Raw genomic sequence first — 71,566 nt, 5'->3', positions numbered from 1 at the left:
CACCAAATGGGTAGCTTCGTTGCCCCCCAACCAGGCGGTTTTGGTGGGTTCTGGAGAAGAAACTCAGCAGACCACTTCCGAGAAAATGCTCCGTACCGTTGGAACAGGACTTTTGCGATTTGAGCTGGAGTGCTCGTGTAGCGGCAAGGTCCGGAGGAGCCTCGGAGTGGGCGCCTCTTCGGCAAAAGATTTTTTTACTTGGAAAATGTATTGGTAGGACCATCAAAGAGACCTGATGGAGGAACAGCAGCATGGGCGTGCTGTTAGAGTGTGGTGAGACGGAGTCGAGGGGCAGCAGCGGCTGGAGCAGGAGCAGCAGTGGATGGAACAGAAGAAGCATGGGTATACCCGTAGGCGTTGCTGCGCTCAGCGCGGCTTCGGGCGTAGTTAGCCGTCTAAACCGCATGCCAAGCCCGCTTGTATAGTGGTTGGTAAAATGCGAACTGAGATTGATCCTGGCTTTACAAACTAGACATGTAGCGCCCTGGAGGAGGCCGTAGGAGGCTGAAAGTGTACCTAGGTGATTTCTGAGCGCAGACTGACTGAACCCGCGATCCTTGCGTCACAGAAGACAGGCGCGGGTGACGACTGGGTGCGAAGAGAGATGTCATTCTCCCCGAATGCCAGGATAACGGTGGAGCCGACTTAACAGGGGAATATACGTCGGATGTTCGTCCGGTATTCCGTGGCTCCCGTGTCCAGGAGGACAGTGCCGTTGTCAAACACGGTCTTAATCACGAATGGGCCCTTGGCAACTGGGTCCGTTTTCTTGCGTTCTCGAGCGGGAATACGCAGCATCACAGTGTCGCCTTCACGATAGAAGTGCTGCACGCGTCTGAGGTTTTCTCGGTCATTGTCCTGTAGAATCGCCATGAACCTTTGCTTCGAGAGGTAGTTCCAGTTTGCGAAGTGCAAATGGCGGGTGAGCATGTCCTCGCCGAACAGCAACTGCGCTGGAGACGCTCGCAGGATGCTGTGGTAGCTGGCACGGATTGCATACGCGGCGTAGTCGAGTGCCGTCTCGAGCTGGTCATGCAGATCAGGGCGCACGCGCAAGATGTTCATCAATTCCAGGTGCACGCGCTCACAGATAGCGTTCGCCTGAGGATTTTTGCCGTAATTGGTTTGTCCTTGATCGCCATTGACTTCAGAAGCAACTGGAACTCGTCGCCGGTAAACTCGGGGCCTAGGTCGTGCACGACGCGCTTAGGCCGCGGATAACGACACAGCCAAACTCTTTCAAAGCTGATAGCCGTGGTGGCTGACGTCTTGCCGCGCTGGATTATCACTTCCAGCCAGCGAAATTGTTGTTCGATAGCAGTCAGGCAGTAGAAATTTCCCGAAATTGGTCCCAGCAAGTCAACGTGGACGACGTCAAAGGGACGATCGGTGTTGGAGACAGGAGTCGGTGGTAGATGTCCATAGTTCTGCTTTCCACCATGCAGCTTCGCACGTTTGCAATCGTTGCAAGCTTTACCGAAGTCGGTCACATCCTTCTCCATACCCGGCCACCAGAAAACGCTCATCGTGTGGTACTGCTTGTCTGCACCCGGGTGAAGTAGATAGGAGTGATACATCTCCACCAAGTCGGCACGTAGCGACTCGGGCACCATTATTCTGCTTCGGTGGTGCAATAGAACGACGCCGAGAGCGGGGCGCAACGCGTAGTCGGGGTCGGCCTGCTTTTTCTCGAGTTGTTCGATGATACTCTTGCAGGTTGCGTCGCCCAGTTGATGCTTCTTCACGACAGCTCCGTCGATAGCAACTTCTTCTTCTTCGACCGCGCAGAGTTCCTCCTCGCTAACTTGCTTCACGAAATCGTAGCGCAGCCGAGAAAATGCATCCGCGCCGATATTCTGCGAACCAGGGATGTACACGACTTCCAATCGGTACTCTTCGAGTAGGAGTTTCCAGCGTTTGACCCTCAGCGATGTCTCGCGTGGGAACAACAAATTTTTATGGTCCGTATGAATAACCACAGGAAAACCCAATAGCATCGTGCGATACTCCTTGAGGATCTCGACCACGGACAACAACTCCCATTCCATGGTAGAGTATTTCTTCTGCGTGTCGGTCATGGACCGCGAGAAGCATGCGAGGATCCTCCGGCCTTGCACGATAACACCGCCGATCTGATGTCCGCTGGCATCTGCAAACACGTGAAAGCGGCGGCTGTAATCCGGGAAGGCTAGCCACACGCTCCGAGCCAGCGCTTCCTTGATACTTCTGAAGGCGGCCGAGTCTTCAGGAGTCCAGGTGAACTTACAGGTTTTCGATGTCAGACGATTAAGACGAGCGGTCAGTGCTGATTTATTTGGCACCATATCACGGTAGTATGCGATCATCCCCAAGAATCTGCGCAGCTCGCGCTTGTTGCGAGGTTCGGCGATCTGCTGTATCGCTTCCACCTTCTTCGTCTGCGGTTGAATTCCTTCGGGAGTGAGTGTGAAGCCGAGGTAGTCCACACGATCGCGCAAAATGTGGCACTTCTTGCCGTTGAGAGTGACGTCATACTGGCGGAGCCGGTCGAATACAATCCGCAGGTGCTCCAGGTGCTCGACTGGGTTCTCGGAGAAGATCAAGATGTCGTCCAAGTAAACAATCACAAAGTCTAAGTCGCCGAGAATCCTCTCCATGCACGCCTGATACTCGTCCGGCGCAGTCGAAATGCCCATGGGCAACCGCTTAAACTGGAATTTGCCGAACGGGAGGCAAAAAGCGGTCGCTGCTCGGCTCTGTCTCGCCAATCGACGCGCGAAGTAGCCCATATTCGCGTCCAGCGTAGACATGCACTTAGCTTTGCCGAGGCGGAGCAGGATCTCACGAATCTTGGGCACGTAGTAAGGCGACCGACGCAGGAACTTGTTCAACTCACGGAAATCAACCAAGAGGCGAAGTGATCCGTTGGGCTTCACCAAGAAGAATGCTGGCGCCGCTGCCTCCGAGCCGTAGATCTGCTCGATAACGTCCTCTTCAAGGAGTTTCTGGATCTCACGATGTGCGGCTTCTTCTTGACTACGAGGAACGCTGTAAGGCCTTGCATGCGAAGGCGTGTAGTCAGCACGTAGAGGAAGCAAATAGTCATCCAGTCTGATCCGGCCAAGTCGTCCACTATACAGATCCACATATTCTTCGAGCAGTTTCAAATAACAGTGCTCCAAAGCAGCTTCGAGGTGCTGCGGCAACAGATCTTCTGGTGTCGTGGCGCAGTCATCTCCGGCGCATAGCTCGTCGTCTTCATCGAGCGTAGCGTCATCATTTGCGTTGTCCTGCGCTGCAGGGCCATGCTCCGTGGTGCGAACGACGAGCTCGCTTCCGTCCCACGTGATGCGGCCGTTCTTGAAGTCGATCACGAGTCCGAGAGCGCCCATTAAATCGCGGCCTATTGTCATATCGTCGGGCAGCGTTGGTAGGACCTCGAACTTATGGATTATCACTGAATCGCGTTTCAACTGTGGGATCCGGAACCGGACTGTCGTAGCCCCGGTGCTTTTAGTGTTTCCCTTGACCAACTTGAAGGAAACCTGAGAATGCTCAAGTGTTGCCCCTTGTTTCTGCTGCAATAGCTCCATGAACGCGGAACTGACGATGCTGCGCGAGCAGCCACTGTCGAGCAGAGCTTGAAAACGATCCTTGCCAGCTTCCAGCTTGATCATCACGCGCATTGGAGGTGGTGAGCTGGTCGGAGACGCGTTCAGTCCCACAAACAAATATTCGTCGTCGCTGGAGCTTCCCTCCGTTTGGCGTTGTACCACTCTTGTCTGCTGGTGCTGTTGAGGAGGCTGAGCTGCACGGGGTCCGCGGCGCTGGTCTGCTTGCTGATGCTCCTCTTGCTGGTTGTCATGGCGCAGAGCTCGGCAGTCAGCCGTGTTGTGGGTCGTCGTCCTGTGGAAGGTACAGTACTTGTTGCTGGAGGCGTGACTGTTGTTGTTGCCGTTACCTCGTCCAGGGTTTCTTCCTCGCTGGTGTTGCTGACGGTTGTTGCTGTTGCTGTTGTTGCCGTTGCGATAGCTGGTGCTGTTGCTGTTGTTGTTATTGTTGCGGCGCCCATGGCCGCGAGAGTTGTCATGACGGCTTCCCTTGTCTTGACTGCCAGCGCGATGGAGGCGCTGTTCACCTTGTTCAATCCGCTCGAAGAAGGGCACCAGAGCGGCGACGGTAGTGTAGACTTGACCACTAGCGTCATACTTGTTCTGCCAATCGTAGGGCAGTCCGCGCTTGTAGAGTCGGCACAGCGCGTCCTCGCACATCGGCGAGTTCTCATTCAGTCGGGCCAGAGTATGCTCCATACGCACGAGTGCGCGGAACCGCTTGCTGTATTCGGCCAGCGACTCGGTGCGCGGCTTGCGGATCTCCCACAACTCCTCTTGTAGTTTTTCGCTGTAGTCGACCGGGAGCACTACGATAGAGGCCTTGCGGAGTGCGCGCGTGAACTCCTCGTCCATGCGGACGTCATCGTCTGAGATGGCCGCGTCAGCGAACGCTTCTCGGAGATCGCCTTCCAGTAGGATGGTGGTATTCAGGAATTTGTCTTCGGCGTTCCAGTGCTTGAGAGAGGCGAGCTGGTCGAAGTGATAGACCCAGTCTAAGAAGTCCTTTGGGCCACCGTCGATAAACTTCGGCATCTTCTTAGTCACCACTTCTTCTTCGATCCCCTTGTCCTTGTTCGCTGCACGTACGGTGATCGAATACGTGAGGTAGCGCTCCTTGTCGTCCTTGTGCGTGGAGCGGCTCATGGTTGAGGGTTGGCGGCCGACGGGTGAACCAGGTCGATGATGCTGATTTGAAATATTTCAAAGTGCCAAGCCCGCTTGTATAGTGGTTGGTAAAATGCGAACTGAGATTGATCCTGGCTTTACAAACTAGACATGTAGCGCCCTGGAGGAGGCCGTAGGAGGCTGAAAGTGTACCTAGGTGATTTCTGAGCGCAGACTGACTGAACCCGCGATCCTTGCGTCACAGAAGACAGGCGCGGGTGACGACTGGGTGCGAAGAGAGATGTCACGCAATCAAATCAAATCAAATCCGTATCGTTGGAACAATAATCCCGTTATTGGACGGTACCACACAGAGTCTGTATCTTCATTGTGAGTTTGCAGCGCCTGTATAAATTGTTGAAGTATCTTAAAATGCTGTTTTTTGACTATTACTGCGATGTCCAGTACTCCGATTCCATCTTTTCCTCGTGGTAATATCGAGTGAAGATACTCTCAGTGCGAAGACGAAGCGAGAGCGCTTCGAGGAACAAGGCTGGGACTCGCTGAAGTCGAGTCCCTATTACGAATTACTGAGGGAGTACAAAGACGTACTCCCGGAAGAGATTCCTGCGGAGCTTCCGCAGGATAAGGGTATTTAGCACGAGATTGATCTCGTGCCGGGCACGAAGTACTGTGTCACGTGGCAGTGGCCACTGCCGCGAGAGCAAGTCAAAGCGATCGACGACTTCTTTGAAAGTCGTCGCAAAGCAGGACAAGTGCGGGAATCGAAGTCCCCGCACAGTGCTCCGACGTTCTGTGTCAAAAAGCCACAGGGCGGATGGCGCATCGTTCATGCTTACAACAAGCTGAACGATGCGACGGTACCGGCACAAACGCCGATACCGCGAAAAGATGTTATCATCGATTCGATGGCCGGGAGCACCGTTTACAGTGCTCTCGACTTGCGAGATGGGTTTTACCAAATCCTAATGCGTGAGAGCGATATCCCTCTCACGGCAGTGAGCACGCCAAGCGGCATGCTCTGGGAATGGCTGGTAATGCCACAGGGGTTTAAGAACGCCCCTGCGACCTTCAACAGGTGCGTGACGCACTTGTTGCGCTCGGTGCGCGACTTCGCGCCGAGCTACTTCGACGATGTGTTCATCCACAGCCGGGCTGTGGACGGGAAGACCGACGTAGAGATGCACAGGGTGCATCTCCGGAAGCTACTTGAGCCTATGCGAAAGCATAAGCTCTACGCGAACCTGAAGAAGTGTATCTTCGGGGCGAGCGAGATACCCGTCCTCGGGTGCCTCGTAGGGAAAAATGGTGTTCGCCCTGACCCGGAAAAGGTCAGGGTGATCAATGAATGGCCAACGCCTTCAAGTGTCAAGGAACTGAGGCAGTTCCTTGGCTTGGCCACGTACTTGTGCAAGTACGTGGGGGATTACGCGGGCAAGATCCGCCCGCTGCCACAGCTTCCTAACAAGGAAGCTGTGTGGAATTGGACAACCGATTGCCAAAAGGCATTCGATGCAGTCAAGCGGGGCTTGACTGAGGCGCCGATCTTGGCAGTGGCTAACCAAGATCGTCCATTGCACGTCGTATGTGACGCATCCGACTTCGCGATCGGATGTGCGGTGATGCAGCGCGATCACGAGGGCCGTGATCGTGTCGTCTATTACCAGTCGCGTCAGCTGAAAGCAGCTGAGCGTAATTATCCGGTACACGACAAGGAACACCTTGCCATTAAAGTACGCACTCGCAAAGTTCCGAGTGTATCTACTTGGAAGTAGACCATTTGTGGTCTACACCGACCATGCTTCACTGCGCACCGCAGTGAAGTCGCCACACATATCACAAAGAATGGCGAGATGGGGCTCTCATTCTTTGCGGAGTATAACTTCCGGGTCGAATACAAACCCGGAAGATTGAATGTAGTGGCCGACGCGTTATCACGTCGGCCGGACTACGCAGAAGTTGCTGACGTCAATGCCATTGACGTCACACGATCGAGCAAACCCACATCGTCTCTGTTGGACGACGTGAAGGCCGCGTACGCGCACGACGCGGACACGAAACTCTTGCTGGCCTATGGCACAACACCTTCTGACAAGTCCCGTCAGAAGCTGCCCAAGCACCTTCGTGCGCATGCACACCGATATCGGGTGCACGACGGACTACGGCTTTACAATGCAGTCGACGACAACGCGGATCGCGTTGTCGTGCCGAATGACCATGGCCTGCGCCTCAGGATCATGTACGAGTATCACGATGCCCCGACTGCGGGACATCTCGGACGTGAGAAGACATACGTCCTTCTTACGCGCGACTTCTACTGGCACCACCAGTACCAGTGGGTGCGCAAGTACGTCCGTGCTTGCGAGTTATGTCAACGCGTAAAGCCTGCGCCATTCGCGCAGGCTCCATTGCAATCACTACCGACTCCGTCGGAGTGTTGGAAGTCCATGTCTTTGGACTTCATCTTTGGTCTTCCCCCGGACAGCAGAGGGAATACCGGTGTTGTGGTCTTCGTCGACCGCTTCAGCAAGATGGTATATCTTGCTGCGGTGCCGGCAGAAGTGGCTGCGAAGCAGACGGCCCGTCTGTTCGTCGACATGGTGTTCACACACCATGGCATGCCGTCCGACATCGTGTCGGACAGAGACCCGCGCTTCACAGCGAACCTGTGGCAAGAAGTGTTTACACTTCTTGGGAGTCAACTTCAATGTCGACTGCGGATCATCCGCAGACGGACGGTCAAACCGAGCGCGTGAACCGCGTGCTCGTCGACATGTTGAAGAGCTACGCTCACTCGTTCCAGTACTGGAGCGAGTGTTTGTCGATGGCGGAATTCGCCATCAACAACTCGGTGCATGCCTCGACCGGGCATACACCGTTCTACGTGAATGCCATGCAGCATCCACGCCTCCCGAGTTTACTCGGAGTGATGGCTCCCACTTTAAGTGGGGGAGGATCTACGACTGCAATACAACAGCCGCAGAAAACCGCTGACGCTTGCACAGTGTCAGCTGCAGCAATGAACAAACCACATGAGTCTGCGCAGGGCGCAGACTCCTCCACCAACAAGGCCAACGACCACGGGTCTGCGCAGGGCGCAGACACCGCAAAGAACCACGCAGAGGCCGGGCCCCTAGCGGAGAGCGAGCTGAATGACTTCAGCTCGGATGCAATCAGTTTCATCACCATAAGACAAGCCGTAATTCGGTTTGTCCAAGACACAATAGCAGCTTCTGTTGATCAACAGAAGCTGAACGCAGACAATGTGGGCAGAGGCAACACAAATGAATTTAAAGTTGGTTCATTAGTTTTGTTAGCTACTCAAAACCTGCCTAAACATGCAGTTTCGGATTTCGGAGCAGGCAAGCTTGCTCCGCGCTTCATCGGGCCGTTCACTGTGTTGGCACGGCACGGCAACGCATACACACTAGACATACCGTCTATCATGCGCCTCCATCCGACCTTCTACGTCGGACGGCTGAAACTATACCTGCAGCACGAGCCACATGGCTCGCCTGACCCGAAGAGACAGACTCGGCTGGAGAAACTCTCCTCTCCAGCGCGTAGTCGCGCTGGAGCAGTTAATACAGTCGGGCCTACAACCCGACCGGCATGTGCAAGGCGGTCTGTGTAACGGGGTTACACGCACAAGTGGCTGCAAGCCACTTGTGAATTTAACAGATAGGTTATCTGTTAAAAGTTTTGGATACTTCCTCACCTTCGTGTAAGACACACCAATGGATACATTGAAGTGGACCACCACAGTGAGTGGTCCACACATACCCAAAAGATCCTATTGGTAGAAAGCAGCATCTTTCTACCAATCAGAGACATGCATATTAGCGGGGCTCTGACAGCCAGCCGCTGCCAACCCCTTTCATAGATGATAAACAGTTTTAGCAGATTTGGGAGGAAGATCAATTTACAAACAAATTCAGTTCTCATTTTACCTAATCTAAGTCACTTGGAATCTTATCTGATTTAAATTATATTTGTGTACTCACGTATAATTAACTCAAGTTTTTACTAAGTACTTACGCTTCCCCATACACGTTGCGCAACGTGTAAGCTAAAGTAGTGAGCCAAAGTAGGCCCACTACACCTGGTAGCACTTTGTAGTCCGTCCAACGACTGACTACGTGACGTTCGTACGCGGTGTACGAACGCGGAGCCGAGAACCACATGAGCACGGAGGTGCCCATGGAGAGCTCCAACACGCCTGCAACGCATGTTGCATGCGCTGACTGCCCCCACCTGTCTGACCCAGAGTGGGAAGCCCTCCAACGACTGTCAACAGTCATTGGAGAAGCGGCGATAGCTACGATGCTGCGTACGCTATCGCCGACGGAGCAACATGGTGTTGCTCTGGGCTTCATCATGAAGGAGAAGCGTGATGCTGCTTCCTCAGTGACGGCGTCGTCGGGGACGACACCGCGTGCTCAACCATTAAAGTTGAGCGTAAGCAATTATGTGGGAAGAGAGGGCGAGCCTCTCCTCCGATGGCTTGTCGAACTCGACACAGCCATAGCGGCTCGACGCATCGTCGACCCGCTGTCGAAGGTCGCGATCGCCATGTGTTGCCTTGGCGGACGCGCAAGGAGTTGGGCGTATGGACGCCGACTCTCCGATCCTACGTGCTTCAGCACGTACGAAGTGTTCAAAGAGGAGCTCAGACAAGCGTTTGAGCCCCCGCAAAACGAGTTCCGGTCGAGGGCGGAGTTCCTCGACCTTCAGCAGGGTAAGCATGACGTCCATGCTTACACGCAGCGCGCACGATATTTGGTATCAAATATCGTGACTAACCCGATTGACGAAGCGACCAAGGTCGTCACGTTCATGAAGGGGCTTAGAGATGGGCCTGTGAAGACCTATCTCTTCCGAGAGTACCCGAGTACTCTCGAAGCTGCAATCACTCTTGCCATGCAAGAAGAGTTTAGCCTGCGGCAGGCTAAACTCCATGTAAACGTACCGAGGCCGCAACCGCGCCCGGTAGCGAGGACGGGAGGTCCGGAGCCAATGGACCTCTCGAGCGCAACAACTGCTGGTTACCAGCAGCAGGGAGGTAACGTACGATGCTTCCGCTGCGGAAGAATCGGACACTTTGCACGGGAGTGTACAGCTCCCATGCCCCCTGGAGGTGGCCGTCGTGGCGATGCTAGGCATCGCCGCGGACCAACAAAACACGCGAACATCCAGTAGGCGCGGGGCGCCCTACTGGTAATGCAGTCGCGCGTGCCGACATCGGGCACGCGACGCTGAGGACTGCAGCCCCCAGTGAGACCAGCTCTCACTGCAAGAAACAAGATGACAAGCCGAACCTAGTCATCTTGAAGGTTTACTCGAATAGGGCGAGTGACTCTCTTCGAGCTTTGGTAGATTCAGGCGCGTCGAACAACTTTGTTCGACTACGAAGCCTGTAGAGACTTGACTTCGAGGAGGTAAATGTACCTCGAAGTCTTCTGGAGGTACGACTGGCAACAGGTGCCGTCGTGAAGACCGAGAAGCGCGTCGTGAACGTGCGCTTCTCGTACAAACAACGAATGTTTGTCGAACGCTTTATCGTCCTGGACCTGGACGATAAATTCGACGTAGTAATGGGCATGCCGTGGCTTGCACGGCATGATCCGGTGATAGACTGGAAGAAGCGCACGCTCGTGCGCTTCGGACGCGACAGCGGAACAGAGAGCGATGGCCCTGTTACCGCAGCGCACGCACTAGCAGGTGCGCGCGGCTCACCAGTCGAGACAGCGCTTCATGCTGCTGTCCCGGAGTGCCCAGGAAGTGCGCGAGGGCGCGCACAAGTGAGACCCACGTCGGCAATGCTGCCGACGTCGGAAGAAAAAGATGTGTTGGTTCCGGGAACCAACTCCCACGTTCAAACGTGTAAGGGACAGTCCCTGACTCGAAGCGGTCAGGTCGACGACGACGCGTCGGCTCCGGGAGCCGACGCACCCTCGTTCATGAGGGGCTCCGCCAATGAATGGCGTCGAGGTGACGAAGGCGTGTCAACTCCGGGAGTTGACGCTGCAAACAGTGCGGACGGTTGCAAACGTACCGCACTGACGCAATTTGCATGCTGTCGTGCAGCCGGGCTGCACGACGAAGCGCCATGCGATCAAGCCGGGCTTGATATCGCGCGCCCGCAGACAGGGTCTGCCGGCGAAGGGACACATTACCGTGCGGCCGGGCTGCACGAAGGAACATGCGGTCAAGCCGGGCTTGATACCGCGCGCCCGCGGACAGGGTCCGCCGGCGAACAACTGTCCACGGCCGGGCCTGGACCAGAAGAACAAATGTGCGGAGCCGGGCTCCGCACAACAAGAAGACGGCGTAAGCGGAAAACGCTGCGCAAGTCTCGGTCCGGGACCGAGACGCAACAAGAGCAGTCTGCTGGGCAGACTGCGGCGGTGACGCCGAATGTCAAGACGCTAAGCGTCTTGACGCGCACCGATACTGGATTCCAGTATCGTGATATGGAACTCGCTAGTCCTCCGACGACAGCGTCGGAGTTGACTTCGCTTCCAGCCATGAGCTGGAAGCGCTTCACGCGCGACTTGCACGATGGACGCATCGAGCAAGTCTGCGTTCTTTCGGACAGCGAAAGAACGGAAAGCGAGAGCGAAGAGCTGAGGCAGCTCTTCATGGGAAGTACCACTGAGAGTGAAGACACTCTCAGTGCGAAGACGAAGCGAGAGCGCTTCGAGGAACAAGGCTGGGACTCGCTGAAGTCGAGTCCCTATTACGAATTGCTGAGGGAGTACAAAGACGTACTCCCGGAAGAGATTCCTGCGGAGCTTCCGCAGGATAAGGGCATTCAGCACGAGATTGATCTCGTGCCGGGCACGAAGTACTGTGTCACGCGGCAGTGGCCACTGCCGCGAGAGCAAGTCAAAGCGATCGACGACTTCTTTGAAAGTCGTCGCAAAGCTGGACAAGTGCGGGAATCGAAGTCCCCGCACAGTGCTCCGACGTTCTGTGTCAAAAAGCCACAGGGCGGATGGCGTATCGTTCATGCTTACAACAAGCTGAACGATGCGACGGTACCGGCACAAACGCCGATACCGCGAAAAGATGTTATCATCGATTCGATGGCCGGGAGCACCGTTTACAGTGCTCTCGACTTGCGAGATGGGTTTTACCAAATCCTAATGCGTGAGAGCGATATCCCTCTCACGGCAGTGAGCACGCCAAGCGGCATGCTCTGGGAATGGCTGGTAATGCCACAGGGGTTTAAGAACGCCCCTGCGACCTTCAACAGGTGCGTGACGCACTTGTCGCGCTCGGTGCGCGACTTCGCGCCGAGCTACTTCGATGATGTGTTCATCCACAGCCGGGCTGTGGACGGGAAGACCGACGTAGAGATGCACAGGGCGCATCTCCGGAAGCTACTTGAGCTTATGCGAAAGCATAAGCTCTACGCGAACCTGAAGAAGTGTATCTTCGGGGCGAGCGAGATACCCGTCCTCGGGTGTCTCGTAGGGAAAAATGGTGTTCGCCCTGACCCGGAAAAGGTCAGGGTGATCAATGAATGGCCAACTCCTTCAAGTGTCAAGGAACTGAGGCAGTTCCTTGGCTTGGCCACGTACTTGTGCAAGTACGTGGGGGATTACGCGGGCAAGATCCGCCCGCTGTTACAGCTTCTTAAGAAAGAAGCTGTGTGGAATTGGACACCCGATTGCCAGAAGGCATTCGATGCAGTCAAGCGGGGCTTGACTGAGGCGCCGATCTTGGCAGTGGCTAACCAAGATCGTCCATTTCACGTCGTATGTGACGCATCCGACTTCGCGATCGGATGCGCGTTGATGCAGCACGATCACGAAGGCCGTGATCGTGTCGTCTACTACCAATCGCGTCAGCTGAAGCCAGCTGAGCGCAACTATCCGGTGCACGACAAGGAACTCCTTGCCATGAAGTATCCACTCGCAAAGTTCCGAGTGTATTTGCTTGGGAGTAGACCATTTGTGGTCTACACCGACCATGCTTCACTGCGTACCGCAGTGAAGTCGCCACACATTTCACAAAGAATGGCGAGATGGCTCTCATTCTTTGCGGAGTATAACTTCCGGGTCGAATACAAACCCGGAAGATTGAATGTAGTGGCCGACGCGTTATCACGTCGGCCGGACTACGCAGAAGCTGCTGACGTCAATGCTATTGACGTCATGCGATCAAGCAAACCCACATCGTCCCTGTTGGACGATGTGAAAGCCGCGTTCGCGCACGACGCGGACGCGAAACTCTTGTTGGCCTATGGCACAATACCTTCTGACAAGGCTCGTCAGAAGTTACCCAAACACCTTCGCGCGCATGCACACCGATATCGGGTGCACGACGGACTACGGCTTTACAATGCAGTCGACGACAACGCGGATCGCGTTGTCGTGCCGAATGACCATGACCTGCGACTCAGGATCATGTACGAGTACCATGATGCCCCGACTGCGGGACATCTCGGACGTGAGAAGACTTACGTCCTTCTTACGCGCGACTTCTACTGGCACCACCAGTACCAGTGGGTGCGCAAGTACGTCCGTGCTTGCGAGTTATGCCAACGCGTAAAGCCTGCGCCATTCGCGCAGGCTCCATTGCAATCACTACCGACTCCGTCGGAGTGTTGGAAGTCCATGTCTTTGGACTTCATCTTTGGTCTTCCCCCGGATAGCGGAGGGAATACCGGTGTTGTGGTCTTCGTCGACCGTTTCAGCAAGATGGTACATCTTGCTGCGGTGCCAGCAGAGGTGACCGCGAAGCAGACAGCCCGTCTGTTCGTCGACATGGTGTTCAAACACCATGGCATGCCGTCCGACATCGTGTCGGACAGAGACCCGCGCTTCACAGCGAACCTGTGGCAAGAAGTATTTACACTTCTTGGGAGCCAGCTTTCCATGTCGACTGCGGATCATCCGCAGACGGACGGTCAAACCGAGCGCGTGAACCGCGTGCTCGTCGACATGTTGAAGAGCTACGCTCACTCGTTCCAATACTGGAGCGAGTGTTTGTCGATGGCGGAATTCGCCATCAACAACTCGGTGCATGCCTCGACCGGGCATACACCGTTTTACGTGAATGCCATGCGGCATCCCCGTCTACCGAGTTTACTCGGAGTGATGGCTCCCACTTTAAGTGGGGGAGGATCTACGACTGCAATACAGCAGCCGCAGAAAACCGCTGACACTTGCACAGTGTCAGCTGCAACAATGGACAAACCACATGAGTCTGCGCAGGGCGCAGACTCCTCCACCAACAAGGCCAACGACCACGGGTCTGCGCAGGGCGCAGACACCGCAAAGAACCACGCAGAGGCCGGGCCTCTAGCGGAGAGCGAGCTGAATGACTTCAGCTCGGATGCAATCAGTTTCATCACCATAAGACAAGCCGTAATTCGGTTTGTCCAAGACACAATAGCAGCTTCTGTTGATCAACAGAAGCTGAACGCAGACAATGTGGGCAGAGGCAACACAAATGAATTTAAAGTTGGTTCATTAGTTTTGTTAGCTACTCAAAACCTGCCTAAACATGCAGTTTCGGATTTCGGAGCAAGCAAGCTTGCTCCGCGCTTCATCGGGCCGTTCACTGTGTTGGCACGGCACGGCAACGCATACACACTAGACATACCGTCTAGCATGCGCCTCCATCCTACCTTTTACGTCGGACGACTGAAGCCATACCTGCAGCACGAGCCATCTAGCTCGGCTGACCCGAAGCCTCGGCAGGAGCCGAGGCGGAAGCGGAGGACTTGGCCTCGGCGACGAGCCGCCTCTCCTCCAGCGCGTCCGCGCGCTGGAGTAACCCCTTCATCTGGGTCCCCAGCTCGACCTGGATATTCGAGGCGGTCTGCGAGACCGCCGCGACTTGGGCCTTCTGGTTCGCCAGCTCCTGCTTCAGGGCGGCGAACTCAGCGCCCTGCAGACGCTCCACGACGGCCACCCGGTCGTGGAGAGGCGCCTACTGATCAGCCCGGGGCTGATCATACCCGGGGCGTGTTCCCACCCCCGCCACCGCCGATCCGTGACGCCCGCGGCTCAACCCGCTGGATTGTTGAGCGGATTGTTGACCATAGTATCCCGAAAACGAGTCCTCAAGTGGCTCGTTTTCGTATTCGTTGGAGAGGATTTCCTCCCCATCAAGATACATGGGAGCCGCCGAACGTCTTGCTGGAAGACGTTCCGGAAATGGTGAGGGCGTACGAGGAACAGTACGCGCTTGTGCAGCGGAAATAGTACGAGCGCTGTGGTCATCGCTAGCGCCCGAACCCTCACGTGCTAAGAATTTAGCACGGAGCTCTTTGAGACTCTCGGGCACACGGAACGACGTGTACCCGTTCAAGTCGCGGTCGCTCAAGCGGACCGCGCCCGGGAAGCACTTCGTGCACTGAAAGCCCTCGGGCACAGCGCACGGCACATTTGCCTCCTCAGCAGCAACATGAAGTTGCTCCTGCTTTCCACGCTTCGAGTACGTCTCGAAGCGATCACGCGCTTGCTTAATCCGATCAAGATAATCACTCGGCCTCTTGTTGAAATTATCAACAAAGGCGTTCCAACTTTGACAAAGTGCCTGCCATTCGGGCACTTTGCTGCGACAAGATGTCTTCTTGCTTTGAAACCATCGGAGCTAACGGAAGAGTCCGATGTAGTAATCGCGCCTTTGATGCGTCTCCGCATCAAAGTGCAGCTCGGCAGCCACAGCGTCATCTTTGATGGCGCTGCATACGTACAGCGGCACCTCATTCGGAGGTACCGAGTTCCCAAACCGGTCCGCAATCTCGGACGCGGACGGCATCCACGGATCGCACGCAGCAGGCACAGCGTGCGGAGAGCCTTGAGCTTTGAAATCACGCGCTGCAGCAGCAGCGCGCGGAGTACTGAGAGCCCCAGCGGAAGCGAGTGGGGTATCACTCTCAGTTCGCGAACGCTTCGAGCTCGAAGCGTCCGATTCGTCCCCTTCACGCCGGCGAATGTTCTTGGCGTGAGGGTCGAGCGATTCGCTCGACACTGAGTCTTTACGCTTTGAGGGCGAGTCCTCCTCGCCCTCCATGTCTTCATCGTCGTCGTCGAAGTCGACGACGTCGCCATACTTCGCCTTCTGGCGTTCGAAGTAGTCGTCGATGGAGAGATGACTCCCCACCGACTTCGAGGTCTTCTTCTCTTGAGGCGCGCTCATCGTTGAATGAGCGCGGATTTCTTCTCCAAACGCGGAGAATTGACGAAGGGTCAATTCCGAAGATTGATGTGCGCAGACGCCACGCGTCTAACCTTAAGGGGGGATAGTGTAACGGGGTTACACGTACAAGTGGCTACAAGCCACTTGTGAATTTAACAGATAGGTTATCTGTTAAACGTTTTGGATACTTCCTCACATTGGTGTAAGACACACCGATGGATACGTTGAAGTGGACTACCACAATGAGTGGTCCACACATACCCAATGATCCTATTGGTAGAAAGCAGCATATTTCTACCAATTAGAGACATGCATATCGGCGGGGCTCTGACAGCCAGCCGCTGTCAACCCCTTTCATAGATGATAATCCGTTTTAGCAGATTTAGGAGGAAGATCAATTTACAAACAATACAGTTCTCATTTTACCTAATCTAAGTCACTTGGAGTCTTTATTTGATTTATATTATACTTGTGTACTCACGTATAATTAACTCAAGTTTTTACTAAGTACTTACGCTTCCTCATACACGAAGTGCAACGTGTAAGCAAAAGTAGTGAGTCAAGTTAGACCCAGTACAGTGCATATATGGTATGAATATAGCATATAGTTTCTCCCCAGTCCATCTTCACCAGCAGGTATCGATTCTGAATTGTTGCTGATGAAACAATCTCCGCAGTTTCAACACCCGGGCAAGATCCGTGAATAAGGGTTGCTACACCCCCACTTCTTGGATAAGTAGTCTGCGGTGCCGCACCATTTCTATCCGAAATAAATATTCGTCCTCCAAAACTGTGCTGCACCAAGTAGCTAAATCGATTGACTTGATGTCGGTTTTTAAACCGCGTTTCTTGAATACATGAAAAATAAAAATATTTAAGGTGCTGTGATATAAGAGAATGCCACCCTCTTTTTCACCATGGATATTCCAGGTCAAGATCTTGCAAGATTGACCTAGATCGAATTCAGCGGCCATATCAATTGTTGGCGGCCGACTTCGTAGCTGGCGACAAACTTTCCAGTGTCACGCTCGGAAGTTCCTGAACAGTCAGTGACCTTGAACATAACTTGAGCATGCCAACAATTTGTGAGTTCTTTGGCAGCTTTAGACTCAGCTTCTTCAGGAATTGCTGGCCTAATGAGGCCTCCATCACTTTCAAAAGGGTCTGATCAGAGAGAAAGAGTGTGTTCTCCGCATCGAATAACTTCCTCATTTACCCCAGTCAGGCACTCGATCCATTTAGTGGAATTGGTCGGAAATGGGCACATCGCATTTAGCAATAGTTCAAATGCACTAAGCAGCCGTAAAATGCTCCATTTGGCATTCACTTCCTCACTTCGGTTTTCCCGTTCCCCGACCAAAACCTGCATGAATGTTTTCCTTGTTTTTCCAAGAGGTAGATGATATGCAACCACGCGTTTGTTAAATGGTGGTTCACATTCGGCCCCCGCCAGTTTTGCGAGGACGTGGTTGAGCAGGTGGATCGAAGCAAGCTCTTCGGCATATTCTCCATCTTCTGCAAGGTCCGCACAAAGCGCAGTAGACCATGCCAGAGGCATCGCCGTGATAGACGCTGCAATCTTGTCCATATTCTTAGAGGTCTTCTGAAGTGTTTCAATTGCCTTCAAGTGCTGCATGTTTTGGGCAACGCGGTCCTCATGAGATTCGAGTTCTGCTTCTTCAGCAGCAACCAGGATCTCTTCCTCCGCCACGAGCGTGTTACTAGATGGGTTTCCAAAGGTGGAGGAACGACGCTTCGTTGGTAGAGGCTCACTATCCTCTTGGGTTGCCCCCGAAGGTGATAGATGAGGGATTACGAGAATACCGGTAGTTGTGCCTAATGTGAAGTCTGCGTCAAAGGTTTCAAACTCACAATTCATAATTTCGAGAGACGAGTATGGATTTTCATCCGCAAACGACGCCTGGGATCGATCAATGCGCTTGAAACCGGTTTCCACAGGCCTGCCCATGTCCACATCCTCGTCACTTGCGTTTCAACGTCAAACCCATCCGTTTCTAGCTCTGTGGAGCATGGGTTGTGAAGATCACCATTCAGGTCTTCTGGGCACTCATCCACCTTATTTTCGCTTGATGGTTGAGAATGTTGATCGCTTACAACCAGCTCAAATTCTTCTCGTTCATACAAAGAACTCGCTGGTAACTCAGAGGTTACCTTAGGCTGCAGGACACGTCTCGGCAACGTTTCGCAGCAGCTGAGTCTCGTTGGTGTTTCGCAGTCGGGTTCGTACTGTTTGGCTGTTCAGCGCCTGGTGGAAGTATCACCGCATACGGCGATTTTCGGAAGCCAACGGCACGTGTCGCCGGAGCATCACATCGTTTTCCTCGAGCAATGTAGTACTTACGACAATGTATCCATTGGTGTGCATTACACCAATGTGAGGAAGTATCTAAAACCTTTAACGGATAATTATGTTAAACCATAAGTGACAAATGTCATGCACAAGTGACAACTGTCACTTGTGTGTGTAACGCCGTTACACCATCCCCCGTTAAGCTTAGACGTGTCGGTCTCGACACGTCAATTAATATTGACTGCTTGTCAATTGTTTGTGCTGGGGTTTCCGTGCTCATCCGCAATGAGCACGACCAAGCTGAATACTGCCATTGCAACAGAGTGTAAACGCTCTGTTGCTGAGCACCATGCGCGGTAGCGCGAGGTGCGCCGCTACCACGGGGACAGACAACACAGTGTCTGTGTACGATTATTCGATGTCGACCGCGTCTGTGCGTCGACATCTCTAAGCGAATTTCTGTTGCTTACCGTGATCGGGTAAGCAAGCAGCAAAGCACTTCGAGTCCTTCTCGAAGTGAGGCAAGTATTAGCAACTCCACGCTGTTGCGGTGAAGGCTGGCGTCCGTGCGCCGTGCGTAACTGTTCGTCCAGGTGGCGGTACGTATTAGCAACCGCGACCACAACAGGTATACTATATGTATACCTGAAATCTTCAATGATCTCCGTCCTAATTATCTAGCACGCGAGTTGTCAGGCGCTGTAGATTACTACAGCGCTCGCACTACCTTCTTGCTGGTAGTGCGTGTTGGGTTTCGCATTCCATCACCATGTCCGGAACGTATTCCATCAGGACGTGCCGTGGTTCCCACGTGTCGTGTTGGGGAGGGAAACCTCTCCAGCGAATACGAAACCAATCCGACCCTCGGATTGTTTCCTATGATCAACAATTCGCTGGACGATCCAGCGAATTTCTCCGCTAGCGTCTCGCAGCGGTGGTGGAGGTGGTGGAGGTGGTGGAAACACGCCCCGATGGTCAACGCCGTGTTGACCTTCAACTCGTGTCGCTCCACGACCAGGTGACGGTCGTGGAGTACCTTCAGAGCGCGGAGGTTGCCGCTCTGTACCATCGTGTCCCGGCTGTGGCGGTCTCCCAGACTGTAGTGGGTCTAACTTGACTCACTACTTTAGCTTACACGTTGCGCAACGTGTATGAGGAAGCGTAAGTACTTAGTAATTACTTAGGTTAATTATATTTGAATACACAAATATAAGTTAAGTAACAAAAGGATTCCAAGTGACTTAGATTAGGTAAAATGAGAACTGTATTGTTTGTAAATTGATCTTCCTCCTAAATCTGCCCAAACGGATTATCATCTATGAAAGGGATTGACAGCGGCTGGCTGTCAGAGCCCCGCTAATATGCATGTCTCTGATTGGTAGAAAGATGCTGCTTTCTACCAATAGGATCTTTTGGGTATGTGTGGACCACTCATTGTGGTAGTCCACTTCAACGTATCCATCGGTGTGTCTTACACCAATGTGAGGAAGTATCCAAAACGTTTAACAGATAACCTATCTGTTAAATTCACAAGTGGCTTGTAGCCACTTGTACGTGTAACCCCGTTACACTATCCCCCCTTAAGGTTAGACGCGTGGCGTCTGCGCACATCAATCTTCGGAATTGACCCTTCGTCAATTCTCCGCGTTTGGAGAAGAAATCCGCGCTCATTCAACGATGAGCGCGCCTCAAGAGAAGAAGACCTCGAAGTCGGTGGGGAGTCATCTCTCCATCGACGACTACTTCGAACGCCAGAAGGCGAAGTATGGCGACGTCGTCGACTTCGACGACGACGATGAAGACATGGAGGGCGAGGAGGACTCGCCCTCAAAGCGTAAAGACTCAGTGTCGAGCGAATCGCTCGACCCTCATGCCAAGAACATTCGCCGGCGTGAAGGGGACGAATCGGACGCTTCGAGCTCGGAGCGTTCGCGAACTGAGAGCGATACCCCACTCGCTTCCGCTGGGGCTCTCAGTACTCCGCACGCTGCTGCTGCAGCGCGTGATTTCAAAGCTCAAGGCTCTCCGCACGCTGTGCCTGCTGCGTGCGATCCGTGGATGCCGTCCGCGTCCGAGATTGCGGACCGGTATGGGAACTCGGTACCTCCGAATGAGGTGCCGCTGTACGTATGCAGCGCCATCAAAGATGACGCTGTGGCTGCCGAGCTGCACTTTGATGCGGAGACGCATCAAAGGCGCGATTATTACATCGGACTCTTCCGTTAGCTCCGATGGTTTCAAAGCAAGAAGACATCTTGTCGCAGCAAAGTGCCCGAATGGCAGGCACTTTGTCAAAGTTGGAACGCCTTTGTTGAAAACTTCAACAAGAGGCCGAGTGCTTACCGTGATCGGATTAAGCAAGCGCATGATCGCTTCGAGACGTACTCGAAGCGTGGAAAGCAGGAGCAACTTCATGTTGCTGCTGAGGAGGCAAATGTGCCGTGCGCTGTGCCCGAGGGCTTTCAGTGCGCGAAGTGCTTCCCAGGCGCGGTCCGCTTGAGCGACCGCGACCTGAACGGGTACACGTCGTTCCGTGTGCCCGAGAGTCTCAAAGAGCTCCGTGCTAAATTCTTAGCACGTGAGGGTTCGGGCGCTAGCGATGACCACAGCGCTCGTACTATTTCCGCTGCACAAGCGCGTACTGTTCCTCGTACGCCCTCACCATTTCCGGAACGTCTTCCAGCAAGACGTTCCGCGGCTCCCATGTATCTTGATGGGGAGGAAGTCCTCTCCAACGAATACGAAAACGAGCCACTTGAGGACTCGTTTTCGGGATACTATGGTCAACAATCCGCTCAACAATCCAGCGGGTTGAGCCGCGGGCGTCACGGATCGGCGGTGGCGGGGGTGGGAACACGCCCCGGGTATGATCAGCCCCGGGCTGATCAGTAGGCGCCTCTCCACGACCGGGTGACCGCCGTGGAGCGTCTACAGGGCGCTGAGTTCGCCGCCCTGAAGCAGGAGCTGGCGAACCAGAAGGCCCAAGTCGCGGCGGTCTCGCAGACCGCCTCGAATATCCAGGTCGCGTTGGGGACCCGGATGAAGGAATTACTCCACTCTGTCCACGCGCTGGAGGAGAGGCTGCTCGTCGTCGAGGCCAAGGCTTCTGCTTCTGCCTCGGCTTCTGCCTCGGCTTCGGGTCAGCCGAGCTAGGTGGCTCGTGCTGCAGGTATAGTTTCAGCCGTCCGACGTAAAAGGTAGGATGGAGGCGCATGCTAGACGGTATGTCTAGTGTGTATGCGTTGCCGTGCCGTGCCAACACAGTGAACGGCCCGATGAAGCGCGGAGCAAGCTTGCTTGCTCCGAAATCCGAAACTGCATGTTTAGGCAGGTTTTGAGTAGCTAACAAAACTAATGAACCAACTTTAAATTCATTTGTGTTGCCTCTGCCCACATTGTCTGCGTTCAGCTTCTGTTGATCAACAGAAGCTGCTATTGTGTCTTGGACAAACCGAATTACGGCTTGTCTTATGGTGATGAAACTGATTGCATCCGAGCTGAAGTCATTCAGCTCGCTCTCCGCTAGGGGCCCGGCCTCTGCGTGGTTCTTTGCGGTGTCTGCGCCCTGCGCAGACCCGTGGTCGTTGGCCATGTTGTTGGGGGAGTCTGCGCCCTGCGCAGACTCATGTGGTTTGTTCATTGCTGCAGCTGACACTGTGCAAGCGTCAGCGGTTTTCTGCGGCTGCTGTATTGCAGTCGTAGATCCTCCCCCACTTAAAGTGGGAGCCATCACTCCGAGTAAACTCGGTAGACGGGGATGCCGCATGGCATTCACGTAAAACGGTGTATGCCCGGTCGAGGCATGCACCGAGTTGTTGATGGCGAATTCCGCCATCGACAAACACTCGCTCCAGTATTGGAACGAGTGAGCGTAGCTCTTCAGAATGTCGACGAGCACGCGGTTCACGCGCTCGGTTTGACCGCCCGTCTGCGGATGATCCGCAGTCGACATTGAAGTTGACTCCCAAGAAGTGTAAACACTTCTTGCCACAGGTTCGCTGTGAAGCGCGGGTCTCTGTCCGACACGATGTCGGTCGGCATGCCATGGTGTGTGAACACCATGTCGACGAACAGACGGGCCGTCTGCTTCGCAGCCACTTCTGCCGGCACCGCAGCAAGATATACCATCTTGCTGAAGCGGTCGACGAAGACCACAACACCGGTATTCCCTCCGCTATCCGGGGGAAGACCAAAGATGAAGTCCAAAGACATGGACTTCCAACACTCCGACGGAGTCGGTAGTGATTGCAATGGAGCCTGCGCAAACGGCGCAGGCTTTACGCGTTGGCATACCTCGCAAGCACGGACGTACTTGCGCACCCACTGGTACTGGTGGTGCCAGTAGAAGTCGCGCGTAAGAAGGACGTATGTCTTCTCACGTCCGAGATGTCCCGCAGACGGGGCATCGTGATACTCGTACATGATCCTGAGTCGCAGGCCTTGGTCATTTGGCACGACAACGCGATCCGAGTTGTCGTCGACTGCATTATAAAGCAGTAATCCATCGTGCACTCGAAATTGGTGTGCACGCGCACGAAGGTGCTTGGGCAGCTTCTGACGGGACTTGTCAGAAGGTGTTGTGCCATAGGCCAGCAAGAGTTTCGTGTCCGCGTCGTGCGCGTACGCGGCCTTCACGTCGTCCAACAGAGACGATGTGGGTTTGCTCGATCGTGTGACGTCAATGGCATTGACGTCAGCAACTTCTGCGTAGTCCGGCCGACGTGATAACGCGTCGGCCACTACATTCAATCTTCCGGGTTTGTATTCGACCCGGAAGTTATACTCCGCAAAGAATGAGAGCCCCATCTCGCCATTCTTTGTGATATGTGTGGCGACTTCACTGCGGTGCGCAGTGAAGCATGGTCGGTGTAGACCACAAATGGTCTACTTCCAAGTAGATACACTCGGAACTTTGCGAGTGTATATTTCATGGCAAGGAGTACCTTGTCATGTACCGGATAATTACGCTCAGCTGCTTTTTCAGCTGACGCGACTGGTAATAGACGACACGATCACGGCCCTCGTGGTCGCGCTGCATCACCGCACATCCGATCGCGAAGTCGGATACGTCACAAACGACGTGGAATAGGCGATCTTGGTCAACCACTGCCAAGATCAGTGTAACGGGGTTACACGTACAAGTGGCTGCAAGCCACTTGTGGATTTAACAGGTAGGATATCTGTTAAAAGTTTTAGATACTTCCTCACCTTGGTGTAAGTCACACCAATGGATACGTTGAAGTGGGCCACCACAATGAGTGGTCCACACCTACCCAAAAGATCCTATTGGTAGAAAGCAGCATCTTTCTACCAATCAGAGACATGCATATTAGCGGGGCTCTGACAGCCAGCCGCTGCCAATCCCTTTCATAGATGATAAACAGTTTTAGCAGATTTGGGAGGAAGATCAATTTACAAGCAATACAGTTCTCATTTTACCTAATCTAAGTCACTTGGAGTATTTATTTGATTTATATTATACTTGTGTACTCACGTATAATTAACTGAAGTTATTACTAAGTACTTACCCCTTCCTCATACACGTTGCGCAACGTGTAAGCTAAAGTAGTGAGCCAAAGTAGGCCCACTACACCTGGTAGCACTTTGTAGTCCGTCCAACGACTGGCTACGTGACGTTCGTACGCGGTGTACGAACGCGGAGCCGAGAACCACATGAGCACGGAGGTGCCCATGGAGAGCTCCAACACGCCTGCAACGCATGTTGCATGCGCTGACTGCCTCCACCTGTCTGACCCAGAGTGGGAAGCCCTCCAACGACTGTCAACAGTCATTGGAGAAGCGGCGATAGCTACGATGCTGCGTACGCTATCGCCGACGGAGCAACATGGTGTTGCTCTGGGCTTCATCATGAAGGAGAAGCGTGATGCTGCTTCCTCAGTGACGGCGTCGTCAGGGACGACACCGCGTGCTCAACCATTAAAGTTGAGCGTAAGCAATTATGTGGGAAGAGAGGGCGAGCCTCTCCTCCGATGGCTTGTCGAACTCGACACAGCCATAGCGGCTCGACGCATCGTCGACCCGCTGTCGAAGGTCGCGTTCGCCATGTCCTGCCTTGGCGGACGCGCAAGGAGTTGGGCGTATGGACGCCGACTCTCCGATCCTACGTGCTTCAGCACGTACGAAGTATTCAAAGAGGAGCTCAGACAAGCGTTTGAGCCCCCGCAAAACGAGTTCCGGTCGAGGGCGGAGTTCCTCGACCTTCAGCAGGGTAAGCATGACGTCCATGCTTACGCGCAGCGTGCACGGTACTTGGTCTCGAACATCGTGACCAACCCGATAGACGAGGCGACTAAAGTCGTCACGTTCATGAAGGGACTGAGAGATGGGCCTGTGAAGACCTATCTCTTCCGAGAGTACCCGAGTACTCTCGAAGCTGCGATTACTCTCGCAATGCAAGAAGGGTTTAGCCTGCGGCAGGCTAAACTGCATGCGAACATGCCGAGGCCGCAACCGCGCCCGGTAGTGAGCACGGGAGGTCCAGAACCAGTGGACCTCTCGAATGCAACGGCTGCTGGTCACCAACAGCACGGAAGTAATGTGCGATGCTTCCGTTGCGGAAGGATCGGTCACTTTGCCAGAGAGTGCACGGCTCCCGTGCACTACAATGGTGGCCGTCGTGGCGATGCCGGGCATCGCCGCGAACAACAAAATACGTGAACATCCAGTAGGCACGGGGCGCCCTACTGGTAATGCAGTCACGCGTGCCGACATCGGGCACGCGACACTGAGGACCGCAGCCCCCAGTGAGGCCAGATCTCACTGCAAGAAGCAAGATGACAGGCCGAACCTAGTCATCTTGAAGGTTTACTCGAAGAAAGCGAGTGACTCTCTTCGAGTATTGGTAGATTCAGGCGCGTCGAACCACTTTGTTCGACTACGAAGCCTGCCGAGACTTGACTTCGAGGAGGTACATGTACCTCGAAGTCTTCTTGATGGACGACTGGCAACAGGTGCCATCGTGAAGACCGAGAAGCGCGCCGTGAACGTGCGCTTCTCGTACAAACAACGAGTGTTTGTCGAACACTTTACCGTCCTGGACCTGGACGATAAGTTCGACGTTGTTATGGGCATGCCGTGCAAGCCACGGCATGATCCGGTGATAGACTGGAAGAAGCGCACGCTCGTGCGCTTCGGCCGCGATAGCGGAACAGAGAGCGATGGCCCTGTTACCGCAGCGCACGCACCAGCAGGTGCACGCGACTCACCAGTCGAGACAGCGCTTAATGCCGCTGTCCCGGAGTGCCCGAGGGGTACGCGAGGATGCGCACAAGTGGGATCCACGTCGGCGGTGCCGCCGACGTCGGAAGATGAGGATGTGTCGGTTCCGGGAACCAACACTTGCGTTCAAGTACGCATGGGACAGTCCCTCACCCAAAGAGGTCAGGTCGACGACGACGCGTCGGCTCCGGGAGCCGACGCACCCTCGGTCATGAGGGGCTCTGCCAATGAATGGCGTCGAGGTGACGAAGGCGTGTCAACTCCGGGAGTTGACGCTGCAAACAGTACGGACGGTTGCAAACGTCCCGTACTGACGCAATTTGTATGCTGTCGTGCAGCCGGGCTGCACGACGAAGCGCCATGCGATCAAGCCGGCCTTCATATCGCGCGCCCGCAGACAGGGTCTGTCGGCGAAGGAACACATTTCTGTGCGGCCGGGCTGCACGAAGGAACATGCGGTCGAGCCGGGCTTGATACCGCGCGCCCGCGGACAGGGTCCGCCGGCGAACAATCGTCCATGGCCGGGCCTGGACCAGAAGAACCACCGTGCGGAGCCGGGCTCCGCACAACAAGTAGACGGCGCATGTGGAGAACGCCGCGCAAGTCTCGGTCCGGGACCGAGACGCTACAAGAACTGTCTGCCGGGCAGACTGAGGCGGTGACGCCGGACGTCGAGACGCTAAGCGTCTTGACGCGCACCGATACTGGATTCCAGTATCGCGAGATGGAACTCGCTAGTCCTCCGACGACGGCGTCGGAGTTGACTTCGCTTCCAGCCATGAGCTAGAAGCGCTTCACGCGCGACCTGCACGATGGACGCATCGAGCAGTCTGCGTTCTTTCGGACAGCGAAAGAACGGAGAGCGAGAGCGAAGAGCTGAGACAGCTCTTCATGAAGTACCACTGAGAGTGAAGACACTCTCAGTGCGAAGACGAAGCGAGAGCGCTTCGAGGAATAAGGTTGGGACTCGTTAAAGTCGAGTCCCTATTACGAATTGTTGAGGGAGTACAAAGACGTACTCCCGGAAGAGATTTCCTGCGGAGCTTCCGCAGGATAATGGCATCCAGCACGAGATTGATCTCGTGCCGGGCACGAAGTACAGTCACGCGGCAGTGGCCACTGCCGCGAGAGCAAGTAAACAATCGACGACTTCTTTGAAAGTCGTCGCAAAGGAGGACAAGTGCGGGAATCGAAGTCGCCGACGTTCTGTGTCAAAAAAGCCACACGTGGATGGCGCATCGTTCATGCCTACAACAAGCTGAACGATGCGACGGTACCGGCGCAGACGCCGATACCGCGAAAAGATGTTATCATCGATTCGATGGCCGTGAGCACCGTTTACAGTGCTCTCGACTTGCGAGATGGATTCTATCAGATCCTAATGCGTGAGAGCGATATCCCTCTCACGGCAGTGAGCACGCCAAGCGGCATGCTCTGGGAATGGCTGGTAATGCCGCAGGGGCCTAAGAACGCCCCTGCGACCTTCAACAGGTGCGTGAAGCACTTGTCGCGCTCGGTGCGCGACTTCGCGCCGAGCTACTTCGACGATGTGTTCATCCACAGCCGGGCTGTGGACGGGAAGACCGACGTAGAGATGCACAGGGTGCATCTCCGGAAGCTACTTGAGCCTATGCGAAAGCATAAGCTCTACGCGAACCTGAAGAAGTGTATCTTCGGGGCGAGCGAGATACCCGTCCTCGGGTGCCTCGTAGGGAAAAATGGTGTTCGCCCTGACCCGGAAAAGGTCAGAGTCATTAATGAATGGCCAACGCCTTCAAGTGTCAAGGAACTGAGGCAGTTCCTTGGCTTGGCCACGTACTTGTGCAAGTACGTGGGGGATTACGCGGGCAAGATCCGCCCGCTGCCACAGCTTCCTAACAAGGAAGCTGTGTGGAATTGGACAACCGATTGCCAAAAGGCATTCGATGCAGTCAAGCGGGGCTTGACTGAGGCACCGATTGTAGTGGGTCTAACATGACTCACTACTTTAGCTTACACGTTGCGTAACGTGTATGAGGAAGCGTAAGTACTTAGTAAAAACTTGAGTTAATTATACGTGAGTACACAAGTATAATATAAATCAAATAAAGACTCCAAGTGACTTAGATTAGGTAAAATGAGAACTGTATTGTTTGTAAATTGATCTTCCTCCTAAATGTGCCCAAACGGATTATCATCTATGAAAGGGATTGACAGCGGCTGGCTGTCAGAACCCCGCTAATATGCATGTCTCTAATTGGTAGAAAGATGCTGCTTTCTACCAATAGGATCATTGGGTAGGTGTGGACCACTCATTGTGGTGGTCCACTTCAATGTATCCATCGGTGTGTCTTACACCAATGTGAGGAAGTATCCAAAACGTTTAACAGATAACCTATCTGTTAAATTCACAAGTGGCTTGTAGCCACTTGTACGTGTAACCCCGTTACACTATCCCCCCTTAAGGTTAGACGCGTGGCGTCTCCGCACGTCAATCTTCGGAATTGACCCTTCGTCAATTCTCCGCGTTTGGAGAAGAAATCCGCGCTCATTCAACGATGAGCGCGACTCAAGAGAAGAAGACCTCGAAGTCGGTGGGGAGTCATCTCTCCATCGACGACTACTTCGAACGCCAGAAGGCGAAGTATGGCGACGTCGTCGACTTCGACGACGACGATGAAGACATGGAGGGCGAGGAGGACTCGCCCTCAAAGCGTAAAGACTCAGTGTCAAGCGAATCGCTCGACCCTCATGCCAAGAACATTCGCCCGCGTGAAGGGGACGAATCGGACGCTTCGAGTTCGAAGCGTTCGCGAACTGAGAGCGATACCCCACTCGCTGCCGCTGGGGCTCTCAGTACTCCGCGCGCTGCTGTTGCAGCGCGTGATTCCAAAGCTCAAGGCTCTCCGCGTCCGAGATCGCGGACCGATATGGGAACTCGGTACCTCCGAATGAGGTGCCGCTGTACGTATGCAGCGCCATCAAAGATGACGCTGTGGCTGCCGAGCTGCACTTTGATGCGGAGACGCATCAAAGGCGCGATTACTACATCGGACTCTTTCATGAGCTCCGATGGTTTCAAAGCAAGAAGACCTCTTCTCGCAGCAAAGTGCCCGAATGGCAGGCACTTTGTCAAAGTTGGAACGCTTTTGTTGAGAACTTCAACAAGACGCCGAGTGCTTACCGTGATCGGATTAAGCAAGCGCGTGATCGCTTCGAGACGTACTCGAAGCGTGGAAAGTTGGAGCAACTCCACGTTGCTGTGCAGGAGGCTAACGAGCCGTGCGCTGTGCCCGAGGGCTTTCAGTGCGCGAAGTGCTTCCCAGGCGCGGTCCGCTTGAGCGACCGCGACCTGAACGGGTACACGTCGTTCCGTGTGCCCGAGAGTCTCAAAGAGCTCCGTGCTAAATTCTTAGCACGTGAGGGTTCGGGCGCTAGCGATGACCACAGCGCTCGTACTGTTTCCGCTGCACAAGCGCGTACTGTTCCTCGTACGCCCTCACCATTTCCGGAACGTCTTCCAGCAAGACGTTCGGCGGCTCCCATGTATCTTGATGGGGAGGAAATCCTCTCCAACGAATACGAAAACGAGCCACTTGAGGACTCGTTTTCGGGATACTATGGTCAACAATCCGCTCAACAATCCAGCGGGTTGAGCCGCGGGCGTCACGGATCGGCGGTGGCGGGGGTGGGAACACGCCCCGGGTATGATCAGCCCCGGGCTAATCTGTAGGCGCCTCTCCACGACCGGGTGACCGCCGTGGAGCGTCTGCAGGGCGCTGAGTTCGCCGCCCTGAAGCAGGAGCTGGCGAACCAGAAGGCCCAAGTCGCGACGGTCTCGCAGACCGCCTCGAATATCCAGGTCGAGCTGGGGACCCAGATGAAGGGGTTGCTCCAGCGCGTCCGCGCGCTGGAGGAGAGGCTGCTCGTCGCCGAGGCCAAGTCCTCCGCTTCTGCCTCGGCTCCTGCCGAGGCGTCGGGTCAGCCGAGTTAGATGGCTCGTGCTGCAGGTATGGCTTCAGTCGTCCGACGTAAAAGGTAGGATGGAGGCGCATGCTAGACGGTATGTCTAGTGTGTATGCGTTGCCGTGCCGTGCCAACACAGTGAACGGCCCGATGAAGCGCGGAGCAAGCTTGCCTGCTCCGAAATCCGAAACTGCATGTTTAGGCAGGTTTTGAGTAGCTAACAAAACTAATGAACCAACTTTAAATTCATTTGTGTTGCCTCTGCCCACATTGTCTGCGTTCAGCTTCGGTTGATCAACAGAAGCTGCTATTGTGTCTTGGACAAACCGAATTACGGCTTGTCTTATGGTGATGAAACTGATTGCATCCGAGCTGAAGTCATTCAGCTCGCTCTCCGCTAGAGGCCCGGCCTCTGCGTGGTTCTTTGCGGTGTCTGCGCCCTGAGCAGACCCGTGGTCGTTGGCCTTGTTGGTGGAGGAGTCTGCGCCCTGCGCAGACTCATGTGGTTTGTTCATTGCTGCAGCTGACACTGTGCAAGCGTCAGCGGTTTTCTGCGGCTGCTGTATTGCAGTCGTAGATCTTCCCCCACTTAAAGTGGGAGCCATCACTCCGAGTAAACTCGGTAGACGGGGATGCCGCATGGCATTCACGTAAAACGGTGTATGCCCGGTCGAGGCATGCACCGAGTTGTTGATGGCGAATTCCGCCATCGACAAACACTCGCTCCAGTATTGGAACGAGTGAGCGTAGCTCTTCAGAATGTCGACGAGCACGCGGTTCACGCGCTCGGTTTGACCGCCCGTCTGCGGATGATCCGCAGTCGACATTGAAGTTGACTCCCAAGAAGTGTAAACACTTCTTGCCACAGGTTCGCTGTGAAGCGCGGGTCTCTGTCCGACACGATGTCGGTCGGCATGCCATGGTGTGTGAACACCATGTCGACGAACAGACGGGCCATCTGCTTCGCAGCCACTTCTGCCGGCACCGCAGCAAGATATACCATCTTGCTGAAGCGGTCGACGAAGACCACAACACCGGTATTCCCTCTGCTGTCCGGGGGAAGACCAAAGATGAAGTCCAAAGACATGGACTTCCAACACTCCGACGGAGTCGGTAGTGATTGCAATGGAGCCTGCGCAAACGGCGCAGGCTTTACGCGTTGGCATACCTCGCAAGCACGGACGTACTTGCGCACCCACTGGTACTGGTGGTGCCAGTAGAAGTCGCGCGTAAGAAGGACGTATGTCTTCTCACGTCCGAGATGTCCCGCAGACGGGGCATCGTGATACTCGTACATGATCCTGAGGCGCAGGCCATGGTCATTTGGCACGACAACGCGATCCGAGTTGTCGTCGACTGCATTATAAAGCAGTAATCCATCGTGCACTCGAAATTGGTGTGCACGCGCACGAAGGTGCTTGGGCAGCTTCTGACGGGACTTGTCAGAAGGTGTTGTGCCATAGGCCAGCAAGAGTTTCGTGTCCGCGTCGTGCGCGTACGCGGCCTTCACGTCGTCCAACAGAGACGATGTGGGTTTGCTCGATCGTGTGACGTCAATGGCATTGACGTCAGCAACTTCTGCGTAGTCCGGCCGACGTGATAACGCGTCGGCCACTACATTCAATCTTCCGGGTTTGTATTCGACCCGGAAGTTATACTCCGCAAAGAATGAGAGCCCCATCTCGCCATTCTTTGTGATATGTGTGGCGACTTCACTGCGGTGCGCAGTGAAGCATGGTCGGTGTAGACCACAAATGGTCTACTTCCAAGTAGATACACTCGGAACTTTGCGAGTGCGTACTTTAATGGCAAGGTGTTCCTTGTCGTGTACCGGATAATTACGCTCAGCTGCTTTCAGCTGACGCGACTGGTAATAGACGACACGATCACGGCCCTCGTGATCGCGCTGCATCACCGCACATCCGATCGCGAAGTCGGATGCGTCACATACGACGTGAAATGGACGATCTTGGTTAGCCACTGCCAAGATCGGCGCCTCAGTCAAGCCCCGCTTGACTGCATCGAATGCCTTTTGGCAATCGGGTGTCCAATTCCACACAGCTTCTTTCTTAAGAAGCTGTAACAGCGGGCGGATCTTGCCCGCGTAATCCCCCACGTACTTGCACGAGTACGTGGCCAAGCCAAGGAACTGCCTCAGTTCCTTGACACTTGAAGGCGTTGGCCATTCATTAATGACTCTGACCTTTTCCGGGTCAGGGCGAACACCATTTTTCCCTACGAGACACCCGAGGACGGGTATCTCGCTCGCCCCGAAGATACACTTCTTCAGGTTCGCGTAGAGCTTATGCTTTCGCATAAGCTCAAGTAGCTTCCGGAGATGCACCCTGTGCATCTCTACGTCGGTCTTCCCGTCCACAGCCCGGCTGTGGATGAACACATCGTCGAAGTAGCTCGGCGCGAAGTCGCGCACCGAGCGCGACAAGTGCTTCACGCACCTGTTGAAGGTCGCAGGGGCGTTCTTAAGCCCCTGCGGCATTACCAGCCATTCCCAGAGCATGCCGCTTGGCGTGCTCACTGCCGTGAGAGGGATATCGCTCTCACGCATTAGGATCTGATAGAATCCATCTCGCAAGTCGAGAGCACTGTAAACGGTGCTCACGGCCATCGAATCGATGATAACATCTTTTCGCGGTATCGGCGTCTGCGCCGGTACCGTCGCATCGTTCAGCTTGTTGTAGGCATGAACGATGCGCCATCCGCCGTGTGGCTTTTTGACACAGAACGTCGGCGACTTCGATTCCCGCACTTGTCCTGCTTTGCGACGACTTTCAAAGAAGTCGTCGATTGCTTTTACTTGCTCTCGCGGCAGTGGCCACTGCCGCGTGACACAGTACTTCGTGCCCGGCACGAGATCAATCTCGTGCTGGATGCCATTATCCTGCGGAAGCTCCGCAGGAATCTCTTCCGGGAGTACGTCTTTGTACTCCCTCAACAATTCGTAATAGGGACTCGACTTTAACGAGTCCCAACCTTGTTCCTCGAAGCGCTCTCGCTTCGTCTTCGCACTGAGAGTGTCTTCACTCTCAGTGGTACTTCGCATGAAGAGCTGTCTCAGCTCTTCGCTCTCGCTCTCCGTTCTTTCGCTGTCCGAAAGAACGCAGACTTGCTCGATGCGTCCATCGTGCAGGTCGCGCGTGAAGCGCTTCTAGCTCATGGCTGGAAGCGAAGTCAACTCCGACGCCGTCGTCGGAGGACTAGCGAGTTCCATCTCGCGATACTGGAATCCAGTATCGGTGCGCGTCAAGACGCTTAGCGTCTCGACGTCCGGCGTCACCGCCTCAGTCTGCCCGGCAGACAGTTCTTGTAGCGTCTCGGTCCCGGACCGAGACTTGCGCGGCGTTCTCCACATGCGCCGTCTACTTGTTGTGCGGAGCCCGGCTCCGCACGGTGGTTCTTCTGGTCCAGGCCCGGCCATGGACGATTGTTCGCCGGCGGACCCTGTCCGCGGGTGCGCGGTATCAAGCCCGGCTTGACCGCATGTTCCTTCGTGCAGCCCGGCCGCACAGAAATGTGTTCCTTCGCCGACAGACCCTGTCTGCGGGCGCGCGATATGAAGGCCGGCTTGATCGCATGGCGCTTCGTCGTGCAGCCCGGCTGCACGACAGCATACAAATTGCGTCAGTACGGGACGTTTGCAACCGTCCGTACTGTTTGCAGCGTCAACTCCCGGAGTTGACACGCCTTCGTCACCTCGACGCCATTCATTGGCAGAGCCCCTCATGACCGAGGGTGCGTCGGCTCCCGGAGCCGACGCGTCGTCGTCGACCTGACCTCTTCGGGTGAGGGACTGTCCCATGCGTACTTGAACGCAAGTGTTGGTTCCCGGAACCGACACATCCTCATCTTCCGACGTCGGCGGCACCGCCGACGTGGATCCCACTTGTGCGCATCCTCGCGTACCCCTTGGGCACTCCGGGACAGCGGCATTAAGCGCTGTCTCGACTGGTGAGTCGCGTGCACCTGCTGGTGCGTGCGCTGCGGTAACAGGGCCATCGCTCTCTGTTCCGCTGTCGCGTCCGAAGCGCACGAGCGTGCGCTTCTTCCAGTCTATCACCGGATCATGCCGTGGCTTGCACGGCATGCCCATAACAACGTCGAACTTATCGTCCAGGTCCAGGACGGTAAAGTGTTCGACAAACACTCGTTGTTTGTACGAGAAGCGCACGTTCACGACGCGCTTCTCGGTCTTTACGATGGCACCTGTTGCCAGTCGTACCTCCAGAAGACTTCGAGGTACATGTACCTCCTCGAAGTCAAGTCTCGGCAGGCTTCGTAGTCGAACAAAGTTGTTCGACGCGCCTGAATCTACCAATGCTCGAAGAGAGTCACTCGCTTTCTTCGAGTAAACCTTCAAGATGACTAGGTTCGGCCTGTCATCTTGCTTCTTGCAGCGAGATCTGGCCTCACTGGGGGCTGCGGTCCTCAGTGTCGCGTGCCCAATGTCGGCACGCGTGACTGTATTACCAGTAGGGCGCCCCGCGCCTACTGGATGTTCGCGTGTTTTGTTGGTCCGCGGCGATGCCTAGCATCGCCACGACGGCCACCATTGTAGTGCACGGGAGCCGTGCACTCTCTGGCAAAGTGACCGATCCTTCCGCAACGGAAGCATCGCACGTTGCCTCCCTGCTACTGGTAACCAGCAGTTGTTGCGTTCGAGAGGTCCATTGGTTCCGGACCTCTCGGCCTCGCTACCGGGCGCGGTTGCGACCTCGGCACATTCGCATGCAGTTTAGCCTGCCGCAGGCTAAACCCTTCTTGCATTGCGAGAGTAATCGCAGCTTCGAGAGTACTCGGGTACTCTCGGAAGAGATAGGTCTTCACAGGCCCATCTCTCAGTCCCTTCATGAACGTGACGACTTTAGTCGCCTCGTCTATCGGGTTGGTCACGATGTTCGAGACCAAGTACCGTGCACGCTGCGCGTAAGCATGGACGTCATGCTTACCCTGCTGCAGGTCGAGGAATTCCGCCCTCGACCGGAACTCGTTTTGCGGGGGCTCAAACGCTTGTCTGAGCTCCTCTCTGAATACTTCGTACGTGCTGAAGCACGTAGGATCGGAGAGTCGGCGTCCATACGTCCAACTCCTCGCTCGTCCGCCAATGCAGGACATGGCGAACGCGACCTTCGACAGCGGGTCGACGATGCGTCGAGCCGCTATGGCTGTGTCGAGCTCGACAAGCCATCGGAGGAGAGGCTCTCCCTCTCTTCCTACATAATTGCTCACGCTCAACTTTAATGGTTGAGCACGCGGTGTCGTCCCCGACGACGCCGTTACTGAGGAAGCAGCATCACGCTTCTCCTTCATGATGGATCCTAGAGCAACACCATGTTGCTCTGTCGGCGATAGCGTACGCAGCATCGTAGCTATCGCCGCTTCTCTAATGACTGTTGACAGTCGTTGGAGGGCTTCCCACTCTGGGCCAGACAGGTGGGGGCAGTCAGCGCGTGCAACATGCGTTGCAAGCGTGTTGGAGCTCTCCATGGGCACCTCCGTGCTCATGTGGTTCTCGGCTCCGCGTTCGTACACTTCGTACGAACGTCATGCAGCCGGTCGTTGGACGGACTACAAAGTGCTACCAGGTGTAGTGGGTCTAACTTGACTCACTACTTTAGCTTACACGTTGCGCTACGTGTATGGGGAAGCGTAAGTACTTAGTAATAACTTCAGTTAATTATACTTGAGTACACAAGTATAATATAAATCAAATAAAGACTCCAAGTGACTTAGATTAGGTAAAATGAGAACTGTATTGTTTGTAAATTGATCTTCCTCCTAAATCTGCTAAAATTGTTTATCATCTATAAAAGGGGTTGAGAGATGCTGGCTGTCAGAGCCCCGCCAATATGCATGTCTCTGATTGGTAGAAAGATGCTGCTTTCTACCAATAGGATCTTTGGGTAGGTGTGGACCACTCATTGTGGTGGCCCACTTCAATGTATCCATTGGTGTTGCTTACACCAAGGTGAGGAAGTATCTAAAACCTTTAACAGATATTTATCTGTTAAACCATAAGTGACAAATGTCATGCACAAGTGACTGTTGTCACTTGTGTGTGTAACCCCGTTACACTCCGGCTTAAGTTGGGAACCTCCACCGCAAAATCAAACGATTCTCCCCAGAGCAAATTAGGTAATCCACCGTTGTCAAAAAGCTCCGCACACGAGATAGCACAACCCTATGCGCGCGCTCTACTACCCCGTTTTCCTCTGGACGGTGTGACTTGGTCGTTGCAGGTGCAATTCCGTGCGTACTCAAGAAGGCCCTGAACGGACTACTTATCCGCTCACCTCCGCCATCCGAGCCAAATGCTTCAACTAGATGTCCTTGTGCAAGAATCCAAGTCACATGCTTCATCACCACGTCACTAGCTTCCTATTTGCTCTTCAGGAGAAAACCCCACACGTAACACGTTGCCTCGTCTAATACGAGTTGAAAATGCATGTAACCATTGTAGGTAGGTGCAATAAGAAATAACTCATCAGACATGAGATTCTGCTAAGGTTCTCGTGCCCTATCCGTGATCACCCGCTTATACGACATCCGTCGCATATTGGTTTGCACGCACGTCCACCATCGTTCCCGGGGCGAGCACATTCTCCCACTCAACTCCAACCCTTCCACGGTGCCTTCCCTAAACATTTGTTGCACAGCAGCAAAGTTGAGGTGGTCGAGTCGGGCGTGTCATCGTACAAGCGCTCGCTCGTTGTCGTGTTTGGTTTGCCCTACAGCTTCCACTTGCCGCACTGGGATGGCTGTTGATTCCAAGTGATAGCGTCCGCGAGTCTTCTCTAGTTTCAGCGATACATCACGCTAGCTAAGACATGCACGTTCCCGCCTCTTCGGTTTGATAAATTCCCATCCGTTTCATGTCTGTCTAGGCTGAGCAAATTATTTGTACCGCTAGCCGTATAAAGTGTATTATTGAGACGTAGTGAAGAGGCTTTCGGGGGCTGACTTTTATTCTTGACCCGAATATTCACTGTCCCAACCAGTCTTCTGCTCTTGAATGGTTGCCTTCCCAATCAAACACTACTGGCCCATCGTCTTGGCGTATATCAGAAAGAATGTCCTTGTTTGTGGTCACATGACAATCGATTGTTGTATCCAGGCTTCATTTCACGCCATTATCCATGGAATTCTGCGTGGCACCTACCTCCAAACGAATGCCGCTACGAGATAATCTCTCTCTGATTCTCATTGTTTTTGCCTGTTTTCTTCTTGTTCTGCCAGCGCTTCCGCTCTAGCGTTTGCGTCTCCGATTCAGTATCGCCACTACGAGGACATGGACAATTCGCTTAAATATGCCCAGGCTTATTGCAATTCCAACACTCATGAGTATCTCCACCATATTTCTGTTTGCCACCATGTTCTCCTCCTGAACCATCACGATCGCGATTACCCTTGGCTTTATATTTACTGCTACCACGCGTCTTCCCTTTGTGGTGCTGTTGACCCTGCTATGGTTTCCCTTGACCTTTCTTGCCAGCTTGCGTGGAAGCAATATTCTGGCCTAATGGTGTATCCTTACTCCTCGCGTCGAGCTCAGACACAGACTCCGCACGAAGCGCATTCATCGCTTGGGCCGAAGATGGTGCTGACAGCTGATATCCAGGGTCGTAATGTTTCGAGAACTGACGAACAACTTCTCGGTCGGTCTGTGCAACATTATCGCCGTAAGTCTCGACGACCGCAAACAATACTTTGGACGCTGCTGCGCCCTGGCAGCACTTGTGGGCGCCCCAGCTTCTGCCAGAGGTGGGAACGTGACTCACCAAAGCTCTGTCAGAGAGCAGGGGACAGCTGGCCCCAATGGCTTGCCGCGCCAATCGCTCCAAGGCTCGTGTTTCTCTAACCACGGCTTACCAAGGGTTAAGTCGTACTTGTCCATATCTAGGACCAAGAACGGCTCCATGGTATCAAAGTCTTCGAAGTTGACAGCCAGGTCCATGCGGACCCGAGGTACTTCTACCACAGTGCCATCGGCTAGCCTTATGGAGACCAGCCTGTTGCCTCTGCTGCTACGTAGAGCATCAGCATACCTGTCGCGGTTGCGCGTGACTATGTGGCGATGCGCAAAGTTCTTGGACGCCCCAGAATCGATCAGGATTCTGAATGGATGATCGTATCTCGGTACACTCGCGTGCACCACGAGCAGCCCAACGCTGCCCTTCCTCCCGCTTCGTGTACATAGACTCGCAGGGACTAAGTCCCCATGGCGTGCGCCATCCGCACGCCCTTCATGAAGACGTAGGAACTCCCCGGTAGGGTGCCTCGCCCCTACTGGTGTCCTGTGTTCCCCTGGTCCCTGGGCCACGGCTTCTGCCAGCGACCCTTAGACCCAAAGGCTTCGAAGAGCAACTCTTCGTTTGTCCTCCCGCAGGCCAGGCACGTTTCATGTGTCTAAGCTTGCCACAGCCGAAGCAGCGAATGTCGCTCTGCTCGGCTATTCCCAAATTCATGGGAACTGGTCCGTTGGAGGTTCCATTGCCGGAACCATCATTCGCCGCGCCACCCGGAACAGGGCTGCATTACCATACTGTGGCGGGTGTACGAGCCTGTTTATGGCTGTAATCCCCCTGGAGGACGGTTTGTATCGCCTCCTCCATAGATTGCGTGCCGGCTGGGCCAACACGCAGACAGTCCATGAATACGGTCACCTTGATTTGTTCGGGCAGGGGCGTTCCCTCCAGCGAGGCTGTGAGTACTCTCATCTCTTGTATGTATTCGTGCAGCTCACGCCTACCTTGTTTGCAGGTGAGGAAGCGCGAGAGATGGTGACACTCATAGTTCGCCGGAAGGAACGTGGCCCGCAGCTGCTCACACAGCTGGGACCATGAAGCAAAGCATCCCGGCGTTGTCGTTTCGAGCGTATACGCCCAACCCTTAGCGCTACCACTAAGGTTGGAAAGTGCAAAAGCGACACGGAGTCGCTCGTTCGAGACGAGAGCCGTGACCATCGTGAGCTCGAGCTCTTGGGCACAAAAGTGAACGTTCTCACCCTCCTTCCTTTTCAAAGGGGTGAACCTTCAACATCAACGTCATCGGTTGCACCGGCTTCGGCTCGACTGCGGAGGCCTGCAGCCCCTGAACATGGGCGATGAGCCCTTGCTCGTAGGTGTCGAACACTCTGATGCGCTCGACCTGCTCAACCGGTGTCGCTGCCGCTAAGCTACGCAGATCATCTGTCCCAAAGATGCCGCCATCTTCCGAACGGACTCGGACTGCGAGTCGTTCAAATGAGGGAACTCACTTCTATCCATCTTGGCTCGCTCGTTGAGACCACAGATGATTCAGGTAGTCCAATCTGCCCGCGTAGGCGTAAGAATGACTACAAGTGCTGCCAAGTATGACGGGGCCACACGAGCACTTTGCACAGAGGAAGTGTGCTTACGGGAGTATACAAACTCTCAGTGAACGGCAGTTCACGTGTCCCTGGCCTAAGCGGACAGATTGACCAGAAGTACGGTAGATCTAAGACTGAGTGATTTTATAGGTTAGTACAGATTTGGCCTGCATACAAATCCGAAGTTCCGTATAGTTTATCCTATATAAAATGTATCGGTTGGCTCTGAGAAGCCTATTGGGTCACTACTCAGGGGAGTGACCTTGTGTAGCCATCCCTAAATAGTGCCAGGGTCACTATTTCATGTAACACAGTTACAACATACCTAGCTGAATTCACCAGGCCCGGGAGCCGCTTGGCGGCTGCAGAATCGTCGCGCGAACACCGCGACCGGGAAATGGCGGATGGACTTGCCCCCATGTCTTGGATAAAGAGCCGGATAGAACAGTACCGTACTTTCTCTTATATGTTCGTGTATTTATCGGTTTTAGAAGACGCATTACGGGAGGTAGCTGTCGTTTAGTGGCTTGCTCCTGTCCATGTATTTAGCGCTGCATTGCTTTGCTGGCGCCCCATCTGTATTTTGTTGGCGCCCTTTTCACTTAGACTACATTTTCGAGGTATTTTGAGGAAAACTTGGTTAACTATTTTTGATGCGATCTTGCTCGTTTCAAGTATCTCTAAGTTGTGTCTAGCTCTCTAGGTGATCGGCTTTCCACTGTACTAAGCCGTTTCTCCGTTATATCTCTAGTTTTCTCGAAACAAAATTATTGTGATTCTTGTCGATTTGTCCAACTTCCCACTGCAATGTTGACATGATGGATAACGCCAATCAAACCAAGGAAAAACTGAGCGCTCTCTACGTCTTCTTTCTCTTCGCCTATCTTGCTTGTCTATTCGATTTCTGTAGCGTGGAAACTTTGTTTTCAAAATTGAGCCTACCCGTACGCGCGGGAGACTCATTATCTTACCACTGGAGACAAAAGGATTTAAACATTTCTCGGTGGTGTTACAAACATTTGGTGTAAAATGCAGGTTAATTGCTGATAGAAGTCGGAACGATGACGAGTTTTCGTTGTTCTCCCCCTGACAGGGCGAGCTGATCGCAACTACGTTGTACGCAATTTGAGTTGTAACCACTCCAGTCGAAACTAACGTACTCTGTGAACATGTTTGTAAATTTTAAACCATATACCACTCCGTTTCAGAATACTTGTCACCCCTCAACTTGTCGTCAAATATACTTGGTTTAACTATGGCCAGTTGTGTTTACGCTAGCTACTGTTTGTATAACCGAGACTGTATGGTCAGAGCAGGGGATGCATAAAGGAAGTCTTCCCTCCCGGCGAAGCCTCGCTTTTGCCATGTGAGCGACCTTGTATGTGTTCTCCCCCCCCTTCGCGAATGCATGACTCCATTGCTCTGCATTCGCCTTGGCGCGCTTCCACAGCCTCGCAATCGTCCTCTTGTGAACGCCAAAGATGCTGGCCACTTCATGCACCGCTTTTCGACGCGGTTTGCCTCCGTTTGAACGCACGAGAACAGTGCTCATTGCCTGTCGACGCTCCATCACTGTAAGCTCTATCCTGATTCGTTTGACATTCATAGCTGAGATTTGAGGTACGAGGGGAAGGCTGGGCGACATCTGTGGACGATTCGGGTGCAAAAGTTCCTTTGAGGCCATCACGCTGTCAATTTTGAGAGATCTGTGAAGGTCTACCCACCATTCAAACCGTCAGAGCGCCTGCGTTCTATTAAGACCAATCGTAGTCGTTTTAGGCAAATATTGACGAATCCCGAAGCACTTAAGCAAAATAGGACAAGTATTCTAAAACGGAGTGGTACTAACATACATGCCGATGAAGCCGAAAAAATAGGGCACCAAGTTCTACATGCCCTGCTGCGCGGAGACGGCGTATTGCTCCAGGTACAGCGTGTCCGTTATCATTTACAACGCATCATCCGTTACGTGTTCGGGATGTTCCTGATACGGTTCCCACGCATTTCCAGATCTGACGTTCGTACTGTTTTGCGCAGTTTTCAGGTTGGAGATATGCTGCGGGAAAGGAAATGATGATGAGGAAGCCGTAGCCCAGCAAGCTGTAGTAAAGAATCTCAACCAGTTCTACGAGGACAGCCAACGCAACGGCGGATTTGTACGGACAACGTCTTTACTTCGGTACCGCTCTCGCGCAAACTACTGTGCATAGGTCATTATCACGTCGGCGTCATCAGGAAGAACCGGAAAGACTGGTACATGGCGATTGAGTTCTCGCAGAAGAAACGCCCCAAGAGGACGCCCCGTGGAACTTATTGAGTCGCTGTCTGGGGAAACCACCCAGCGTTTGTGGCCCTGGCGTGGATGAATAACCGACATGTGCGTTTCCTGGCCACAGGATGCCGGACGAATGCGTCACGCTGTGGACGCGACGGCTCCGTTTCGCGAGTACCGCGCCCCCGTGTTATGCGCGACAATCCCGAAGCCATGGGGGAAGTCGACGTACAAGATCAAGCGAGGCTTAACGCTATTCAATCCAACGCTCTACCCGGATGCGCTAGTACTATAAGACGGTTTTTCTCGGTCTGGCGGACCTTGCGCTGACCACAGCATTCATTGTGCACAATATATCGATGATGAAGAAGAATAAGAGTGTCCCCCGCATTTCGCTTTCCTCAAGCGTCTTCATGTTGACCTGCCCAATCAAACGAGTGAAAACTTCAACTCGGGTGACGACATGGCAGATTTGGTGACGGAGCCACTGCCGCAGCAAGAACACACACTGGAGAAGACGGAGGAGATGAACGGCGCAAAGCGACGGTTGTGGCTCTGCAAGGTACGCTGGAGGGAGCATCAGGAATTTGGAGATGAGCTATTTCTGCGGCGAATGCTCGGAGGCCAAAAAGGGGAGAGTCACTCTGTGCAACAAGGCGAGGCGGCTTTAGCACGGCAGCGCGCTCACATGCAACGAGTTGTGGCACCAGAGTTAGAAGAACAGCACGGCCATTCCTCCTAAACTGCAAGACTAGATCAGGTTTGTTAACAAGCGTCGGCCCGGTGTAGTTTAGCAGACAGACGAGGAGTAGGCTGGTTGGTGGGTGGTATGGAGGATGAATGAGAAAACTTGTTGAATGATGGTCAACTTGGATTGCCTTGTGTGATCGTTGCTGTTGGGAACAACGATTTTGCAGGGAGATCGCAATTCCGTTTTGCATTGTTCTTGTACTGCCCACCACACCTTATCAACCAATTAGCGGACTTGATTTGACCATGTGTCACTCGAAAGGGCTTGAAACAGTGTATAGTGTACTGATTTGCAAGCATACGTTAATTCATACGTTAATGATAACCAGAATCATCACCGTCTTAGAAGGGTTAACCATTTTTGATGCGATCTTGCTCGTTTCAAGTATCTCTATTAATAAGTTGTGTCTAGCTCTCTAGGTGATCGGTTTTCCACTGTACTAAGCCGTTTCTCCGTTATATCTCTAGTTTTCTCGAAACAAAATTATTGTGATTCTTGTCGATTTGTCCAACTTCCCACTGCAATGTTGACATGATGGATAACGCCAATCAAACCAAGGAAAAACTGAGCGCTCTCTACGTCTTCTTTCTCTTCGCCTATCTTGCTTGTCTATTCGATTTCTGTAGCGTGGAAACTTTGTTTTCAAAATTGAGCCTACCCGTACGCGCGGGAGACTCATTATCTTACCACTGGAGACAAAAGGATTTAAACATTTCTCGGTGGTGTTACAAACATTTGGTGTAAAATGCAGGTTAATTGCTGATAGAAGTCGGAACGATGACGAGTTTTCGTTGTTCTCCCCTGACAGGGCGAGCTGATCGCAACTACGTTGTACGCAATTTGAGTTGTAACCACTCCAGTCGAAACTAACGTACTCTGTGAACATGCTTGCGAATTCTAAACCATATACTAACATAATAATATGCTGTTGTAGCACTGTACGTTTGTGATGTTTATATGTAGCCTACGTATTCGTTCATGGCTCGAGACCACTACACTGTACTTCATCGACGGAGTCCCATCCTCCAGTCAGATGTCTATGTCCGACAAGGTCTCCCCCACTAGCATCTTCGTCAGCATTTGTGTGATGACTTTGGCATTTTCGTGGAGTAAGTCGTGCATCGTTTCGCAAAACTCGTGATCACTACCTTTTCGAGGCGTAGCAGATCCAAAGTGCACAGGTGTTTGATGAACACACACTCCAACCACTGTCATTTCGTCCTCGGGGATCTCTTGAAGACGCGCCCATCCAGTCTCCTCCATGTGCATTCCAGCGAAAAATCCTTCGCCCTCCGAGTAAGTTTTCCACGTGAAAACTGCGCTGGATTTCCCCACAACTCGGCGAAAAATGTACCGCTGGATAAAGGACACAGCAGCGCCAGTCACCAGCGTCCGCACCACGTGAAGTCTGAGGATTGTTGCTTTGCTTGGGTCGGCCAAATCTGTGTAGTCTTCTCGGTCCTTGATCACGTCCTGAAAACTAGCAAGAGTCCACCAGGATTGTTGCGTCTGGTGCAACGGAAATGGCTGCGTGAATCTGTTAAAATGCTGAAAGTACTCACCGCCATTGCCGGTCGTGGGCTTTCGCATTGAGCGGGTCATTCCGTTTGGCATCCCGAGAACATCAAATTCGCGAAAGATTTCTTCCACTTGATCGTAGTCGGCGACGACCTGACGCAAGTGCTCAGCGAATAGAGCTCGGTCGGCCTGCTTGTTCATTTGGAGACTGGACGCCATGGCAAAAGAAATCTCCTGCTTGACAGCAGCCATTCCGAGCACATTTTCTGGAACAAGACTACGCAACGTGGCTATGTAGGAGGCTTGCATGCTGGCGGCGGCTACGAGGTTCTTTTGCTTCGCCTTAGCTTGATCGAGGTGCTCACGCTGCATGATGGCCAGGTCTCTCCAAATCGAGTTCACGACAACCACATTGGTCGCGGTGTCGTTTCTCTTGTGACGGTATTCTTGCTGGAGGTGAGTCAGCCGCGTAGTTAGTTCTCGCTCCAAGCGTCGGAGGGTCTCTCGCTCGTTCTTGAGCCGCTGCTGGTATCGTTGCTTCCGACGAACCTCCTTCTGCCGTCGAGTGAGTCGCTTGGTGGCTTCCTTCTCATTGGCACTGGTTTCATCGTGGAGGTGTCGAAGGGCTTGGGCGTCGGTGCTATTGATTCGACCGGGGGATACAGCGGCCGGTTGTACCACAACGGGATGACCACTTACGTTTCCCTCGGTTTCTTGGATGCTTGGAATCGTTCCAACGACGTCGTTAGCGTCTAGCAACATCGAGATCTCCAGAAACTCTGCGTCAGGGGCCACCGCGGTCGTCATGTTTGCTGTCCACAAATTGACTCGTGCTGAGGTAAGCTCGACGTATAATATGTGACACTGATAAGACAAGTGACACAGAGGCACCTATCTCGCACGTATGGATAGCCAGCGTGGCAGCTGAGAGAGCGCCCGCCGCTTTTTTACAGAAGGTACACGTACAAACACTATGGCGTCGAGATACATGTATCGTTGTTGTGTGACCTCACCACGTGGTCCTGAGTTGATTGGTTGTGTGACGTGGCCCCTTGATGTAAGGTTACCGTATAGGATAGGATATACACGCTCGACTCCCCTTACCACAGACACTTTTGATCTAGTTTATTTTTTCTCTCTCTTTTTGTGTTGCAAACTACTTCGAAGTATTCAAAAAGCTCTGTACGTTAAAGTGACAATGAAGATAAGTCGCCGTTCTCGTCGATGTCCAATACGTCCGTTGCGAGCGCGTCGTCTAGCAAGAGTCGTTCCATCATGCGTTCGATTTCTTGGTTATCTTCAACTTGAGTTTTGACTACTAGTTCCATGAACTGACCAATTTCCCCCTCCTTGTCGGGGTTTCCACACTGAAAGTGCATCGGCACCAAGCGAATGCAAGCTTGCACAAGTGTCGCAGCAAAATTGTCGTCGTTAGTTGGCGCATGGACAACGGCCCATCCTGTCTCGTCCGAGTTTAATCCTGGAAACTCCCCGTCCGCCTCGCAAAGGTCTCGCCACACCACCACCATCCGTGACTTCTCGACATAGCGTCGCACCACATGATACCAACGCAGATTGCACACTTCCCCGTTCTCTCTACGATGAGGGGAACAAAACTGAAATGCCAACGAGTTTTCCGGGTCGGGTAACCCATCATACACCTTCCGTCCTTCCTGCCGATATGGCATCGACGTCAGCTCCCAGACCGCGTCACAAGTCCGTTGAAAGGTAAAGGGAACTCTGCCTACCCCAATCCTCTCCAAGTACTCAGTATCCCCGTCCATTTTCCTCGTTGGTTCCCCACTCAAAATTCCACCCGGCGTCGGCGTCACCCCAACTTCTTGGAAAACCTCGTCGATCCTTTCATAAAGAGCGTCCAGATTTTCGAAATAGGTTTTGTAGAGCATGGCATCCTTCATTCCGAGCCTCGCTTTCTTATCGAACAGTTCGGGAACCTCCACGGAAGTCAACTTTTCGACTTCGCGCATCCGTTTCCTCAGCAGTGTCTCCAAATCTTGGATCATCAACGCGTGGCTATTTACTGCGGCTCGGAGTCTTTTCTGAAGAGCTTCAGATTCCAATCTGCTCTCGTACTGCCTGGTGGCGATGGCTTTCCAGGCCCCGAGAGCCAAAGTGTCCCCAGGTGCACTTTGCGTTGCCTCTTGACGTTTGAATTGCTGCAATTTGGTCAATTGTCGGCTCAATTCGGCGTCTTGTAGCCGCAAAATGGCCCGTTCCTCCTTTTGGCGCTTGCGGTAGGCATCTCGACGCTGTCCGGCTTTCTCCTTGGCGAGCTCTTGTTTGGACTTTAATTTGGTGTCGCTGATCAACATTTGTGTGTGTGGGCTATAGATCTGGTCTGGTGAGGCGGTATGAAGCGACTGCAGCAGCGCGTCCGTGTCGGCCAGAAGCTGCTGATTGTCCAGGTCTTCGAGCGTGATGCCGTGGTCCGGGGCTGGACGAGAGTCATGCGCCGACAAAAAGCCGCTGACGCCGCGCAGGAGCTGGTGACTAGCATGGTCGTCCGACATGACTGAGCGAAAGAGAGAGTGATCAGGTGTGTGGCACAGTACCGTACCGGGTACACGTGTACACATGTACTAGTACACATGTAACCCAGTTGTGTGCTTAGTCATTTTTTTGTCGCGGACAGTTTGTGGCATAGGTAAGGTTACAAAATAGGGATTATTGTGAAAACCGGTGATTTTGTCACTCCGTATAGCTCTGTAAATCGGGGCTGTGAGCAAAAACGATACGTGGTAATTTGTACTGAATAGGAAGTTAATGTGTGTACTAATCTGAGTAAGTCGGCTTAAATAGGAGTGGGGAACTGGGCTCTAAAGCCATCTTGTCAGAACAGAGTGGTGAGGGAGAGAGACAGCGGAGACACGATGTATGCCGCAGAATTTCGATGGAGAGCTGTGGTTAAAGCCACCCAGCCCTGCTGAGTGGCGCCTTGACTTGGCTTACCGTAGAGATTAGTATCAGGGCGCAACGTTCTAATATCGAAAGCAGCTAGCGCGGCTACGATGCGCTCTTCCGCTCTCGCGTAAAGGTCATCAAAGGTGCCATCTGGGTCGAAGGGAAACTCCGCGTCCTCGACACGGACGCTGGTTCTGCTCGTCCTGGTGATTCCTCCTCTTTTGACTGATATCTTGGCTAGTGTTTGCATAACCGCTTGCTCGGTGGATTTATTTGTGCGGACTTCCTCGGAATGCCGAGGTTGGAGCTGACATTTCAGCCTATTTAGAGACCAAATCGGTTCCGACTCTAAAATAGCTTTGACGCGATGCTCCATAAGACTGATTATAATTAGGGGTTCCCAATTCTAAATAAGGGATGGGTCGAAATAAATAAGGGTTCCCGTATCTAAATCAGCCGATTTACTATCCGATTAGACATTCTGAGTGCTTTTCACAATAGTAAACTGCCCATTATTATACGTACTATCGTCAGAGCAATTATGGAAAAAGACGAGAGTAATATTTAGCATACCTAATCGTTTAATCTACTGTTCGAAACATGGACGCATTCTTCGTCCCCCGCCCTCCAAGTTTGAATTATCCCGCCGAAACGCCAAGGCTACTTCCGAATTCAAACCCCTCAGCAAACCCTATGTCTTCACACCATGGCCACCGCTACAATGTAGCAACAATGGCAAGTGGTTCACTGTTACGCAAGAAGTACCAGGTTATCCTCGAGCACCGCTGGCAGGTGACGGATTGGTGAGGCGGGGTAAGCGCCGACACCATTGCGCATTGTCAGTTTGGCGTGGTATTTCCTGGTGATACTAGGTCATATAGGGAGTTGGTCGGCACCTCGGCAAATATCGCATCTTTGGTGATAAAGTATAGATCCTCCCGAGACCATGCCAAATCGCATGAGGGGCCTATTAACCTACAAAAGACTAGGTAATTCGGGATAATCTATGGTTTTTCGTGTGCAAATCAGTCGCTCAAGAGAGGCAATGTAACTATTTGAATATCACGCTTTTCACGAACTCCTGCACTTGAGCACTCCCATGCCAACTGTAACGCGCTTACGCTCGCTACCCTTCGATCTTATCCAAGTGCATCGACTCGAGCTTGCACTGGTTCGATCGGGAGCGAGATCAACACGTAGAGGCGCGGGTTCTGAGCGAAGTATGAGGGGGCATACTGCTTGCTCGGTGTGGTAATGCACAGACATGGTATTGAATTGGTTCGAATATGAACCCGCTAGCATGCGAGGACACATCTCGGCATCTGTCCAGTCACCAGCGTACCGGTCGAGATCATTAACTGGGGTTCGTCAGTGTGCAGGCAGCACTGGACACACTTACACTGGTATTTTGACTTTGTCTTGTATGTGGGCATGGAAAAGTCCACGTAAATCGGCAGAACACACAGCTACACGCTGAAAAAACCGTGATTTGCTGGGAGATCGATTTAATCACGATATGCTTGCTGTCTCGAGAAAGATGTTTCTCCTCAGAGAAGCACCACTTATTCGCGCAGTTAGGGGTATTTCACCATCTACCGGGTATCCCGCTGGGTTTATACCCGGTCCCAGTAAAAGACCCAGTCTTCGACCAGAATATGCCGAACAGGGAAAGCGTTCAACGAGAACCCCCCGACGATGTGATAGGAAGGTCTAGTACGCACCAGCTATTGTATACTGTAATATCACATTACTATTGGTTTTCTCTTTGAACTAAAAGGTTGAAGGTGCCAAAGTTTTTCAGAGGTACAGTACATGTATCTATATTCTGTTTCATGGGACATGTCATCTACTGTGATTTGCCAATGACATAGTGTGGGTATCTAGATACCTACAGACAACGACGGATAAATCCGGAGTCACTCAATAACATCCTCCATACTATAAGGCAATCTCCGCTCCCGACACAAAAATCCGGAGAGTAAAAATTCTGCGATTGGATTGGTTGATAAACTAACCTATGGTACAGAAAACGAAGTTGAAACCGTGTGGAAAAGCAAAAAAAAAACGTCTTTTTAGACAGTTACCTTCGGGTACCTAGGAATTGTTTTTTGATGCTGCGAATTATCGCCTTTGTCGGTATGGCGTTCCACACAGGAATAATGACATGAATAGCACGAAGGCGTTTTTCTTTTGACGTGCCTCCAGTAGCTTTAGCACTAGTTCTTAGCTTCGCTTTTTAGTGGCCCCATGACACCAGCACTAAGCGGTTGGCACAACGGTGAGCTGTTCGGAGGCAACCTCACACCCGGATATGCGTCATGCTAACCTCCCACACCTCAGCGCTGCTCGCTCTCTCCCCCCCCCGCGTGCTCCAGATGCCCCCAACCACGTTCCCAAGACGGAGGCGCTTCAGCTGGTCCGTGCTCTAGTCCTACAAGGGAACTGGGTGGCTCATGAGCATGGCCTTCCTGGACTCAGGGAACCTCGAGGCGGACCTGCAGAGCGGCGCCTACACGCGCTACCAGCTGCTTTACTTGGTTCTAGTCAGCACGTCCTTGGGAGGGTGCTGGCCGCCCGCCTGGGGGCCACCACCGGCCGCCACTTGGCCCAGTTGTGCCGCTTCGTACCCTGTAGCCGTCACGTGCTCGACGCGCTTCATTGCGCAACTGACCTCAAATTACTGTGTCGGCAAAGGAGTTTAGCTTCACACCACTCATTATCTTTACCTTTCTGATTGGCTCTAAAATAATTCATTTAAGCGTTTCATTGGATAAAAATGGGGTTAGATGTTGTATGGGGATCGAATGGGGATCTGTCTCGCCCGGATTTATCCGTCGTTGTCTGTACTGTATGTATGGCATTTGTATTGAACATGATTACCTGATGATTACGCTTAACAACCTTTCTCATTTGTCATAAAAAGGTGGAATTGCAGTTGAAGTTTTGGTAAAAGGGCGCAAAATGCGCTATCTCATCACGAAAGGGTTAAATCAAGCATGCTACATGTATCGAGCAGAGGACCAAGCGAGCTAAAAAAAAACTCAAGTTCGAAACTCTCGCCAATCAAACGAGCACAACGATTAAGGTTTTAGGGTGACCGTACCGGTCGAGCTATCCAGCCCACAAATGCCAAATTTGGCTTGGATTTGGTTGCAGGTGGCACCAACAGTAGCGCCAAATGAGACCCCGCCAAACAAATTGACGCTTATTTACGTTTTGACGTTTTCGAGATATCGGCGTTTAAAGATGTGCCATTCATTTTCGCACTTAAATGAATATCGGAGAAATGGGCTTTTTAGTTTTTATGACCGTTAAAATACTTGACTGGAGCTCACGCAGTCCAAGATTAGCAAAGATGGAGGGAAGGCAGGAGAAACCAGCTTCCACGTGGGCGCCCGTGCACCGTCAGTCGAAGATGCGGACTCTGCAGTCGCCTCCTCTAGCTCGGACGACGTGTTGAGCGCGGATGAAGGCAGTGACTGGTCAGGGAGTTCGCCTATTGCTTCTGTGGTTGACGATGGTGACTACGAGACAAATGAAAGCTGTGAGGAGGTTGATGCTGAGGAGGAAGACCTCGCCTCGTACCTGTGTGATGGAAGTATCGCTGATCAGGTGCATTCTCTCGTTGCCAAAGACCCCTGTGAAGCTAAATGCTTGAAAGATATAGAGAAGTTGCTGGAGATTTTTTTGCTGTAGCTGCAGGGAATGGACAAGACGGAAATTCAGACCAGGGTTTTGACAGCTATTTCCATCCTTCTATGTTCTGACAACACGGCGGTGCGTCGTGGACGCGGGGAACGAGATAAGTTCCATTACGTTTTACCTATAGTGGGGCGGGTGTGTGTACAGAGCTTTTGTGCCGTTGTGTCGTGTTGGGCCCGAAAAGTGTGTGTCGTTGAAGTGGGTGCGAGTGTTGGTCCTGTCGAGAAGTACTCCTTTTGTCTTGCTTGAGCTTCTTCCAAACTCTTCTGAGCACGTTCTACGATCTCCTGTCGCTCCTTCGCAAAGTTCTTCGCGAACTCCGCGAGCGTCACATCATTCTCCGATTGCAGCAGGTCTTTCATCTCCTCTGCCACGATGTTTGACACCTTACGTCCTGTGTCAAGTTCGAATGGCGCGAACTTCGTAGACGCGTTGACGAGGGTCGAATGCGCATATTCGATAGTCCCTAGGTGCTTAACCCAATCGTCACCGTGATACGAGATCATACATCGCAATGCATCTTCGAGCACGAGGTTCTGGCGCTCTGTCTGGCCAACTGCCTGAGCTCGGTGCGCAGTTGTCATGCTGAGTTTGATACCCATCAACTTCATCAATGACTTCCAAAATTCCGAGATGAACTTCGAGTCGCGATCACTGATGATGACCTTCGGCAATCCGTGATGCCGAACAACTGCATCAAAGAACACTTTAGCCGTGTCCTTCCCAATACGTTATTGCATACTTCGCTCGCTTGGACAACTTGTCCACTGCAACTAGTATTCCATCAAACCCTTCCGACACTGGCAAATCCGTGATGAAATTGACACCACTTCCCAGCATTCCTTTGGCACTGGTATCGGCATCAGTAGTCCTTTTTCTTCTGTCTGCTGGACTACCATCGTGCACAAGTCTCACATGTGCGAACGTATTCCATTACGTCGCGGTCCATAGTCGGTCAGTAGTACCATTGCGCTGCTTTCAGGTACGTACGTCGACTTCCAGGATGCGCGGACGTCTTTCCATCATGAAATTCGATCATGACATTTGTGCGAAGTTCTTTTACCTTCGGCACACAAAGTCGGTAGACAGTTTCACCTTTCGTCTGTTCGAAAAACAGAAGCCCATTGTACTTGACGAACTTCTCCTTTCCTGCTCCATTAGACCACTGTTGCTTGAAAGCAGGGTCTGATTCGTATCCTTCCTGAAACGCTCTTTTCGTCTCAGGGGGCCAAGTGCGGACTTACAAAATGATAGTCGACGCTGTTGACTTGCTGCTGTACTACGCCAACAGGGCGACTCTCCCCACGAATGTCGACATCGTCGAGTAGCAGGTGAGTATCATCCGTTGACAAGTTGCGCAACACTGCAGACTTGTGGTCATGAACTGGTGCAGGTTTCTTCGCGCATTTGTCGTCGCAGTCATGAACCGTATACGTCACATCCGGAAGAAGTGGTTCTTTCTCCTCTTCGTCTTCCAGTCCATCTGGTGGAGGCCGTGAGAGCGCATCCACTACAACGTTCATCTTACCTCGCACATGATACAACGTAAACGTGTATAGCGAAAAGCGAACCATCTTTGGTGATACTCGTGAGTGATGCAACATCCACGAACAGGCTGTGTTATCCGTATAGACGTCGAATGGACGTCCATTCAGATATGTGTCTCCACTTCTCCGTAGCCACTTCGGTAGCAACTAGCTCCTTCTCATGCGTAGGCCATCCACGCTCGTGTTTATCCAACGTTTTTAATAGAAGACAATCGGATGATCTGCTCCGTTATACTTCTGTGACAGAACTCCGCAAATACAATGTCCTGACGCGTCCGTCGTCACGATAAACGGTCGCTCAAAGCCCGGCAACTTCAGCGTAGGCGTTTGTTGAAGTACGGCTTGAGATGCAAATACACGTCCTCCACATGCTTCGTCCAATTCTATGGGGCATCTCCCTTCGTCAAATCCCTCAACGGACGAGCAATCTCGGCAAAATCACAGATTAATCTGCGATAATATCCTGCCAAACCCAAGAAACTCAACAACTCCTTTCGATTCGTCGGAGTCGGATACTTGGCTATCGCTTCCGTTATACGTGGATCAACGCTTACTCCTGCCTGTGAGACAACATGTCCTAGGAAAGCCACTTCGGACTGACCAAACGAACACTTTGCCATGTGCACAAAAAACTTCTCGTGACGCAGTACCACGCAGATGCTCCACATGCTCTTCCATACTCTTCGAGAAGACGCAGACGTCATCGAGATACACGACGACAAATTCGTACTTGTCGAACAGCTTGCGCATGAGCCTGGACCATGGCCCTGGCATCCCAGCCACTCCCATGGGCGCTACACACCACTGATACGTTTGCTTGTGTGTTCGAAACGCAGTGTACGGACGACTTGACCTCACCACCAGCATTTGATGACATCCCTGCGCAAGGTCGATCAACGTGCAGATGACACAACCTACCATCTTATCGAACAACTCCTCGATTAATGGCAACGGGATCTCGGCAATGACAGTCATGCTGTTGAGATAGCGGTAGTCGAACACCCAACGCAACGGAATCTTCAAATTGCCGCTACGCAACCATTCAGCCCTTTTCGGTATTTGACTTGTGACTGGGTCCTTCTTCGGGATAGCGAAGATGTTCGAAACCCACGGCGAGTTCGACACTTCAATCCATCCTTTCTTCAACTTGTCTTTGACAAACTCTTCGAAAGCATCCTGTTCCATCTTCGACATGCGGAACGGTGCACGAGAGCTTGGGTGATCCCCCTTCTTCAACGTCACTTCAAATTTGACTTCACGCATCGGAGGCAATCCGCCTGGTAATTGCTCCGGAAACACATCCTTGAACTCCTTACCGACTACGTTGAAGATCGGTACTGGAATTCCTTCCACTTCGGGCACAAGTTGTATCTTCACCCGAAACACCTGCTCATACTCGCCTTCCTTCAAGTTGTGCGAGAACGACGGTGCATCGACGTCGATGAATTGCATCCGGTCACGTATGACAACCTCCTCCTTTTGCCAATCCACTTGAGGGTTGTAGTCCTTAAACCACGGTTTCCCCAAAATGACGTCGTGCGACTCTGGCAACTTCCATTCCACGAACTCGATTGCTGGAAAGAAGTATCCATCCATGCTCACTGGTGCTTCCACGTGTTTGACATCCGTCGCCGGCGTTAACGTGCCATCAAAGCGCTGAGCTTGAAGTCGTCTTGACAGAAGCACATTACTAGCCAAACCTGGCATAATCATGTTCGTGTTTGCACCCGTGTCCAACAGAATTCGGACATCTCTGCCATTGATGCGACCCTTCCTGATGAAAAGGCTACTCGTACGTTCGGACTTCACTGCGTTCACCTCCAAGGTCTCCGTTGTACTTGTTGGTTGCGATCCTTGCTGAACCAACTTCACTGGTTGCTTCTCATGCAACTCAGCTTCCTGCTCTGGCGGTGATCCGCACACACCAGACTCCAATTCCGGTTGCATCGCATGCAAACTCGGTTAAAAAAAAATTGGCACTTTTAATTTTCTCTGGAGATACGTTTTTCGACTGGCCATTACAAATACTTCCACTACGTATTTTCGGGCAACCGATAGCTCAAAATGACCACAAAACATCGGGCTCTAACGTGATATGGCTGGTTACAAAATGAACCAAATGTAGATAAGCGTCATTTTGTTTGGCGGGGTCTCAAATGCCAATCAAAAAATAGCTTTCCGATCCCAGCGATATTACTGTGGCCAAATTTGGCCGTGAAAATAGCTTTGAGTAGCGTGAGTAACGTCGGCTCACAATCAAAATGAGCGGCCACATGAGGACCAAACTGTCGGGTATCGGGAGATAAAGCTCTCTATGAGGCCTGGATAGAAGTTATCCGTGATGGTGACACAGACATCACGTTGGCGGGGGAGAAGGGGGGGGGGGAGGGGGAGTGGCTACATGACCTTGGTGGCGGGCGCCGTCGTCGATGGGGCTCTTGTGACGCAGGCCCAGCAGTCTAATGTCTACCGGCAGGGGCTCTGGACTTGTTTGGCGCCCGATCAGGTCGTGATCCCCCCAGAAGGTACCTCCATACCACGAGGTGTTCGTTCACTGGATGCAGCTTCGTCTTCATTGGCGTCGTCCAGGAAAGCTTCCACCCACCTCGCACCAGCATCGCAATCCATTACCTCACGCATTGTGTGACAGGAAAATAGCAATACCGCTGTGAGATTTCCACTCGCCATTATGGATAGAAAATACCTGCTTACAATGCTTAGAAAGTTCGGGTTCGCCGAGGATTTCATCGAGCTTGTGGAGAAGCTTCATGAGGGTACCACAATTCGCTTCGCGGTCAACGGAGAAACTACAGAACCGATTCAAGTCGCTTCAGGCATCAGACAAGGGTGTCCCCTAGCACCACTACTGTTCATACTCGGCGCAGAACTGCTGGGATTAGCGATAACACGATGCCAGACCATACAAAGGATCACAGTAATTCAGTCGGAGCTGAACATAAGGCACAAATTCTCAGCGTTTGTGGACGACTCCACGGTGTACCTGGATGATTGTAATCAGCTGCCACAAGTCCTCCAAACTGTGCACCAATTTGGACGCTTGTCCGGGTTGCAAGTTCAGCCCACGAAAAGCAAATTTATCTTCCTCAATACGCAGGAGCAGGGGCCTGTCTTCCATGGGATTCCCGTTCTAGCACCAGGTGAAACTGTGAGATACCTTTGTCATCAAGTCGGGCTTGGTAACCTGGTGGAGATCAACTGGGCAGATCGTAAGCTAAGCTGAAACGCCGATTAGCCACAGCTGAACGAGTAGCAACGAGTGTAGCCGACAGAGTGGAGTTGCTCAATGTGGGGTTCCTACTGTCTCTTCAGTTCACGGCTAGTGCATTTCCGCCAACAAAAGACATCGTTTGGGTCTTGGAAAAGCTTCAGAAACCTTTTTATGGAGAGGCCTCGCGCGAACGGAATCCTGCAGACACAAGATCACACCAAGTCTTGTTTATATACCAAAGAAAGCAGGCGGCACTTGAACAAGGGCCTAAAGAGCCAGCGAGTCAAGCACACGCTACTCTGGCTCCTTAGCCCGGATGATATATACCGAAAAGCGTGGCAAAATTGGCTAGCCACAACGATTACAAGGAACCTATGGCAAGAACCTTGGGTAATGCCTAGAGTGTTCTCTAAACGGGGGACGCCAGAAAACTGGAAGACCCACCGGTTCCTCTTCCAAGAAGACGTAAGTCTTTGGCTAGCACCCACAGGAGAACAAAGACTACAGAGACAGCAACGAATTCAGGAAGCGTGGCTAGAGCCCAAAGACCAGATCTTGTTTTGGAAAGAGCACGAAGACATTTAGACGGTTCGAGTGACAGTGATTTTTCCACTAGAACTACCAGAGTTCACAGCCAACATGCCAAACCATATCCGGAAATACTGCTCCCACATGGCCTGGGCTGACAATTCATGGGTCCCAGAAGTGGCAAAGGATTGCTTGTACCACAAAACCTACAAGAAGATCGCAGTAACATCCATAGATACCCTGCAGATAACCAGGGATACTCCAAGGGCGTACACGATCCGCATCCCAAAACGTGAAGTTGGACAGGCAATGCATGGGGCAAAATTGCTAGCACGCTGGATATTAGTCATCTTGATCGCGTCCCCCGACAGTTCACGGAAGTCATCATATACCAGCGACTGAGATTACACTCCGGCATGCAGATTGTGAGAAATTACGCTATCGCTGGACTTTACTGCAGCCCGGGCTCATCCAAGCAACCCCAACACCGGATGGGCCACCAAACATCCACCGGGATTCGGCTAATGAAAGCGGCAAACCAAGTCGAGTGGAATATCCACCCAAATGATGAGTTATTGCCTGACGCAGCTCAGCTCAAGGCAGTTGCCGCCTTGGAAGGGCTAGTATTTGACTATCACCCCCAGTTACACAAAGTTCCTTGGGAAGTAGCGAACAGGATCAAAAATAAACATGCACTGCAGGCATTAAAATAGCAACCATTCAAGCAAGCGAGAAAATTGTTAGCAAAAGGACAGACACAAGCAATCACAAAGATCACCTCGACAGACACAGCCGATGCGTGGGAAGGAGGTCTACTGACCCAAACTCCACGGCAAGTTTGGGACAAGAAAAATATGCTCACGAGTTTTCAAACGTGGGTATGGTACCGCATCACGGTTAACCAGCTGAATCTACGACACGGCTCGGAAAGAATAGCTGGCTGTCCCTATGAAGACGGAGTGAGTGAGTCCACAGACACATCTTTTGGGAGTGTCCACGGGCAAGCAGCATTTGGTTAAAGATGGTCAGCCACTGGACAGGATACAGCATCACGAAGACAGATCTACGGAAATTTCAGGGCAACATCAGCACCCGAAGAGCCCCACCAATCTCCCAACGCGTACAGGACGATCTCCAACAAGTCTTCGGGAGGTGGACCGAGGAATTGGCTGGATACTATCGCAAAAATTGGTAGGTCGCATGTAGCGTCACCCCGACTCAACTTTGGATCCACAGGATCCGAGCTGTACATGAGAATGCCACCATGAATGAGAACGTCCAAGAAGCCGCTATCTGGACTGCGTACTTCGACAACTTCGACCCATATCGAGACGAGATAAGTCACCCTAAAACACGAGGTTAAGCGGACTATATCTCCAAGTATGCACCGAACGCTTTGCGGGCGAGACACAGATAACGTCTCATCAGCAGAACGTATCAACGCTGCAGGAATTCACGCTGCCCGATCTAGGATTAGTGCAGCGCATGAGAGCTTACTAACTGTCTATCCTCTAGAGTAACTAAGTGAATAGACGCACATTCTCTCTCATCACAATGTTAAGTGTACATGTAACGTAGAATACCAAATAGTACGCGGTAAAGTATTTGAACACTCTGTGAATTAAACGCCCTCTTCTAGGGCGTTCTACAACTAATACAACACCACCAATATAGTGCGGTCTAACTTGAACGCTTATCGTGTATAACACACTCCTTTGCACTGAAGGGCGGTATGAGGCCTGTGCTGCTCACAGCCTCAGATACTTGTAGTTTGTATGGTGTTTGTAGTCGCCCGCCCGATCGATACTTAGTTTAGTTTAGTACAACGCGTTTTCTCTTAAAGGAGTCCACTCTGGTGGAGCTCCCGCAATCCCAAAACTGCTAAGTGGGCGAACACTGCGTTGACGTGTCTGCTGTGCGTGTTCACGACCTCTACAAACTCGACTCAAGTGGCAGCGTAAAGCTGTTAGGTTATGAGCCCAAAGGGAGACTCTTCCTGTGATTACGTAACGTGAACAATGTCGCGCTTTCCGTCAATGGCAGATTTGCTCAGTGGTACGGCATCGACACCTGGAAGTCGGCGGATGATGGCTGTGTCAACTCCATCATCGACACCAATGCCAGTACCAGCATTACCGATGACGAGTCTTGCTGAAGTCTCTGTTCTGCAGCCTCCGTCATCAGCAGTGCCGTACACCAGTTTGGAAGCGGAGTCCCAGCTGCGAATGTAACTGCGGGTGTTCAAGTTCCTGTCGTGAACACTGTTTCACAAGTGGCGCCGCCACGTTCATCGACCGACGTGAACAAGACACCTCCAAAGATGGCAGGCAGTTTTAATCTTTATCGAGCGCAAGTCAAGGCTTATTTGCACCGGTTCAATACGTGGGGTCTAGTGGATGGCACCATTCTGCGCCCTGCTGTAGCTGGTCCTGCTCAACAACAGTATGACCAGTTGGATTTCTTTGTGAAGGATACTTTGCTTCGTGGGGCAAAAGTGGAGGATGCTGAGAGGATGTGTGATCTCCCACGGGAAGAGAGATGTGGGAAGATTTGGAAGCTCATCAAACTAAAAGAGAGTTTTCAAATTATGTCTGGGTGATGAAGAAATTTTTTCATGCTACCTATTCTCGTGAGCAGACGATGGATACTTGGCTGCAGGAGATTCACGACACTCGCCGTGCACTGGCGAATTTAGGTCGCGTGATAGATGATGATCTTACGGTAGATGTGATCCTCATGGGTGTGGTGCACACTCACAGAGCAGTGGTGCGTCAGTTCTCGCGGATCATGGTTCCTGGCACACGGCCAACGCTCCAGCAAGTACTGAACACGCTGAAGTCTGAAACAGAAATGGATGAGCTTGTTCGTGACGAGGACGAGGACACCGGGAAGATCATGCACGTGGCCAAGAAGCACAAGACTGACAACGATTCTTGACAGCAGAATAGTGGGGCAAGCTCAGCACCGGACATGCAGGAGGAAAACCTCATGGTAAGGGCGGCGGATCCAAACGAAAAGAAGGGAGTGTGCTTCTATTGCGGCAAGGAGGGGCATTACCAGAATGTGTGTCGAAAGCGGCAATTTGATCTGAAACATGGTGCTGCCGGTACGTCAAAACAAGGTGCTGGAGGCAAGTTCAACAGCGATGGTGGCAAGAAGCCAGGCCCTAAAGGCGGTCCCCCTCAGCTATCACCATTAGGAATGATTGGACGTCTGGAAAATACGTGTGCTATAACAAACTCAGAGTTGAGTATTGCTTCTCCGCCGAATGTATCTAATTCTTTGGAGTGGATTTTGGATTCTGCTGCAATTACTCACGCCTGTGCTGACCGATCGCTCATGCTCCGTTTTCCGCATTTTGAGGAGACGAACACACCACATGAGTCCTGGACCGGCGAAATTACAAGGGAACATTTGGTATCAGAATTGGAAATATCATTTGTGTCCACAGAGGATCCGCGTGGAAATAGCGGAGGCAAACTAAGGTACACTTTGACTGGGGTTCGTAATGTTCCTGGTTGTCATGTGAATTTGCTGAGTGTGAATGTATTGGCGGAAGAAGGCTGGAAGTGCGAGCCCAGATACCCCGAAAATGGCACTCCACAGCGTCTAATGTGGAAGGATGGAAGAGCAATTGTGTTTGAGAAGAGTAATGGAAACTATCGTACTCGGAGTCATCATGCACCTGCTCGTGTCGTCGCGTCTGTGGTTTCTACCGATAATTCTCTGTTTCGGTGGCATCTTCGGTTCGCACATATGAATGCTGACGCATTGCAGAAGGTCTATCGTAATCAGGATGTTACCGGGATGCAGATTCCTCCTAGTGAGCAGACTGGAGAAGTGGCTGACTGCTTGAGTTGCACGTTGGCCAAGTCGCGGAGAATGTCCTACAAGCGGTTGCGGTCGCGGCGTTCAATTCGCTGTTGCGAAAAGTTGATGTCTGATGTATGTAGCTATGGAGAAAACACAGTTGGCGGAAAAACAAAATTCCAACTTGTCGAGGACGAATACTCTCGTTATTTATGGGGCTTCTTGCTACAGCAAAAATCTGAGAGTGGTGATAACTTGAAGACGCTCATACTACAGCTACATCAAAGTGGACTGCGCGTCAGATTTATCGGTTCAGACCAAGGAACTGAGTTCAAGAACGAAGCCTTGAAGAAGTACATGCGGGAGACTGGAATTCGCCCTGTACGCACAAATACGTACTCGCCCGAAGAAAATAGTCTCGTTGAAAAGATGAACAGCATAATGCTGCGGGCTGTTCGCACGATGTTAGTGACGACAGGATTGCCGACGAGTTTGTGGAGAGAAGGATTGAAATTTGCCGTAACAGTTTCTCGCCTACGAAAGCCAATCAGGGTCGTACGCCGTACGAGCTCTATGAAGGTCGGAAACCTGATGTGTCTGGCTTACGTGTATGGGTGTGTGCTGTCACGTATTTTGTTCCGAAGAAGAAACGGAAAGGCAAGCATGCTCCAACAGCGCGGGAGGCACTTTTCCTCGGTTATCCTGAAACGACGATTGGGTATCGCATGCTGGATCTAGTCTCGGGTCGAATTGTTGAATCACGCGACGTAAAATTTCGTGAACAGTGGACTGTAGCAGGTGACTATGTAAGTCAACTATTGGAGAAAGTATACTCTCATCAGTTAGGTGTGGTGCTACCCGATACAATTCCGTACGTAAAGTTGCCTCTTCATGATTACACGTGCTCCGATTCTGCCAACGAGGTCGCCGTAGCATCTCACGACTCCGGTGATGAGAGCATGGATGACCAGGAAGTTGGAGACGGAGGCATTGGCAAGAAGAGAGTGAGAACTAGCGGTACGGGGAAGATTGAGGCGGCCGAAGCTGCCTCTATTCCTGAAAGGCACAAATGTACGGGGGAGCTGGCCCTGAGTGATGATGCGGAGAATTCTGACGATAGTTTACCTGCTAGTGAAAATTCGATCGAGTATGGTGATCAGCAGCAAGACATTGAAGGTGATCAGCAAGGCAGTCGCAAGAAACGAAAGCCTGGGTTGGTAAAATACAAAGGAAAACCCGGCTTGGTCGAGGTGAAGCAGCCTCTTCGTTCGATGAAGACACAGCCTGAGCCTCTCCGACGATCAACTCGCCTTCGCCGACCAAATATTCGGCTCCGTGGGTATTCGTTGGCGAACTATTTTATTTCGACTATGGACAAACTGCCTAAGAATGTTCGTGGAGCAATAACTGGTCCTGATCGAGATAAATGGCTAGAAGCACTGGAAGTTGAATTCAACCTCATCCAAAAGAACGAAACGTGGATACTGGTGGATCGTCCGCCAAACAGCAAATGTAACAGGGTTACACGTACAAGTGGCTGCAAGCCACTTGTGAAAATAACAGATAGGTTATCTGTTAAACGTTTTGGATACTTCCTCACATTGGTGTAAGACACACCGATGGATACATTGAAGTGGACCACCACAGTGAGTGGTCCACACATACCCAAAAGATCCTATTGGTAGAAAGCAGCATCTTTCTACCAATCAGAGACATGCATATTAGCGGGGCTCTGACAGCCAGCCGCTGCCAACCCTTTCATAGATGATAAACAGTTTTTAGCAGATTTTAGAGGAAGATCAATTCACAAACAATACAGTTCTCATTTTACCTTAAACTAGCTACTTGGAGTCTTGTCTAAAGTTAACTTATATTTGTGTACTCAAATATAATTAACCTAAGTAATTACTAAGTACTTACGCTTCCTCATACACGTTGCGCAACGTGTAAGCTAAAGTAGTGAGTCAAGTTAGACCCACTACACCTGGTAGCACTTTGTAGTCCGTCCAACGACCGACTGCTTGACGTTCGTACGCGGTGTACGAACGCGGAGCCGAGAACCACATGAGCACGGAGGTGCCCATGGAGAGCTCCAACACGCCTGCAACGCATGTTGCACGCGCTGACTGCCCCCACCTGACTGACCCAGATGGGAGGCCCTCCAACGACTGTCAACAGTCATTGGAGAAGCGGCGATAGCTACAATGCTGCGTACGCTATCGCCGACGGAGCAACATGGTGTTGCTCTGGGATTCATCATGAAGGAGCAGCGTGACACTGCTTCAGTGACGGCGTCGTCAGGGACGACACCGCGTGCTCAACCATTAAAGTTGAGCGTAAGCAATACGTGGGAAGAGAGGGCGAGCCTCTCCTCCGATGGCTTGTCGAACTCGACACAGCCATAGCGGCTCGACGCATCGTCGACCCGCTGTCGAAGGTCGCGTTCGCCATGTCCTGCCTTGGCGGACGCGCAAGGAGTTGGGCGTATGGACGCCGACTCTCCGATCCTACGTGCTTCAGCACGTACGAAGTATTCAAGGAGGAGCTCAAACAAGCGTTTGAGCCCCCGCAAAACGAATTCCGGTCGAGGGCGGAGTTCCTCGACCTTCAGCAGGGTAAGCATGATGTCCATGCTTACGCGCAGCGCGCACGATATTTGGTATCAAATATCGTGACTAACCCGATTGACGAGGCGACCAAGGTCGTCACGTTCATGAAAGGACTTAGAGATGGGCCTGTGAAGACCTATCTCTTCCGAGAGTACCCGAGTACTCTCGAAGCTGCGATCACTCTTGCCATGCAAGAGGAGTTTAGCCTGCGGCAGGCTAAACTGCATGTGAACGTGCCGAGGCCGCAACCACGCCCGGTCGCGAGGACGAGAGGTCCGGAACCCATGGACTCTCGAATGCAACAACTGCTGGTTACCAGCATCAGGGAGGTAACGTCCGTTGCGGAAGGATCGGTCACTTTGCACAGGAGTGCGCAGCTCCCATGCCCCCTGGAGGAGGCCGTCGTGGCGTTGCTAGGCATCGCCGCGGACCAACAAAAACCGCGAACATCCAGTAGGCGCGGGGCGCCCTACTGGTAATGCAGTCGCGCGTGCCGACATCGGGCACGCGACACTAAGGACTGCAGCCCCCAGTGAGACCAGCTCTCACTGCAAGAAACAAGATGACAGGCCGAACCTAGTCATCTTGAATGTTTACTCGAAGAGAACGAGTGACTCTCTTCGAGCTTTGGTAGACTCAGGCGCGTCGAACAACTTTGTTCGACTACGAAGCCTGTCGAGGCTTGACTTCGAGGAGGTAGATACACCTCGAAGTCTTCTGGAGGTACGACTGGCAACAGGTGCCATCGTGAAGACCGAGAAGCGCGTCGTGAACGTGCGCTTCTCGTACAAACAACGAGTGTTTGTCGAACACTTTATCGTCCTGGACCTGGACGATAAGTTCGACGTGGTAATGGGCATGCCGTGGCTTGCACGGCATGATCCGGTGATAGACTGGAAGAAGCGCACGCTCGTGCGCTTCGGACGCGATAGCGGAACAGAGAGCGATGGCCCTGTTACCGCAGCGCGCGCACCAGCAGGTGCGCGCGGCTCACCAGTCGAGACAGCGCTTCATGCTGCTGTCCCGGAGTGCCAGGAAGTGCGCGAGGGCGCGCACAAGTGAGACCCACGTCGGCAATGCTGCCGACGTCGGAAGAAAAGATGTGTTGGTTCCGGGAACCAACACCCACGTTCAAGCGTGTAGGGACAGCCCCTGACCCGAAGCGGTCAGGTCGACAACGACGCGTCGGCTCCGGGAGCCGACGCACCCTCGGTCATGAGGGGCTCCGCCAATGAATGGCGTCGAGGTGACGAAGGCGTGTCAACTCCGGGAGTTGACGCTGCAAACAGTGCGGACGGTTGCAAACGTACCGCACTGACGCAATTTGCATGCTGTCGTGCAGCCGGGCTGCACGACGAAGCGCTGCGCGATCAAGCCGGGCTTGATATCGCGCGCCCGCAGACAGGGTCTGCCGGCGAAGGACACATTACCGTGCAGCCGGGCTGCACGAAGGAAAATGCGGTCAAGCCGGGCTTGATACCGCGCGCCCGCGGACAGGGTCCGCCGGCGAACGACTGTCCACGGCCGGGCCTGGACAAGAAGAACAACTGTGCGGAGCCCGGCTCCGCACAACAAGAAGACGGCGCAAGCGGAAAACGCTGCGCAAGTCTCGGTCCGGGACCGAAACGCAACAAGAGCAGTCTGCTGGGCAGACTGCGGCGGTGATGCTGAATGTCAAGACGCTAAGCGTCTTGACGCGCACCGATACTGGATTCCAGTATCGTGACATGGAACTCGCTAGTCCTCCGACGACGGCGTCGAGTTGACTTCGCTTCCAGCCATGAGCTGGAAGCGCTACGCGACTTGCACGATGGACGCATCGAGCAAGTCTGCGTTCTTCGACAGCGAAAGAACGACGAGCGAGAGCGAAGAGCTGAGGCAGCTCTTCATGGAAGTACCACTGAGAGTGAAGACACTCTCAGTGCGAAGACGAAGCGAGAGCGCTTCGAGGAATAAGGTTGGGACTCGCTGAAGTCGAGTCCCTATTACGAATTGTTGAGGGAGTACAAAGACGTACTCCCGGAAGACATTCCTGCGGAGCTTCCGCAGGATAAGGGCATTCAGCACGAGATTGATCTCGTGCCGGGCACGAAGTACTGTGTCACGCGGCAGTGGCCACTGCCGCGAGAGCAAGTGAAAGCGATCGACGACTTCTTTGAAAGTCGTCGTAAAGTAGGACAAGTGCGGGAATCAAAGTCCCCGCACAGTGCTCCGACGTTCTGTGTCAAGAAGCCACAGGGCGGATGGCGCATCGTTCATGCCTACAACAAGCTGAACGATGCGACGGTACCGGCGCAGACGCCGATACCACGAAAAGATGTTATCATCGATTCGATGTCCGGGAGCACCGTTTACAGTGCTCTCGACTTGCGAGATGGATTTTATCAAATCCTAATGCGTGAGAGCGATATCCCTCTCACGGCAGTGAGCACGCCAAGCGGCATGCTCTGGGAATGGCTAGTAATGCCACAGGGGCTTAAAAATGCCCCTGCGACTTTCAACAGGTGCGTGACGCACTTGTTGCGCTCGGTGCGCGACTTCGCACCGAGCTACTTCGATGACGTATTCATCCACTGCCGGGCTGTGGACGAAAAGACCGACATTGAGATGCACAGGGTGCATCTCCGGAAGCTACTTGAGCTTATGCGAAAGCATAAACTCTACGCGAACCTGAAGAAGTGCATCTTCGGGGCGAGCGAGATACCCGTCCTCGGGTGTCTCGTAGGAAAGAATGGTGTTCGCCCTGACCCAGAAAAGGTCAGAGTGATAAATGAATGGCCAACGCCTTCAGAGTGTCAAGGAACTGAGGCAGTTCCTTGGCCTACTTGTGCAAGTACGTGGAGGATATGCGGCAAGATCCGCCCGCTGTCACAGCTTCTCAAAGGAAGCTGTGGAATTGGACACCCGATTGCCAAAAGGCATTCGATACAGTCAAGCGGGGCTTGATCGAGGCGCCGATCTTGGCAGTGGCTGACCAAGATCGCCCATTTCACGTAGTGTGTGACGCATCCGATTTCGCGATCGGATGCGCGTTATCGCAGCACGATCACGAGGGCCGTGATCGTCGTGTCGTCTACTACAATCGCGTCAGCTGAAGCCAGCTGAGCGCAACTATCCGTGCATGACAAGGAACTCCTTGCCATGAAGTATGCACTCGCAAAATTCCGAGTGTATTTGTGAAGTAGACCATTTGCAGTCACCGACCATGCTTCACTGCGCACCGCAGTGAAGTCGCCACATTTCACAAAGAATGGCGAGATGGCTCTCATTCTTTGCGAGTATAACTTCGGTCGAATACAAACCCGGAAGATTGAACGTGGTGGCCGACGCGTTATCACGTCGCCAGACTATGCAAGCTGTTGACGTCAATGCCATTGACGCCGACGATCGAGCAAACCCACATCATCTCTGTTGGATGATGTGAAGGCGCGTACGCGACGACGCGACGCGAATTGCGGCCTATGGCACAGCGCCTTCTGACAAGTCCCGTCAGAAGCTGCCCAAGTACCTTCGAGCGCGTGCACAGCTGTGACGACGGACTGCTACTCTACAACGAGTCGACGACAACGCGGATCGCGTTGTCGTGCAAATGACCATGACCTGCGACTCAGGATCATGTACGAGTATCATGATCCGACTGCGGAACTCTCGGACGTGAGAAGACTTACGTCCTTCTCACGCGCGACTTCTACTGGCACCACCGTAGAGTGGTGCGCAGTACATCCGTGCTTGCGAGGTAATGCGAACAGCCTGCGCCATTCGCGCAGGCTCCACTGCAATCACTACCGCTCCGTCGGGTATTGGAGTCCATGTCTTTGGACTTCATCTTTGGTCTTCCCCGGACAGCGAGAGGAACACCGGTGTTGTGGTCTTTGTAGACCGTTTCCGCAAGATGGTACATCTTGCTGCGGCACAGAGGTGACCGCGAGCAGACAGCCCGTCTGTTCGTCGACATGGTGTTCAAACACATGGCATGCCGTCCGACATCGTGTCGGACAGAGACCCGCTTCACAGCGATCTTGGCAAGAAGTGTTTACACTTCTGTGGAGCCACTTTCCATGTCGACTGCGGATCATCCGCAGACGGACGTCAAACCGAGCGCGTGAATCGCGTGCTCGTCGATATGTTAAAGAGCTACGCTCACTCGTTCCAATACTGGAGCGAGTGTTTATCGATGGCAGAGTTTGCCATCAATAACTCAGTGCTACGCCTCGACCGGGCATACACCGTTCTACGTGAATGCCATGCGGCATCACGCTCCCGAGTTTACTCGGGTGATCTCCCACTTTAAGTGGGGAGGATCTACGACTCGCAATACAGCAGCGCAGAAACCGCTGACGCTTGCACAGTGTCAGCTGCAACAATGGACAACCATGAGTCTGCGGGGCGCAGAACTCCCAACATGGCCAACGATCCACGGGTCTGCGCAGGGCGCAGCACCGCAAAGAACCACGCAGAGGCCGGGCTTCTAGGGAGAACGAGCTGAATGACCAGCCTGCCGGATGCAGTCGTTTCATCAACAAAAGACAAGCGTGATTCGGTTTGTCCAAGACACATAGCACTTCTGTTGATCAGCAGAAGCTGAACGCAGACTAATGCGGGAGAGGCAACACAAATGAATTTAAAGTTGGTTCATTAGTTTTGTTAGCTACACAAAACCTGCCTAGACATGCAGTTTCGGATTTCGAGCAAGCAAGCTTGCTCGCGCTTCATCGGCCGTTCGTTTGGCACGCACGGCACGCATACACGCTAGACATACCGTCTAGGCATGCGCCTCCATCCGACCTTTACGTCGGACGGCTGAAGCCATACCGGCAGCGACCCATCTAGCTCGGCTGACCCGAAGCCTCGGCAGGAGCCGAGGCAGCAGCAGAGACTTGGCCTCGGCGACGGCAACCTCTCCTCCAGCGTGCGGACGCTGGAGCAACCCTTCCATCTGGGTCCCCAGCTCGACCTGGATATTCGAGGCGGTCTGCGAGACCGCCGCGACTTAGCCTTCTGGTTGCCAGCTCCTGTTTTAGGGCGGCGAACTCAGCGCCAGACGCTCCACGACGGTCACCCGGTCGGGAGAGGCATACTGATCAGCCGGGCTGATCATACCCAGGCGTGTTCCACCCCGCCACCGCCGATCCGTGACGCCCGCGGCTCACCCGCTGGATTGTTGAGCGGATTGTTGACCAAGTATCCCGAAAACGAACCCTCAAGGGCTCGTTTCGTATTCGGAGTTTCCTCCCATCGAGATACATGGCCGCGGAACGTCTTGCTGGAGGACGTTCCGGAAGAGTGAGGGCAGCGAAGAGCAGTACGCGCTGGCCAGCGGAAGTAGAGCGAGCGCTGCGATCATCGCCAGCGCCCGAACCCTCACGTGCTAAGAACTTAGCACGGAGCTCTTGAGACTTCTCGGGCACACGGAACGCGTGTACCCGTTCAGGTCGCGGTCGCTCAAGCGGACCGCGCCTGGAAAGCACTTCGTGCACTGGCCCTCGGCACAGCGCACGGCACATTTGCCTCCTCAGCAGCAACATGAAGTTGCTCTCAGCTTTCCACGCTTCGAGTACGTCTCGAAGCGATCACGCCTTGCTTAATCCGATCACGATAAGCACTCGGCCTCTTGTTGAAGTTCTCAACAAAGGCGTTCCAGCTTTGACAAAGTGCCGCCTTCCGGGCCTGTGCGAGAAAGAGGTCTTCTTGCTTTGAAACCATCAGCTCATGAAGAGTCCGATGTAGTATCGCGCCTTTGATGCGTTTCCGCATCAAAGTGCAGCATCACAGCGTCATCTTTGATGGCGCTGCATACGCTACGCGGCACCTCATTCGAGGTACCGAGTTCATACCGTCCACGATCTCGGACGCGGCGGCATCCATGGATCGCGCTGCAGGCGCGCGGAAGCCTGAGCTTTGACATGACGCGGTGCAGCAGCGCGCGGAACTGAGAGTCCCAGCGAAGCGAGTGGGTATCGCTCTCAGTACGCGAACGCTTCGAACTCGAAGCGTCCGATTCGTCCCCTTCACGCGGGCGAACGTTCTTGGGTGGTCAGGCGATTCGCTGACACTGAGTCTTTACGCTTTGAGGGCGAGTCCTCCTCGCCCTCCATGTCTTCATCGTCGTCGTCGAAGTCGACGACGTCCGTTCTTCGCCTTCTGGCGTTCGAAGTAGTCGTCGATGGAGAGATGACTCCATCGACTTTCGGACTTTCGAGGCGCGCTCATCGTTGAATGAGCGCGGATTTCTCTCCAAACGCGGAGAATTGACGAATGGTCAATTCCAAAGATTGACGTGCGGGGACCCCGCGCTCTAACTATAAGGGGATGGTGTAACGGGGTACACGTACAAGTGCTGCAAGCCACTTGTGAAAAATAACAGATAGGTTATCTGTTAAACGTTTGATACTCCTCACATTGGTGTAAGACACACCGATGGATGCATTGAAGTGGACCACCACGTGAGTGGTCACACATACCCAAAGATCCTATTGGTAGAAAGCGCATCTTTCTACCAATCAGAGGATGCATATTAGCGGGCTCTGACCGCCAGCCGCTGCCAACCCTTTCATAGATGATAAACAGTTTTAGCGGATTTTAGAGGAAGATCAATTCACAAACAATACAGTTCTCATTTTACCTTAAACTAGCTACTTGAGTCTTGTCTAAAGTTAACTTATATTTGTGTACTCAAATATAATTAACCTAAGTAATTACTAAGTACTTACGCTTCCTCATACACGTTGCGCAACGTGTAAGCTAAAGTAGTGAGTCAAGTTAGACCCACTACAGCAAAGTCATGACAAGTCGTTGGGTTTTCGTAATTAAACGAAATCAACACGGAGAGATTGAACGGTATAAGGCCAGCTACCTTCGAGGCTTTGAGCAAGTATTTGGTTCGACTATTGGGAAATTTATTCACCAGTAGTTAGCATGGAGGCAATTCGTGTGGTGATTGTTTTAGCATTCTATTACGATCTGGACCTTCGTCAAATCGACTTCACTACAGCTTTTCTGAATGGCTGCATGGACGTCGATGTGTACATGGAGCAACCAGAATTATTCAACGACGGGAGTGGTCGTGTTTGCTTGCTGAAGAAAAGTTTGTATGGTGAGAGCAGGCTCCTCTATCTGGAATGAAACCTGAAGAAATACTTGTTAAAACTTGGTTTCAAGGCTAGTGTTATTGCAGATGGTGTCTACGTGAAGTGGATAGGCGACACCCCCATGTTTCTTACAGTCTACGTCGATGATGTGGTCATTGCTGCTAAGACCGAACACATCGAGTGGCTAATCGAAGAGCTCAGAAGGAGTTTCAGCTGAAGGATTTGGGCAGTGAACCTGCTGCTAGCCATGGATGTGAAACTTGAGACAGATCGAGTTACACTTTCGCAGGAGTCGTACGTTCGCCATCTTGTGGAGAAATTTGGTTATGTGACGCTCGTGTTGCACGTATCAATGGATATGAAGGTTAGAGCCAAACCCAAAGAACCGTATGGACCTGAGGTGAATCGGTCTGGTTACCTTACGTCAAATCGTAGGCTCGCTGCAGTATCTGGTACGTTGTACGCGGCCCGACATAGCGAATGCAGTTTCAATCTGAGTGTTCATGAATTGCTACACGGAAGAACACTACACTTTGGCTCAGCGAGTGTTAGCATATCCGAAAGGATGTGCTATGGGCTGGTTCTACCGAAAAAATTGCAAAAGAAGATTCGTCGATTGTTGGCTACGCGGATGCTGATCTCGGCAACGACCCTGACACTCGTCGTCAATTTCGGGTCAAGTGGTGAAAGCGGTGGTTGTTTGCTTGTCGAGTAAGCATCAAGATGCTGCACTCACCGACACATGTAGTGCAGAACTGACTGCTGCAAGTTCATGCGCCGATCGAATTCGATGGCTACAAAATCTGCTTGTCGAATTAGGAGTGCCTGTGCAGTTCTTGCAACATTGTGGACAGATAACATGTCGCCGTTCAAGTGATGACACACTCAAGCGCCACCCAAAATCAAATGCCTTTAGATTTGCGAGTGTACAAGTCTGACTACGTGAATGCTGGTTACATGCAGATCAAGCATTTGTCGTCAGCTCGATATGCCAGCAGATGCTCTAACCAAGGCGCTGGGAAAGAACAGTTCCCGCAAACACCGAAAGCAATTGGTGTTGAATGCCTGTGCACTGAAGAATCTGAAGTGGGTCACACCGATTGATGATGCAGACTACAAGTTTCGGGGAGTATGAGGCCGCGCGCTCACAGCCTCAGATACTTTAGTTTGTATGGTGTTTGAGTGCCGCCCGATCGATACTTAGTTTAGCTTAGCTACAGCGTTTTCCTTAAAGGAGTCCACTCTGGTGGAGCTCCGCAACCCAAAACTGCTAAGTGGGCGAACACTGCGTTGACGTGTCTGCTGTGCGTGTTCACGACCCTCTACAAACTGACTCAAGTGGCAGCGTAAGCGTTAGGCGGTTTATACAAGACCGCCGTGTACTTCGGTATTCTACGTTAGTTTGTCTTGGAATAGCTGATAGTAAAAGTTACTGTGATTGGCTAATACATGCCAAGGCACTTTGCGATATGAGATGATTATTTTGCCCGACTGATTACCTTTCCTAACTCGATTGCCCTCGCACTGCGGATAGTATACCCTCGCGTATACGGCTGCCAGCTACAGAATTTCTGAGCGCCAAACGGGAGAGGGAATGAGGCGCGCCGCGCTTCGGCGGCGGATGCTTCCCCGCGGCAGGACGGCGAGTCGGCGAGCACCTCGTCGGCGCGTATCATCATGTTCGGCGGTGCAGATAGAGGCCGACGCAGGACTCGGCGGAGAGACACACGACGGCGAGTGCCAACGAGAAGAACAAGGCGCTCTGCTTCTGCTTGCGCCTCTTCCGTAAGAGCTTCGTGAGCGCGTCGCGACCGCGGGCTCTGGACACGTGGCGTTGATGAGGGTGATTTCGGCTTCGGGAGACAGTATGCTGGACGTTGGTGTGCACGCACCACGGAAAATACAAATCCAAGTCAACAAGCAGCGATCTCGGCAGAAATCCGGCGGAGGGCTGCAGTGCACAGGTGAGACTGGTCTTGGTTTGGTCTGGTCGAGCCAATCGGTGGATTGCCATCCAGGTCAGTCGGTCAGTCGGCAAAGTCGGCAAGTCGGTCAGTCAGGCATGCAGTCAGTCGAGTCAGTCGGGCCAGTCGGGGCTCACGCAGCAGACTGATTTCCCAGCCGTTGAAATGCACTCCGCTTTTGTCTCCAACGGTACGTAAGACCAAGCTTGACGTCTATTACAACAATCAAATATTCTAACACTTGAACTAAAATACAGGCGGGACTGCTTGACCTTGTAGGTGAAAGTTCAGCTCTCGGACGATACCATGAACGTTTATATCTACATTGTTCAGATAGAGAACTGATAGTCTCATTGTCAGCCCTAAAACGGCTTCCGTTCCTGTGAGTGTCTTCACGGGTACAGTTTGTTGAATGTCCACAGAAAGTTTTGATTGGGACGGTGGTGGACCCGTGGGAGACACAGTTCGAAGGCTGAAACAAACGACATATAGACTGAAAAGGAATACATTAATTGGTGTTAAAGATTGCAAAACGGCAGCGGATTGAGCGCATAACCGTTTTCTTCTGCAATGCCACCTCGAAATTATGCTCGACGCAGGTGTTCCGGCGTTGATGAGGCCAGACGAAAACCGGCCGGTGTGTGAGTGAGCGGCGGCAGCCCTGCGGCGGGGATCTCATGAAGCATCCCTGCAGCGATCAAGAACAGCCGTCCTGCATGGCCCACGACTTGCCGAATGCCGGAATAGTCGTAGATCTCTGGACGACTGCAAACGCTGTTGATGTTTAACGCCCTGTATTCCAGAGATGGCGGTGTTGCCTATGTTACCGATGACATCCTGGAGTAGGAAATGTTGCACGAGATGTTAATTGATGACATCCGAAAACAGC

General features: G+C 52.8%; 4 protein-coding genes across 5 annotated transcripts; 1 reads left to right on the top strand and 3 right to left on the bottom strand.

Moving 5' to 3' along the window:
• Positions 1-645: 645 nt before the first annotated feature.
• On the bottom strand, positions 646-4,736 carry IUM83_17597 (the record flags this gene model as incomplete). Of its 2 annotated transcripts, XM_067942559.1 has the most annotated exons (5): positions 646-1,026; positions 1,089-2,261; positions 2,535-3,436; positions 4,118-4,562; positions 4,680-4,736. In XM_067942559.1, 5 exons carry the CDS (start codon positions 4,734-4,736, stop codon positions 646-648), a joined length of 2,958 nt encoding a protein of 985 aa, XP_067787326.1. The 2 variants fall into 2 exon arrangements, with proteins under 2 accessions (XP_067787326.1, XP_067787325.1); XM_067942558.1 differs by having other exon boundaries at positions 1,089-3,436.
• A 38,053-nt stretch (positions 4,737-42,789) lies between these two features.
• On the bottom strand, positions 42,790-44,085 carry IUM83_17596 (uncharacterized protein; the record flags this gene model as incomplete). The annotated part of the gene is made up of 1 exon (XM_067942557.1): positions 42,790-44,085. One exon carries the CDS (start codon positions 44,083-44,085, stop codon positions 42,790-42,792), a length of 1,296 nt encoding a protein of 431 aa, XP_067787367.1.
• Positions 44,086-44,465: 380 nt separating this feature from the next.
• IUM83_17595 (Rio kinase) lies at positions 44,466-45,809 on the bottom strand (the record flags this gene model as incomplete). The annotated part of the gene is made up of 2 exons (XM_067942556.1): positions 44,466-44,951; positions 45,027-45,809. The coding sequence occupies 2 exons, from the start codon at positions 45,807-45,809 to the stop codon at positions 44,466-44,468; spliced, it is 1,269 nt and encodes a 422-aa protein (XP_067787356.1).
• Positions 45,505-58,143, top strand: IUM83_17594 (uncharacterized protein; the record flags this gene model as incomplete). Its single annotated transcript, XM_067942555.1, has 3 exons — positions 45,505-45,533; positions 45,631-45,640; positions 57,844-58,143. 3 exons carry the CDS (start codon positions 45,505-45,507, stop codon positions 58,141-58,143), a joined length of 339 nt encoding a protein of 112 aa, XP_067787372.1.
• Positions 58,144-71,566: the final 13,423 nt, after the last annotated feature.

This window comes from Phytophthora cinnamomi (genome assembly GCF_018691715.1).
Source record: "Phytophthora cinnamomi strain GKB4 chromosome Unknown Contig61, whole genome shotgun sequence".
Taxonomy (NCBI): domain Eukaryota; phylum Oomycota; class Peronosporomycetes; order Peronosporales; family Peronosporaceae; genus Phytophthora; species Phytophthora cinnamomi.
The sequence above is the reverse complement of the archived record's forward strand: the minus strand, read 5'-3'. Positions and strand labels throughout refer to the sequence as shown.